The following is a 71,064-nucleotide window of genomic DNA, read 5'->3' on the forward strand; positions in this document are numbered from 1 at the left end:
TACATTACAAATTCATTACGAGTGTCTTCGAAACATACAAGACATATACCATAAGTGTATTATATTTAAGTAAAAAGTATAGGCTATGCTCAGTAATATTTTTGGCTTAAATTCCAAATGCTACAAATTGCACACTTTGTCTTCAGTAACAAATGCAGATTAATAAACAAATACTACTTAGCTATACTTTTTACAATATACTATTGTATACTATAATGTATTTTGAAAGTATACTTCAGTGCATTGTTATAATGGTCATTTTCATCACAGAGTTAAAAATATGCCTAAAATATATATTTTAAGTAAAGTGCAAATAAACAGAATTTTCACTTCAAGTATATTTTTCTAAAATATATATTTTTAGAAAATATACTAAGGTACAATTATTTTAAAGTGTGTTAAAAGTTGTATTGTGCAAAAAGGTAAAAGCATGATTCTAATATACTTTTAATATATATTTTTTCTTAGTATACTTGCAATGTACTAATATATTTTAAATACAATAAAGTACACTTTTTTTCATTAGGGATTATTTATTCTTAGCACCCCTTTAAACTATGCTATCACCTGGCCAAAGATACCGTGGCTGTACCTGTACGTTCGGCAGTAAACGCATGCTCAGTGTCAGCTGCTTGTGCTCATCAGTTCCATCAGTTAACTGTCGTAGTTACTGGAGTAACATATACTCCGGGATATTGTTTATTTCGAGTCGGGGTGACTGTCAGGCACGTTCGAAAGTGAGTAGCTTTAGAAAACTGGATCTGCGCTGACTCTGTTTTTTATTATACTGATAAAAATTAAGTAAATTTAAAAATATAATAGTTTCTGCTTTCTTCTTTTGCCACAGTGTCCAAGACTCCTACTGAGAACGACCCTGCCTCCGTGAGCGACCCTGCCTCCGTGAGCGACCCTGCCTCCGTGAGCGACCCTGCCTCCGTGAGCGACCCTGCCTCCGTGAGCGACCCTGCCTCCGTGAGCGACCCTGCCTCCGTGAGTGACACTGTCTCCGTGAGAGACCCTGCCTCCGTGAGCGACCCTGCCTGCGTGAGCGACCCTGCCTCCGTGAGCGACACTGTCTCCGTGAGAGACCCTGCCTCCGCGAGCGACACTGCCTCCGCGAGCGACCCTGCCTCCGTGAGCGACACTGTCTCCGTGAGCGACCCTGCCTCCGTGAGCGACCCTGCCTCCGTGAGCGACCCTGCCTCCGTGAGAGACCCTGCCTCCGTGAGCGACCCTGCCTCCGTGAGCGACCCTGCCTCCGTGAGCGACACTGTCTCCGTGAGCGACCCTGCCTCCGTGAGAGACCCTGCCTCCGTGAGCGACACTGTCTCCGTGAGCGACCCTGCCTCCGTGAGCGACCCTGCCTCCGTGAGAGACCCTGCCTCCGTGAGAGACCCTGCCTCCGTGAGAGACCCTGCCTCCGTGAGCGACACTGTCTCCGTGAGCGACCCTGCCTCCGTGAGCGACCCTGCCTCCGTGAGAGACCCTGCCTCCGTGAGCGACCCTGCCTCCGTGAGCGACACTGTCTCCGTGAGCGACCCTGCCTCCGTGAGCGACCCTGCCTCCGCGAGCGACCCTGCCTCCGCGAGCGACCCTGCCTCCGCGAGCGACCCTGCCTCCGTGAGCGACACTGCCTCCGTGAATGACGACACTGCCTCCGTGAATGACGACCCTGCCTCCGTGGATGACGACCCTGCCTCCGTGAGCGACACTGCCTCCGTGAGCGACCCTGCCTCTGTGAATGACGACACTGCCTCCGTGAGCGAGCCTGCCTCCGTGAGCGAGCCTGCCTCCGTGAGCGAGCCTGCCTGCGTGAGCGACCCTGCCTCCGTGAGCGACCCTGCCTCCGCGAGCGACACTGCCTCCGCGAGCGACACTGCCTCTGTGAATGACGACCCTGCCTCCGTGAATGACGACCCTGCCTCCGTGAGCGACACTGCCTCCGTGAGCGACCCTGCCTCCGTGAATGACGACCCTGCCTCCGTGAATGACGACCCTGCCTCCGTGAATGACGACCCTGCCTCCGTGAGCGACCCTGCCTCTGTGAATGACGACACTGCCTCCGTGAGCTACCCTGCCTCCGTGAGCGACCCTGCCTCCGTGAGCGACCCTGCCTCCGTGAGCGACCCTGCCTCCGTGAGCGAGCCTGCCTCCGTGAGCGAGCCTGCCTGCGTGAGCGACCCTGCCTCCGCGAGCGACCCTGCCTCCGCGAGCGACCCTGCCTCCGTGAATGACGACCCTGCCTCCGTGAATGACGACCCTGCCTCCGTGAATGACGACCCTGCCTCCGTGAGCGACACTGCCTCCGTGAGCGACCCTGCCTCTGTGAATGACGACCCTGCCTCCGTGAGCGACCCTGCCTCCGTGAGCGACCCTGCCTCCGTGAGCGACCCTGCCTCCGCGAGCGACCCTGCCTCCGCGAGCGACCCTGCCTCCGCGAGCGACCCTGCCTCCGCGAGCGACCCTGCCTCCGCGAGCGACCCTGCCTCAGCGAGCGACACTGCCTCCGTGAATGACGACACTGCCTCCGTGAATGACGACACTGCATCCTTGAAGAGGCAGGGTCGCTCACGGAGGCAGTGTCGCTCACGGAGGCAGTGTCGCTCACGGACGCAGGGTCGCTCGCGGACGCAGGGTCGCTCGCGGACGCAGGGTCGCTCGCGGACGCAGGGTCGCTCGCGGACGCAGGGTCGCTCGCGGACGCAGGGTCGCTCGCGGACGCAGGGTCGCTCCGTGAATGACGACACTGCCTCTGCCTCCGTGAGCGACACTGCCTCCGTGAATGACGACACTGCCTCCGTGAAGAGGCAGGGTCGCTCACGGAGGCAGGGTCGCTCGCAGAGGCAGGGTCGCTCGCAGAGGCAGTGTCGCTCACGGACGCAGGGTCGCTCACGGAGGCAGGGTCGCTCACGGAGGCAGGGTCACAGAGACTGACGGTCGCTTTAAGACTGACAGTGCCTCTCCGACTGACTCTGACTGCATTGGAGCCTGTCACTGCATTTATAGAGACAATCACTGCATAAATAAAAAAAATACAGTTTTACTGAAATCATTCTTGTGGAAGCAATACTGTCTTATTTATTAAACACTAGGGGTGTAACAATATATCGTGTCACAATAAATTGAAAAATGCAAAATACAAAAATGCAACAATATGTATCGTGTATAAATACATATATATATATATATATATATATATATATATATATATATATATATATGTGTGTGTGTATGTATGTATCGTGTATATATATATATATATATATATATATATATATATTGCTTCTAAAGGGTCAGAAACACATGGTGCATGTGATGTAATTGCACTAACCTGCAGTACCACTTTGTGCATGCTGTCCAGTTCTGCCAAATATTCCTGTGTATCAGCGTCACTGTAGTGTAAATGAATGGCTGCAGTGGCCGCGTGACAGGCTTGAGTTATAACCGCTCCTAAAGGCCATGATAAAGCGTGAATCAGGTCTGATCGGACGATGACATACTGGACTAAACGCTTGGACGTGCCACCACTCGGCGTTGCCATTTTATTGAATGTGAAAATTACCAGACCGGAAATGACACAGCGACTCAGCGGGTTCTTGTTTACGTTCCGGGTTTATTTCCTTACCGGTAAAGTTATGGACTGGATGCCCTCTACTGGTTGTTTGAGAACCCTGAGCATTAATTTAATATTAAAATGCATTTTCTTTTTTGTGCATCCTTGCTTCTTTTCCTCGCTTCCTAACTCCACCATCTTAGGATGTAAGGGAAGGATACAAGGAAGGAAATAAAATGAATCAAAAGAAAGCTCATTTGTACATTGGAATGTTCTTGATCACTTAAGTTAATAATAAAGATGTTTTTACTTTTAGGATGGTATTTTTTAGGTTTTCTGAAATATGCGTGGTACGTGAAATAAAATATAATGAATTGAAAGCCTTTTGGTAGAAGAGAAACATTCCTCTGTGTGTCAGTTGGTATAATACTCTACAATAATCCTAAATAGACGTTAACTGAAATAAAATATTTTATTTCACCTAATTGCACTTAATAAAAACTATAATAGTAGTTTGGTGAGGGTTATTATAATATAACTATAATAATCTCAATGATCCTAAAATAACCAACCTAGACTGGGAGACTAGTTTAAACAAGCAAACCCCTTTAGGCCGGTTTAAATGGACCTTTTTATGCACGATAATGAGAGGTAATAAACTGACAACAATTAACTAACAGCTCTCTAGTAATGTGGATTACAAAAGAAGAAAAAATTAACAACTTTCTGTGCCAATTTCACATTTTTATAAACAGACTTGAATGATTGCCATGCCATATTATTTTCTCCTAAACATACAGTGATCAAAACAACTTTGCGGAGTCTTCCTCATATTTGTGTCCTGCAGTGTGTAACTCAATACAACTGAACTGGAACTTTCAGCTCAGAAACTTTAAAGGGACAAAGTAAAAAAAATACTCTCGGTCCACCTCTTAAAATCATTAAAACGAGCTGATGCCCATTGCTCGTCTCATTTGCTCAAATGTAAGCCAGAAAGTCAAAGACCAGGGAGCCTGGGAACAAAAACAGAGTTAAAATAGCAACCAAAAAAGAATAAATCTTTAAACGAACATATTTTAAATCATAGTACCATTCTGAACCAAGTTGGTAGAAATCCTTTATAGAGGGAAAAAAATCCTTCTCTTCTCACCGACTGAACAAGACAGTCAGTAGAAGACTTGTAGAGAAGACCCCTGCAAACAGAATGATAAAAATATGTTGTTACAACAAAGCTAATGTTCTACTACTAATCAGCTTTGATTAATATACAAAACTAACCTTCCGTTTGAATCCCGTGGCTGGTTCATTACTCTAGTTTTCACAACATCAGCTGGTGTTCCCATAATAGCTGCAACCAATCCTGAGCATATGCTATAAAAATGTTGAACATGAGTCATGACGTTGTTATGTGTTAACATTAGTAGAATAACAGAATTTCACCTTGCCAATCCATGACAAATGCTGTTATCCGGCATGGAGGTGTTTCTCAGTAGAAAATGCTTCACTGTATCATATGTCATGAGATCTAAACGTGAAACAAAATGAAAAATATTTGACGTATTACAAAAATGTAGCTGTCAACAGATTTCTAGAAGTCTTTGACTACTGTACCTCCTAAATTGACTAGGGCGGCTCTCTGAACATTGGGAACCCATCCTGCCCAAAGGCCTCTGATTCCTCCCTCTGCTATGATCTTTGTGAAAGCATGGTAAACCCCATGTACTCTGTCAGTTTAAAAAACAACAACATACATTTAGAATGAGTACACTCATAAAATAAAGGTTCCAAAAGGATGTTTTCACAGCAATGCCATAGAAGAACCATTTTGGCTTAAGAACCTTTCACCTTTTAGTGTGAAGAAGAACATTTTAATAATTTGAAGACCCTTTTTCCACTGTATAGAACCTTTTGTGTAAGGGATATTTCACCTAAAAATGAAAATTCTGTCATTAATTACTCACCCTCATGTCGTTCCGGACCCGTACGATTTCCGTTCATCTTTGGAACACAAATTAAGCTTTATTCTTCATATAAAACGATCAAGTCTCTTCAGAAAATTTGGACTAAACCGCTCAATTCATATGGATTAGTTTTAGGAACTCTTTATGAACTTTTTGAAGCGTTTGCAACGAATGGATCAGAAAGCTCTCAGATTTCATCAAAAAGATCTTTATTTGTGTTCCAAAGATGAACGAAAGTCTTACGGGTTTGAAACGACGTGAGGGCCGTGAGTAATTAATGACAGAATTTTCATTTTTTGGGTGAACTAACCCTTTAAAGCAGGGGTGTCAAACTCAGTTCCTGGAGGGCCACTGTCCTGCAGAGTTTAGCTCCAACCAGCTCCAAAAACACCTGCCTGGAAGTCTCTAGTAATCCTGAAGACCTTGATTAGCTGGATCAGGTGTGTTTAATTAGGGTTGGAGCTAAACTCTGCAGGGTTGTGGCCCTCCAGGAACTGAGTTTGACACCCCTGCTTTAAAGCATAGGTCTTTAACCCTGCTCCTGGAGGCCGTGACTGTCCTGTAGAGTTTCGCTCCAACCCTAATCAAACACCTGAACCAGGCTCAACCAGCTAATCAAGGTTTTCAGGGTTGCTTGAAAAACACAAGCTGAAGCAGGTTGAATATAAACTTTGCAGGGCAGTGGGCCTCCAGGAGCAAGGTTGAAGACCTCTGCTTTAAAGGTTATTGAAAGATTGAAAATTCTGTCATCATTTACACACCCTTAAATTTTTCCAAACCTGTATGAATTTCTGTCTTGTGCTAAACACAAAAAAAGAATATGGGTAACCAAACAGTTGATGGGCCCCACTGAATTCCATAGTGGAAAAAAAACACCATGGAAGTCAAATGATTGTTTAGAACAACTTGAGGAATGTAAATGACAGAATTTTCATTTTTGGGTGACCTATCCCTTTAACAAGAATTATGACTGTGCCTCACCTTGGTGGTTTCCCTTCAAGTCGGCGCCTGCCCTCCATTTGCATTTGAACTTTCACTAGATCTGTTGGACTAGCGATGAACTGGCCCAAACCACCTGAAATCATACTGCCGATCACTGCTTTCCTATAGACATCACAGGACACATGCTGATCCCGTCTATTTAGACTTTAATCACTGTCCTGTTTCAAATTTCACAGATGTTTCCCTCACCAAACTGGAAAAATGCCATCTTCAGATCTTCCCAAGACAGATTCCCGGAGCTGTTCATAGGCCAGCATCCTGCCGCCTGAATACACTAAGGATGAAGAATTTCAAAGTTCAGAAGTTGATTCAAATACAGTTGGACATCAAATCAAGTTCTTTAGAATTTCATTCTGTGCATGCATAAAATTTACAAAGTAGGCTGTGATAATTCTTATTGTTATGAAATACTGCAGTATTTATTATTTATATTTGATTTATCCTTGTACATCAACTTTTTTTTTTTTACAAAAAAGTTTTTAAAAATAGGAATAGATCACTTCAAAATGAAAATTCTGTCATCATTTACTCACCCTCAAGTTTTTTAAAACCTGTATGAGTTTCTTTCTTCTGCTGAACACAAAAGAAGATATTTTGAAGAATGTCAGTAACAAGACAGTTGATGAACCCCATTGACTTCCATAGTAGGAAAAAGAAAATAGCCTACTATGGAAGTCAATGGGGTTCATCAACTGTTTTGAATACCAACATTCTTCAAATATCTTCTTTTGTGTTCAGCAGAAGAAAGGAAATTCATACAGGTCTGAAACAACTTGATGACAGAATTTTCATTTTGAAGTGATCTATTCCTTTAATTCATGTGGCCTCATAATGTTTAATCAAAATAACTTTCCCTCCCTCTTGCAGCGACATCTCATCTCTTCTCAGATGATTTGTTTACTGGCGGGACAACCTGTCACTCACATGACATCACAGCAATAGCAAACCACAACGATCCAGTCCATTCCCGATGGACAAAATCAAATCCTGTCCTACATTATTCTTGTTCGAGAAGTTGTTTCACTCAGATATGTCACAATAGAGAAGAGAAGACTATCACAACTTCTGTTTCATGCCGACTTTAACATTTTACCTATATGTCTGTAGATAGCTGGTGTGACCCCTCGCCACAATTTCAAGGCCCCCTCTTCTCGCACTATACCCATAGCTGTGCTCAGCATGCCCCTGTATTTTGGAGGCTGTACACTTCCACCATGCTGTCGGGAACCACCTTCACCCTGTATCTGAAGTCTGGTTTTAGTAAGGTCTAGAGGGAATGTGACTATAAAATAAAAATTGTATAAAAATCACTCAGAGAGGTGAATACATTAGGTAGCCTAGATATTATTAAATATATATATAAAAAATATATATTTTAAAATACAAGTATTATTTTCAAAATCTAGAAAGTATCTACCTAGTTCTGCAACAGTTGCTGCACATGCTGACAGAGTGAACTTTGATACTCGGGGCCACCGCGAATTTTCTTGTACAGGGTGCATTGCAGGTGTCCTCTTATTCCCACTAAAAAAAAAAAAGAAAGGAATAAATTATAAAAGTATAATTCCACATTATTTTTCCCAAAAGAACCGAACCTGGAGTGTATGCTCTTTAAAATGTTTACATTGTTAAAGACAGGACTACGACCTTTAATAAGAGACGAAGGCGTTTTTTACCCAAGCCGGTTGGTCGGTGTAGTTGACGACCCTCTTACGTAATACGTTCTAAACTACAAAAGAAGCGTCATGCACCTAAAACCACATTTCCCAAATCAAAGGGGCGTCGATAAATATACGTAAGAAAAGCACCTTGCGTAAGACCGGCCGTGATTTTCGTACGCATGCGCTTTTCTGCGGCATGAAAATCAAAACATCTATCTATCTATCTATCTATCTATCTATCTATCTATCTATCTATCTATCTATCTATCTATCTATCTATCTATCTATCTATCTATCTATCTATCTATCTATCTAATCATCTTTTTATATATTTTAATATTATATTAAAGTCGAATTGTCGAATGCACAAAAATAATTTATTAAGCTCTGGCTACAAAGCCACAAACCAGCAGTATCAACAATAAATAGTTTTTTACTGCCATCTGGTGTCTTGTAAATTAAATTTCATACGAAGTTCAAACATTTATGGGTGGACACATTTTATGTTGCAGTAAATGTCAATTATATTAAAATAAATAAGCGAGTTCTTGTATTTTTATTCTTCTGACATATCTATAAGAATAAATATTTCTTGATTTAATAAAATTAGCATTTAGTTGCAAATTGTTTGTATTGCATATCAATTGTCAAAACAAGCTATGGAACACAGACTTAGATTATTAAAATTACAGATGCCAATTACAGCAGCAGTTTAATCAACATGTTTTACGTCCAGAAACTCTTAAAAATGTTTGCTTAAATGCTTGTTAAAGGTATGGCATCCAAGCGGCATAGTATTAGGGTTACTGCCATTCCAAATGTATCAAACAATTCATTGTAATGTAGGTTAACAAATTACTTACTAACTAGGTTAATCTAAAGGGGGCAGTTTAATGTGACGTCACACACAAAGCCATCTATGGTTGCGCTTTCTCGTTTCAATCAGCCTATAGTCTGCAGAGCGGCGGAGCAAAAACACCACAGAGGTAAGTAGGTCGACCATATAACTACTTTGAAATGTTTTATTATTTAAATTAATTTTTTAAACGAATACACGTTTTCCTAGTGGAGTTATGGAATCTATATACAAGCCTCTTTAATGCGGTGTGAGTGCCTTTTACGCACACAAAGTGGTTTTATTTTTATTTATTTTTATTTATGTGTATTTCAGGGAATTAAATCTGCGTGATGATTAGATTCAAATCCTGTGTGATTCACAAAATGCTTCAATACAATTTTTCACACATTTCCTTCACTTTCCGTGTTAAGATTCGCACTTCCGCATTGCTTGATCAAATGATTATCCTCGTGCTCAGCTGTGAAAGCCATCCAGGCGGTCATTAATCATGCTTCATTATGTCTAACCCACGCTATGGTATTAATCATGAAGGCCACACGTATTATTTCCTTAATCAAAATTTAAGATAAGTAATTCTATTCAGCATCTGCAATAAGCCGGTAGGGTGCGGCGTTGCAATTCTCATCTCGTCCTGAGAGGGCGCTAAATAAATAGTGAATAGAACGTGCATGTCTAAATCAGTTTTAAACAATTTATTCAGCATGTCTGTTGTTAATAATTGTCAGGACGCAATTAAATGAACTATTATGTATTATTCCAGACTCTAAGATAGATAACAGGAATATCAGTATGCCTATATCTTAATAAAGACTTTCAATGACTTAACAATTTGTGAGTAATATAGTATATAGATTTAGTAATAAAAAAGGAAAGCCTTTACACTATTAACATGCATGTATAATTTCAGTGGCAAAAATGAATGTGGAACATGAAGTTACGCTGCTCATTGAAGAGATTCGTCGACTGGGCAGTAAAAGTAAGTCCTGTACTATTTTAAATCAACACAATTGTTTGGGATAAAGTCTAAAATTGCATCTTTTTGCCTTTTTTCCCCATTACAAATTATAATATTAAAGGGATAGTTCACTCAAAAAAGGAAATTCTGTCATCATTTACTCACTCTCAAGTTGTTCCAAACCTGTAATAGTTTCTTTCTTCTATTGAACACAAGAAAGAAATTCATACAGGTTTGGAATGAATAAATAATTTTTGGGTGATCTATCCCTTTAACAATTTAAAATGTTGAATCGAAAATTTACATTCATTTTAAAATGTCTTAGTATTTGGTGTCTCCTTTTTGCATTAATGTCAGCAGCATGATTAGAAAATGATCCCAAGTGCATCTTGTGCTTTAATGGAAGAACATCTGACCGACTACAAAAGTGTTTAGGTGATCAATGTCACAAATTTGCATATTGGTTTGGTGGCCTAAATATAATGCTTAAACTAAAACATTGAAATAGGAGCTGTACTGCTCATTCTGAAATCTCAAGTCCTTGTATGATCAGAAATTCTTTGTTCTGTGATGAGTTTAGTTAGTCAGCATACAAATGCAGATGTCTTTGTGGTATTTGGCTTTCCTATTCACTCAAACCAGGCTGATGATTCTTCATCCTGCTCGCTGGTCTTGAGATTTGCGAACGCTGATTCTGTATTGTCTCAGTGCTTTAACAAGTAATAAATGTTAATGTGAGACTTTCAGCGTTTTTAATGAATGATTTAGAGCGAACCCTGACCACTCTTTACTTGTCTCACAGACACAGATGGAAAGATCAGTGTCAAATTTGGAGTCTTGTTTAATGATGACCAGTGCGCCAACCTCTTTGAAGCTCTGGTCGGAACGCTGAAAGCGGCCAAGCGAAAGAAGATCATCACTTTTGAAGGGGAGCTGCTACTCCAAGGAGTTCACGACAACGTCGATGTCATATTACTGCAGGACTGAGTTTGACAGTCTTTTCTAAACCTGAGTGAAAAAGTACAAATGTTTTTGACATGTCATTGCTACATTTTGATATGGAAATATACTTGAATGTAACATTTTTGTATACTTCATTGGAATATTTTTATACAGCAATTTTTTTTTCTCTCAGGGGAGTGATTTGCACACACGTTTGTTTTGAAAAGTAGCAATTTTCCCTGTTCAAACAGCCATATCATTAAAATATATCATAACAGTTATAGTAGTGTGCATGATCATGTTACTATGTTTCTGGGACTTTGAATGAATTCATTTCAATTCTATTCTGCCTACACTCTTACAAATAAAGTGTTTTTTTGCAGCGATGCTATAGAATAACTATTTTTGATTCCCCAAAGAACCTTAGTAAACTACTTAAAAAGAACCATGTTCTTTTCTTAGTGTGACAAACATTTCCAAAGTTTTCATGGATGTTAATGGTTCTTCATGGAATCATCAATGCCAATAAAGGGCCTTTATTTTTAGGAGTGTATAACAACTGCATAATTGCTCTTTCAACAGTAATCACGAGATTGTTTGATTTGCAGTACCATTACTGTGAAATTATTAATTTCATGCATAGTCATTCAAGTTATATGTGCCAAAACATGTCAAAGGCTGATAAATATGATTAGTAAGTAACATTTATCTCCTATATGATTTTCTGGAATGAAATGAACCAAATTTGACAAATCATCTGAACTGTTCCAGGGTGATATTTTATAAAGCTCTTGTGAAAACAAACATCCCCATATTGTTCTTGTGCTATTCTTGTTCCGTCTGTACAAATGTTACATAGGACTCCTAATGGTGCAGTCTGTGCCATTTCATGCTCAGGAATAGAAACTAGAGGCTGTGTCTGAAATCACATAGGCACTCATTTTGAATAATTAATTTGCAAAAGTTTTTAAAAAGTATGTTCTATATGGCATGAATAAGCTTGAAAAAAGTTTTTGATTTTCTTTTTTTATAGATAAATGTATGAATCTACTGCATCTGTACCTCAACATTTTAATCTGACTTGAAATTTCCAATTTGCATATGGATTTCTGTGTTGCTGTCTTTGATTTCTGTCTTGTGATGGTTCATCTGCTTTCAGAATGGCTGGAGACAGTTTATTGAAAATTGCAATAAACTCTGTCATATAAATAAATGAACTGGATTTAAAACACTTTATCTTTCAAATTCATGACCAATACTGGATTATAGACCTGCATGGTGCAATTAAATGCCTATGTTGTTTTTACCTTTGAAATAAATGAGCCAGGTTAAACTGGACTTTTAGAGAACCTGATTTTGAATTCAAAGTCAAAAACGAGTCAAAGGTTCTTTGTAGAACTTTTCTAATGGCGTCTAGCTGTAAAAACATGTTAGGTTCTAATTAGAACCTTGTTTAAAAAAAAAAAAAAATTAACCATGATCAGCAAAATTAAGATACCTGCTCAAATAGCACGTTCATCACTTTTGGTTTTCAAATAATTTTAGCAGTGTGTCGATTATTTGCTCGGGACTCCCTTCAGTCTGCGCTATTAATAACTGAGCACTGGGTCTGGATCAGAGATGGAGGCGGGGCCAGAGGAACATTCTCTCTTCAGAGCAGGAATCAAAACAAGAGAGGGACACGCCTTCTTCATGGTGTACCTCTGCTGTCAAGACTGCCTGCAGAAATCTGGAGGATGATAATCGAACTGTAACATCTGCATCTACCGTGCATTAAGATTCGCAGTGGATTCGTAAAGCACCCTCGACATGATATCCGCAGAAATGCTCGATGGCGGTCGCTGACAGGCTGCATTCACACTGAGCGCTCCATTATGCCCAACCAAAAAAGCAACAAGGGGAAGAGAAATAAACGCACGAATAGTAGCGGGGACGAGCAAGAAAATGGAGCCTGTGCGTCTGCGGTTACAGGAGGAACTGCCTCGGTGTTGACTGGAGCGACAGCGGGTCCGCCGAGCGACAGCATAAGCGGTAAGAACGTCACTTCAGTGAATGTTCTATATGACGGTACGTTTCCCTGAAAGTGCGCGCGCCTTACCTTCCTTCTAACGTTCTCTCACTTGTAGCAACTTGTTTTGTGTGTGTGTGTGTGTGTGTGTGTGCGTGCGTGTGTCATCGCCATCAGAATGATTACAACTCCCACTTATCGTCCTGCACTGTAAGGTGGTTGTGTAGGCCTTGCTCAAGGGTGAATACACTTGGCATAGAGTTGCATGTGATTTGGATATAAAATGCTGTGTGTGTGTGCGCTGTGTAATGGCATGTCATATCTTCACCGTAATGATGAGCAGGTAGAGTGTTTAATAATGCATTGAATGGCTATGGCTTCTGAGGAAATGGAAATGGTGTTATATCTTTTGAGTGGCAGCTATGAACAATGGAATGTCAGGGCGCAGGTAATCATAGCTCTTTTCATATTTAGTAGTACTACAGCATGATATTGTGTTTATTATTATTATTATTATTATTATTATTGTTCAATTAGTTTGTTAATGTCTTCACCACAAACAAAAATCGTTAAAAAAAACTTTTGTGTCATTAAGCAATGCATAGACTGAAATCTGTATTGGAACTACTTTTATGAGAGGAGCAGAACGTTCTTTAATCACCCGGATCCACTCTGTGTTTTAATTTTAAGTTTAACATAGCGAGAATTTTAACATTAGTGAGAAAAATCCAATCTGAGCTAGAGAAAACACCAACATGCTCTTTGCTGCAGCCGGATTTATAGAACTTTGCAATAGAACTTTTACAGTTCTTTCACTTTATGCTTTACTAGTCTGGTTTGAAAGGTAGAGAACACTTCGAAGTGGAGTGATTCAAACAGAAAAACAGCACTCATGGAACGCCACTGTCCAATCAAATGTGAAGACTGGATCTGTGTTGTATAATTGTTTTTCTCTGTCTCTCATGGGACACACATACACACTTCAACTTCATTCACAGGAGTGTTGTGTAATGTTTTTTTTTTTTTTTGAGTGGGATTTGCACCCACAGAGTTATTATGAATTGAAATGATGCATTGAATGTACTGACATTGAACATTCTGCCAATAAAGCAGCTTGAATCACACTATCTATAAATAGATGTACATATTTATTTAGTGTATAATATAAGCCATTGTAAACTGCATTACAGATATTTTCCCTTAAAGCAACAGTTCAACCAGAAATGTCAATTCTGGCATCATTTTCTCACCCTCATGTTGTTACAAGCTCATTTGACTTTCCTGGGGCACAAAAAAAATGTTAGGCTCTGTCACCATTTACTTTCATTGCATCCTTTCTTCACCTACAATGAAAGCACATAATTCTGACATATCTTTTTCCGTTCCACTGAAGAAAGAAAGTCATACAGGTTTGGAACCACATGAGAGTGAGTAAATGATGAAAGAAGTGTCATTTTTATGTGAGCTATTCCATTGCATTAAGCCTAAGTTAATATAATCTTCATTGTGTTTGGCAGAGGCCACATGTGCCACCCCATTGGTGTGCAGTCTGGGCCGTCCCGTTGACCTTGAGAAGGACGACTACCAGCGTGTGGTGTGCAACAGTGAACTCTGCCCCTACGGCAATTGGATGCACCTGCAGTGCTTCTATGAGTGGGAGAGCAGCATCCTGGTGCAGTTCAACTGCATCGGCCGGGCCCGCAGCTGGAACGAGAAGCAGTGCCGACAGAACATGTGGACCAAAAAGGGCTACGATCTAGCCTTCCGCTTCTGCTCCTGTCGCTGTGGCCAGGGACACCTGAAAAAAGACACTGACTGGTACCAGGTGAAACGCATGCATGACGAGCGCAAGAAAAAGATGCCAGAGAAAGGGAGCGGGAAGCCCAGCTGTGGTGCCTCCGTAGGTGGCGCTTGCGGCGGAGTCGGGCCGGAAGTTGCCGATGAGCCCAAGAAAGGGAAATCATCTGCAAGCCATAAGCTAGCTCACCGTGGCTCCTGTCAGGAACTGTCTCGCAGACAATCGGTAGATTGGCAGAACTCTCAGGAGAGATGTCACGCCGGTCCTCCCAATGCCATCGGCGGGGTTTCCCACGGGCTCCGCTCCCCATGCGAATCCCCCGCTCAGTCCCCTCCGTCGGGCTTCGCCTCCTTTCTCCCCCCGTCCCTCGGTGGCCCGCGCAGCTCAAGGCACCTGGGCGAGTTTCTAAAGAATGCGGTTCACACAGAAGGCCACAGGAGGCATTTGCTGTCCGGAGGTCTGGTGGCACGTGGGACTCACCTTGAGCAGGGAGCCGCCAACATGTGCCTCCCTCGGCTTTCTCCCGGAGACAACCCTGTGCAGTTCCTGAGGAGGCTGGATCTTTCAGAGCTGCTCACACACATTCCCCGCCACAAGCTCAACACATATCATGTGCGAATGGAGGACGATGCCCAAGCCGGGCAGGGAGAGGATCTCAGGAAGTTCATCCTCTCTGCGCTCAGTGCGAGTCACCGCAATGTGGTGAACTGTGCCCTTTGCCATCACACCCTGCCCATCTTCGAGCAGTTCCCTTTAGTGGATGGGACGCTGTTCCTGAGCCCTTCACGCCATGATGAGATTGAGTATGATGTACCGTGCCACTTACAAGGTGAGCGAATCCACTATTCACACTCGAAAGGGTTTTCTCTTGAAAATATCAGGGTGGGAAAGTTATTCTTCATTAGTGTCCCATAAACGTCTCAGCTCGCACAGCAAAGAATATCTGTTGAAACCTAAATGAATTCATTCAGAAGTTACAAAGATTTACAGAATTCATTTTAACTGTAATTCTGTTTACATTCAATAAAATTTCTCTTCATATGTTCAGTGTCTCCAAACTTTGTTGTGCAGTCACTTCAGTATCATCAATGCTTTATAAAATTTATGACATTTAATATTTATGATTTAAATATTATAAATCATTATATATAATGTGTTTTGGAGAAAAACATTTATTTCATAACGAGATTGTTCGATTTTTGTGAATTTTTATATATATTTGCTATATATTTGTGTGTATATATGTGTGTGTGTTAAGTGTTATATATGTGTTAAGTGTTAAGTAAAAATATAATTTAGGGATGCATGATATGAGTATCATATCAGTTACTGGATGATATTTGAATTTTTTTATTTTATCAGTATTGGCAGATATTGGATATTTAATAGTTCATGCTTATTTCTCCTATTTTTACATTTAGATTACCTTTGCCATCATCTAACACTCAAAGTTAATCTTAAAAAACACTAATAATTCAGTAACACTGCTAAATGTAATCTCTAGCAAATCTAATGCTTTATTTTTAACTTGAGAGGGAAAAAAAGTATCGAATTTTTATATTGACCATTTATTTATTATCAGCCATAACGTGAAAATAATTATCGTACAAATTTGTAGTATTGATGTATTTATGATAATGATATTATCAGTATTCCTAAAATAAAAATGTCAGTCATTGCCTTGTTTTTGGTATTGGTCAATTGTTTTTTTATTTATGTCCCCCAGGGGGCAATTCGTTTTACGGCAAGGTATACGGACAGACAACCATTAAAAAACATGTAATGTAAAAACAATACACTGACCGTGAATAACCTGCTGATCCTACTCACCACCTCCATTGCCTAAATTTAGTAGAGAAATGGCTGTGGGGAAAATGAGTATGCATATCTATTGCTCTTAACTAAAGGAAATGGAAACCGCGAGCCAGAGGGTAGGGTCTCAAACTCAGAGTAAAGGGCATGGGCTCTAATTGATTAAACAGATTTGGCTTTCCGTACCACCTGTCTATTGTACAGGTCGGTAAGGCTACTTTGCTCAACGTCTAAAATGTTGCTACTTACCTTCACTATTCTGGACAGAGCATTTTTAGCCTTGATAGTAAGATTGCCAAACCAAAATATTATAGAAAATATTAATACAGATTACAGACTCAGTGTAAGATTTATAAAAGAGGGTCATAAGAGTCTTATCCACATGGTTTCGCATTCTTTTTGTTGAGTCTGTTTTTTTTGCCCTGGTTAGAAAGAATTGCATTGCAGGCACACCATTAATTTCAGATAAAATAGCAAGAACAGCAAAAACCTTTCCATTTCCAGCTTCACCATTTTTATTAAATGGCTTTGAGCTGAGTCCGTTGACAAACTCTACATGATAATAATTTTACAAAACATAGCAAAAACATTTCAAGTATAGCATTTGAGAATGAAATATGACTGCTGATGAAGACTAAAGCGAGGATTTTGAGGCAAAGTACCAAACTGATTGGGAATAAAATGAACCCTTTTTTCTAAAGAAGCAAAGCAGCTGTGACAGAAAATAATGCTTTGATCATGGCATATCATTAAATCCCTATTAGAATATATTTTCATTAATTAGAGGCTAATTGCAGTTTAAAAGGGTTTTCTGTTTATGTTCTAAAGGGAGGCTGATGCACCTTTATGCCATCTGTGTGGACTGCCTGGAAGGAGTACACAAAATCGTGTGTATAAAGTGCAAGTCTAGGTGGGATGGAAGCTGGCACCAGCTGGGCACAATGTACACATACGACATACTGGCGGCATCGCCATGCTGCCAGGTAATGAATCTGTTCATGCTCAGAAACAATATAACATATCATTTAATATTACATATTGCTATATTACTAAAATGTCACTCCTCTTTGTCTGCCTAGGCACGGCTCAACTGCAAGCATTGTGGGAAACCGGTCATAGATGTACGTGTGGGCATGCAGTATTTCTCAGAGTACAGCAATGTGCAGCAGTGTCCTCACTGTGGCAATCTGGACTATCACTTTGTAAAGCCATTCTCTTCGTTCAAAGTTCTTGAAGCTTATTGACAAAAGTTGCATTTGCATGCTAGTATTTTTTCCCTGTTTTTTCTATTCATAGAATTACTTATTTTGGGCTCTTGTCGACACTTTGTGTGAGCTTAGTTCTCTTTAGGAACAAAATAGAAAGAATCGAAGCATACACCGTTACGTCGGAGAGCACGCCTTTTATCAAGAGAAAGAGGGTGTGCTTTTGCGTATATTCTAACGCCATCCTTGAAATGTTTGAGCTTGCATTTAAAAAAACAAAGCAACAACAATACTGTGACAAGTGAATGTATCTCTGTATGCCAAATTTGCTCTTTTGTACAAAAACCAAGAAAACAATAAAATACATAAAAGGGTCCTTCCTTTTTCACAGTAATTATTAATTATTCCAAGGCTTGGTCAGTTTTTTATTTATTTATTTTTATCTCAATCTCATTCCGCCCAGAGCCTGTATACATAATTCCTGTTTTCCATATCAAATAGCAATGTTCAATGAACATCATTATTGCAGATGAAGCAGCTTCTTTGATAAAGTAATTAAGAGGTGCTTTTATGTGAATAACCTTTGGTTTATGAATCTTGGAAGACAAAGCCATTTATTGAGTGAGAGAAATATATAAATCGTTTTTTAGATTAACATTTAAAATGTGCTAGAAACAGTAACTGTTATACAACATCTATAATAATCAGTTAATGTTTACCATACCATTGGATCTGCTGGCCTGTTGTTGGCCATATTTCTGCTAAAAATTTACATTTTAAAGCCTCCTAGAGATAATATATCTCATGAGGATTATACTACCATACAGAAGCCAAACACAGTAGCTACACATTTTGTAAAAAATAAATAAAAAGTATTTTAGACTATCGTTTGCCTTGTGAACTCAACTCAGCTATGCTCAAGTTATGCTTACACGACAATGTGTACTAAAAATGGAAACGTGTTTCCTTTGCTTTTTTCGCATACAGACGACAACGTTGTCAAAATGATCCAACAAGGAACATTCTCAAGGATCCACGAAAACAACTAAAAACGCTGTATTATGCATGCCAGGCCAGTAGTTGGCGATGTCATTTTTTTAAAGAAACATTACATGCCTATAGACCTTATGCACCAGAGAAACAAGCACAGTCATAACAAATGTCAGTATGCTGGGAAGACTTTAAAACGAATGGTTCTTTCATAAATCTGTAAAATCTTACCTTCATGCTGTGGAAATACAAACCGGAACACAATGAATGCAGCGCTGAAAAGGGGCGGGGCTACATAAGTCTATAGACTGAACATGTAATATGCATGCGCATGATGTCATTGTTTTCACAAATTTGCGTTTTTGTTGTTTACATGGAGACTTGCATTTTGAAACCCGATTTCAAAAGTTTGCGTTTTCAGGCCACCAAAATGCCATTGTCGTGTAAATTAACGGCCAAAACGCTTTTCCGTTTTTAGTTGAAAACAGTGTTGTGTAAACATCAGATTCATGTACAAATGTAGTGTGAGAAGTCAATTAAAAGGTTATTTTTGTGTTGCCGTATTAACTGTCTTTAGGACAGTAGGCTATACATCTTTAAAAATGTAACCCTCTGCCACTTTTACATCATCATACTAACTAACCCTATAGCAGTGTTTTCAAAGACAACGTAATCCAAGATCAGACAATCTGAAGTTTACACTGTTGTCTACACAAAGCCTAGTGAACACCATTTTTTAATGTGTGTATTTTTTTTAATGCATCTATATTTTATGCTTCAGGCTAAAGGCTCATGACCATGACTTCTGATACATATTCACATTCTGATAGAAGCTGGGATTGCCTGCAGGTATAAATTTCTCTGACTTACTCTGAATCTTCTTCTTTTTTCTTCTTTTTTGTACAAAATCTAGTTTGTTCCAACAGAAGATATGTGTTTGTGTCTGTTTGTGCATTTATTTAGGACAAAGGTGGCTTCTTTGTGCACTTAGCTGTAGAACCATATATGCCCAAACGATATGGGTATCTAGTCAAATCTGCTCTGCTTTAGTATGTGTACAAGGTCTGTGAGGTACAGGATGTGTAACCCAGAACGGAAAATGATGTGACAGCATTTATATAAATAAATGCAGGTCAATACATCTACTTGCAGGTATAGACACGGAATCATTCTGAACAGTGTAAGCATAAAAGCTGCTTGCCTTTTTATGGCTGTTGCCATGGAAACTGCTGCTGCTTGGGTAAAAAAATCATGGTGTGCAATAAGAGTTAAATGTGGACAGCAGTTAACATTATTCATCATGAATCTAACTCTTTTTTTCTAAAAGATTTTCCAGAATATAATTTAAGGTTCTTTATTATTGTTATTGCTAGGGCTGGATATCTATCTATAAATTACAGAAACGTCTGTCTGTCTGTCAGTCAGTCAGTATGTCTGTTATTTGCATATCTCTCGAACCGTTAGTCCGATGGATTTCAAACTTGACAGGTGTCTCGCTACGGGCACGAGTAATAGTCCAGTCATTTTATGAAAAAAGGTTGAACAAATTGCAACAGAAGCAAACTCAACTGATTTTGTATCTTCAATATGTCCTGAGTAAGGAAAAAAAAGTCCAGAAGAATCCCTTTAGGGGAAAGTTTTGAAAAAGACCCAAATATAGCCTATTCATACGCCTATTCATTCTTTTTCTTACGTGAATAGGGTAAAAATTTTAACCTTTAGATATCACCATGAAAATTACTGAGTTGATTACTTACATCAAGACAAACAAAAATTGTATTATGAATTTTTTTTAATTGTTTGTTAACATGGACAAACGGTGCATAATCTAATTATGTATGTGCTAATTTGCATAAATACCACAACAGATCTAAACATTGGGTCTAGCCAGGTGAAAATGTCTTGTTGAATGTTGTTGACATATAACAGTAAAATACTTGATATTAAGGTCTGAATGGAACCCATTTAGGCTACCCATGAGCATTAATACATAGAGGCAGTAAGAAGTACTTTAGAAACCAGCCTTTATTAATTAGAGACTGGGTTTGGGGCTGGGTCTGTGGGACTGTTTCTGGGGGACGAGTCTGAGGGAAGAACAGGAGACAATGGTAAGGAGAATGCAGAAGACAAAAGGTAAGTAAAATAAAAAGTGAATCCCCAGAAACAGTCCCACGGACCCAGCCCCAAACCCCATCTCTGCAATAATAATTAATAAAGGCTGGTTTCTAAAGTACTTCTTCCTGCCTCTATGTATTAATGCTCATGGGTAGCCTAAATGGGTTCCATTCAGACCTTAACATTAAGTATTTTACTGTTATGTGTCAACAAGATTCAACAAGACATTTTCACCTGGCTAGACCCAGTGTTTAGATCTGTTGTGGTATTTATGCAAATTAGCACATGAATAATTAGATTATGCACCGTTTGTCCATGTTAACAAACAATTTAAAAAAACTCGTAATACAATTTTTGTTTGTCTTGATGCAAGTAATCAACTCAGTAATTTTCATGGTGATATCTAAAGGTTAAAATTTTTACCCTATTCACGTGAGAAAAAGAATGAATAGGCGTATGAATAGGCTATATTTGGGTCTTTTTCAAAACTTTCCCCTAATGGGATTCTTCGGGACATTTTTTTTCCTTACTCAGGACATATTGAGGATACAAAATCAGTTCAGTTTGCTTCTGTTGCAATTTGTTCAAGGTTGACCCCCATTTTGGCTTAAAATGATTATAGTCCATAAGTGCAGTGCCAAGTTTGACGTTGTTTGGATTAGAAATGCAAAATATATCGGTAAATATATCGGTAAAAGAAGCCCCAAGAAGGTTGTGGTTTAAAAATAAACATTCTGACATAAACACTCTGTCAGCTACACTGTTTACTTCTGAATATTATATTTTATTTGTCATTTGTAGTAACCTATTCACAAACTCTTTGCTCAAGCGTAGCATTTTTTCGGAGTTCACTGTGTAGCCTGCTCCCTGAATCGTAGAGTTCACTGTGTAGCCTGCTCCCTGAATCGTCGAGTTCACTGTGTAGCCTGCTCCCTGAATCGTCGAGTTCACTGTGTAGCCTGCTCCCTGAATCATCGAGTTCACTGTGTAGCCTGCTCCCTGAATCGTCGAGTTCACTGTGTAGCCTGCTCCCTGAATCGTCGAGTTCACTGTGTAGCCTGCTCTCTGAATCGTCGAGTTCACTATGTAGCCTGCTCCCTGAATCGTAGAGTTCACTGTGTAGCCTGCTCCCTGAATCGTCGCGCTTATTCATTTGTGGATGTTACCTAAATCTGTAAGTCACCTACGCTGTTTACTTCTGTATATTATATCTATCTATAAATTACAGGAACGTCTTTCTGTCTGTCTGTCTGTCTGTGTGTGTGTGTGTGTGTGTGTGTGTGTGTGTGTTATTCGCATATCTTGCGAACCGTTTGTCCGATGGATCTCAAACTTGACAGGTGTCTTGCCACGGGCACGAGTAAGTGCAGTGCCAAGTTTGACGTTGTTTGGATTAGAAATGCAAAAGATATTGTTAAATATATATCGGTAAAAGAAGCACACACTGGCTTTTGCCACTCTAGCCGCTGGCCACTCCCCCTCTCACACTGCACACTGAGTGAGCACAGCCCAGGACCAGAGACAGAGAGGGTCGAAGAAAGCAGCAGAGCTAAGTAGCGTTTTCTTGGAGTTCACTATGTATCCTGCTCCCTGAATCGTGTAGTTAAATTTTCCACATTTATTGTATGTCATTATGTCAGTATCAGTATTTGCTTTCTACCATGCACAAATAAAAATGTCACTGAACATTTGCTGTGTAATTGTAACAATGAGCACTCAAATACACCAAACCAACAATTACTAAAAACACACAAAAACTGATTTTGCATGGGCACTTTGCACTGCTCCCTGAATCGACGTGCTTATTCATTTGTGGATGTTAACTGAATCTGTAAGTCAGCTATGCTGTTTACTTCTGAATATTATATTTCATTCTGGTGCGCTTAACGTTATCGCTACTGTGTAATAGTAACCTATGCTATTCACCAACTAAACACATCCTATTCAATGCGTTCACACTCTCTTTCACGGGCATCATTTGTAGTTGCCTATACACAAACTGTTTGCTCAAGCATAGCGTTTTCTCGGAGTTTACTGTGTGCTTTCTACCATGCACAAATAAAAATGTCACTGAACTTTTGCTGTGTAATTGTAACAATGAGCACTCAAACACACCAAACCAACAATTACTAAAAACACACACAAAAACTGATTTTGCACGGGCATTTTGCACTAGTTGACATAAATTTCACGATTCAATTCCGATTCAACCGAATCGCGTTATCGATTAATACAGTACATGGCAACTTTTACCAAGAAAAGAAAATCTCCCAACTAATGCTCAACTATACAGGGAGTTAGCTGGTACATTACTATAATATAAGGTTAAGTTAACTAATATTTAGATAACTTTTTTTTATTATTATAATAACGTTACAATATAATTACATAGTTATGTTTCTACTTCAATTCGTTTAAAAAAAAAATATATTAACATTTAAACGGTGGTTGTAAATAAAAAAAGACGGATTCAAACAAATATTGAAAAACAGTAAATATGTAATGGTACATTTAGCAAAACACGCTTCTCTATAGTTATTTTTCTAGCTGACTATCGACTATTGGTCCTGAATGCCTTTTCTGAGGTAAATGTGACGTTCAAGCTGTTTTATTGACAGCTTTCCGCGGTTGAAACACTGATATAGTGATTACATGAGACATGATTCATTTCATTAAGTTGTACTGTATCTTCTTCTGATGTTCATTTCGCGCTGTAAGTAATAGTGAAGCGGTAGCGATGATCCGTTCACTTGAGGGGGCAACAGCTAGCCATCTGTCACGTCACATTAAAGAGCGCCAAAACGGTATTTATTGTTTGAATGCTGCCTAACAATAAATCACACAAAAATCCCATAGTCTTCTCTTGCGTTAAAGGAATGTCTCCATGGGATGAGACTATACCGGTAATGACTTATGCCAGTTAGCAACGACCCAAAGTAGCATCCATCTAGCAATTCCTATAACCACCTGGATCGCCATAGCAACTGCATAGTAATGTTCTAAAAGCCACTCAGGACATCTTAGCAACGCCCTAGCAACGCCATGGCAACCATTTTCTCCAGAAAATATGTGCCTTTTTTCACACAATGCTTTGCATTTTATTAACTTGTATGTCTAACTACACAAGTTCTGAAATTTAAAATGTAAAATGTTTCAAGGATTTTACTTGAAAACATGTAAACAAATAAAAAAGACTAATTAAAAATCTGATCAAGAATTAGTCACCCCCCACCCCATTGTTTTCTTATTACCGATAGTTGTCTGCTCCAGACTCTAAAAGTGTGCAACGCAACAAACCTTTTCCATCTCCTTTGAAAGTGACGTAAATCTCTTTCAGCAACACCCTGGCAAACTTTTTCTCCAGAAAAAAACAAACAAAAAAACAGCCTTTTTCACACATTGCTTTGTGTTTAACTTAGTCATATAACCAAAGTATTTGTGAAAGAGAACATTATGTAGGATTAGGAACAGTAGACGTTTATTTGAGGGTACTTAAGAAAGTATTACAAGTTGAAAAAAGTCCATATTACACTCGATAAGCTAGGAATTCATCCTTGAATAAAACTTTCTTAAAGGAACGTGTCTGTCATCTTCTGTATAACTTCTGTGTAACTCGTTAACGGCAAAACACTTGTCAAACAAACTGATCTAGAAATTATAAAAAGCATAAGCATTTCGGCTTAGCTTTTATTCGGCCCCTTAGCAGGACCTTTCTTCTTGGCAGAACCTTGTTTTTTAGGCTGGGCTTTGCTGGCCTTCGCTTTGGCCTCTTGGGATTTTGGGGCCTTAGGTTTGGTCGGAGGAGCTTTGGCTTCCTCAGATGCAGCTGCGGCTTTCTGACCGTGCTCCTCTTTGAGGGGCTCTTGTTTGGGCGGTTCTGGTTCAGGCAGCTCAGGTTTAACAGCTTCATCTTTGTCCTCTTCTTTCATGACAGGCTTTGGCTGAGTGGATTCCTCTTCGGATTCCTCTTCAATCCCTTTCTGACCGTGCTCCTCTTTGAGGGGCTCTTGTTTGGGTGGTTCTGGTTCAGGCAGCTCAGGTTTAACAGCTTCATCTTTGTTCTCTTCTTTCATGACAGGCTTTGGCTGAGTGGATTCCTCTTCGGATTCCTCTTCGATCCCTTTCTGATCGTGCTCCTCTTTGAGGGGCTCTTGTTTGGACGGTTCTGGTTCAGGCAGCTCAGGTTTCATCTTTGAAACAGCTTCATCTTTGTCCTCTTCTTTCATGACAGGCTTTGGCTGAGTGGATTCCTCTTCGACTGTCTCTTCTACTTTTGTCACCTTTTCCTGGCTTGGTTCCTCTTTGGCAGACTCTTGTTTTTCTGTCTGTTTTTCTGTGATCTCTGGTTGTAGAGGCTCTTCAGGAAGTTTGGATTCCGTCTCAGTGTTGGCTGGTTCAGGATTTGTTGGTTCTAATGGCTTCTCTTCGTTTACAGTAACAATCTCAGGTTTGTTTTCTTCTGCAGTAGAGGGTTCCTCTTGTGTTGATTCCTGCTTTTCCATTGGTTCAATGGACTCAAGTTGGGGAGTCTCAGTGATCACTGGTTTCTCTTGTGCTGTCTCCTCTTGTGCTGTCTCCTCTTCCTCACTATCCGATTCTCCAGCATCATCTGTTATGGGACTTATCAAGGAGGCTGCAAAATCCTGCAGGCGGGCCTGTTCCACTCGCAGCCTCTCCATCTCTGCGGTGAACACGGGGTTGAGAGCCGGGATAGGAATTTGATCGAGCTCTGGAAGATCATCCAGTTGGGGTATGTCCACCGCAGGTGCTAAGGTCTCCTTTTCTGAATGCCGTATTTCTTTAATCTTGTTGTACAAAACTTTTCTTTCATCCTGCAGCACTCTGCACAGAGTTTCCAGACGGTCGATTTTTAAAGTGAAGAGCTCAAACTCCTTGGCCTTTTCTGATCTCTGTTGGAGTTGAGTTAATCAGTTAGTAAGTGCAAAGCTAATGCTCAAATACTGACAGGTCATGTGTGTGTGAGTTACCTCGTCAATCATTTCAACTAGAGCTTTATTGCAGCTTTCAAACCGGGTCTTCCATGTGCTTGACTCCTTTTCCTGCTTCTTCATCTTCTTTGTCATCTATTAAAATGGAAATGTGATCAGCGTTTTGTAAGAGGTATATGCCTTAAAATAGACAAAGACACTTAAAACTGTTCACAACAACAATAAAAAATCCTGTTCCTAACAAGCATTTTTGTCTAATTTTCCCTGTTGAAATCTAAAAATCCCTGAAGCAAGATACATGAGCAAGACACAACACTATAAGATATTAAGACTGTTTTCAGACGATGTATCTTTAATGTGAGTGTATTTTGTCTTACTGCACTGGCAGATTTGTTCAGTTGTTTTAAGTATAAACAAGTGGGAAAAAACTGACAGTACAAGGAGACAAAATACACTTTTAAAAAAACATTCTGTGGAAAAAAGTCTTAATATCTTATGCAGTGTTGCTTCTCAAGTAATATTCTCAAGTATTATTAAATATTTGTACGAGAAGAAAAATTACCAATTAAAACTAAGATGTCGTTTATTGCATTGTTTTCCTATTAATTGTCGGCTTCAGACTGTAAATGTGTGCAACACAACAAACCTTATCCATCTCCTGTTTGAAAGTGGCGTATATATCATTGCTTTTTGCTAATGTGTTCTGGAACTCATCAAACTTCTGCGAGTACAACACAATCTGTAAAAAAAGAATTAGACTTAGCCTCCTTCTGAAAATCTTTGGGAAATAATGCCTAAATCCATGTACAGTAAGAGAAACATGCATGATCAAGAATGTTAACATTTATACTGCATCAGTTTGGCCTTCCTTATCATTCAATTATTATATATTGATCTTATTATTTACACACTGGAAAAAGACATCAAGTTTTTCACAGGTCTAGAATCCAACAATCCAAATCAGTTCCAAATTTGTTCTTTGCTTTGTAAAATCCATTCATTCATTCATTCATTCCTATGTCCATTCATTCAGATATATCTATCTTTTTAACTAATCATTCTTTCTAACTAATCTTTCTTTCTTTCTTTCTTTCTTTTTTTCTTGCACTCTTTTCTTTCTTTCTTTCTTTCTTTCTTTCTTTCTTTCTTTCTTTCTTTCTTTCTTTCTTTCTTTCTTTCTTTCTTTCTTTCTTTCTTCCTAACCAATCAATCAATCTATCTATCTATCTATCTATCTATCTATCTATCTATCTATCTATCTATCTATCTATCTATCTATCTATCTATCTATCTATCTATCTTTTTAACTAATCATTCTTTCTTTCTTTCTTTCTTTCTTTCTTTCTTTCTTTCTTTCTTTCTTTCTTTCTTTCTTTCTTTCTTTCTTTCTTACTCCAAAATAAATTCAAATTTTGACAGTTGGAGAGGCTCATTTTAGACTCCATCAGCTGCCATTCTATTCTAATTCATTGAGACTCATTTAAGCTTTCTTTCTTTCTTTCTTTCTTTCTTTCTTTCTTTCTTTCTTTCTTTCTTTCTTTCTTTCTCTTTCTTTCTTTCTTCCTAACTTAACTATCTATCTATCTATCTATCTATCTATCTATCTATCTATCTATCTATCTATCTATCTATCTATCTGTCTGTCTGTCTGTCTGTCTGTCTGTCTGTCTATCTTTTTAACTAATCATTATTTTTTTCTAACTAATCTTTCTTTCCTTTCTTTCTTTCTTTCTTTCTTTCTTTCTTTCTTTCTTTCTTTCTTTCTTTCTTTCTTTCTTTCTTTCTTTCTTTCTTTCTTTCTTTCATTCTAACTTCAAACTCATTAGACTCCATCAGCTGCCATTCACTATTTCTAATCAATCAAGACTCCTTCAAACTTCTACAAACTTTTAAAACTACTAAACTAAAACTTAAACTAATTAAAACTAAAAACATTCAAACTTCAAGCTTTTAAAAATTCTTCAAACTTTCTGGCAAGGCTTTTTCATGCCAACTTAAAGTTTGTCTACAAACTTTTTCATCTAGTTATATATTGATCTTATTATTTACACACTGGAAAAAGACATCAAGTTTTTCACAGGTCTAGAATCCAACAATCCATATCAGTTCCAAATTTGTTCTTTGCTTTGTAAAATTCATCCATCCATCCATCCATCCATCCATCCATCCATCCATCCATCCATCCATCCATCCATCCATTCATTCATTCAGGTCTAATGTAAAGATAATAATCGTAATTAATCACTGATGTTGCAACTGCACTGTAAACCAAATTAATTTAAATGAATTAAATGAATGAATGAATTAAATGAAATGAGTTCATTTCACTCAAATATTACTGAAAATGCATTCTACTTAATAGAAAAAAGTTACATGAACTCAAAATCTGATTGTATTAAGCTGAACTTAAACTGAGTTGCAGCATATTTCTAGTTCCTCTGCATGCATCAGACTGTATAAGGAGAATAAATGTTGAAATAAAGTGGGGTTTTTGGGGGGGTTTGCACAATATTAATATAGGGAGAGATGTGTTAGTGTTTAATGTTCAGTTATGTTGCAGGGTTTTCTGTTATGTTGAAGGTTTGTAGGGTTACCATTGTGGTGAAGAGTAGTGCCTGCGATGAGGTCAAGGATGGGCTGCAAACTATATATACACTGCATGTTGTTGAACTATGTACATGCAAGTATGTACATTAGCACATGCAAGTGTGCTGTTGCTTACTAGTTAAATATGATGTAATAATGTAAACAAACTGAATATAGTTTATTCAATATTTCAATTAAATTGTAATTAACATGTTTGTGTAGTACAAAATAAAATGGTAAAGTTCTACTAACTTAATCTTTGAGTTAATTAGTTTACTTAAATGTTTTGAAGTAATCGGTTTCCATGAATGTTTTGAGTATTCCGAACTTATCGGGTTTCGCAGTGTGCACTTTATATGCACTCCATCTTTAATTAGTCAAGGCAAATGTTCCATTCAAAAAACACAAAGCTTTAATAAGTGAGCACTTATGCAATGACTTTGTGTTTAATGTGTAAAGCATTACTTACATGTACTTATCATTCACAACAGCAGTGGTGAATCAATTAATCCAGGTCTAATTTAGTGTTTAGGCACTTGTGAACTATAATAATTTACTGACATAATGTATTTCTGTTTATGTTGCTGTAGAGCGATGAGATGGAGGAAGTCTTCATACAGTCATCACCATTATTAGCTCATCTTTGTGGTAATTCAGAGACATTACAAAATGTATCAGTATCTGCATGATTTGTCTGTTCGAACACAACAATTATTAAAAATTTCATTGAAGCACTTTTATGATACTTTTGTAGCTGTAGACAACCTCATGCCTTATTCATTATCATTGCATTAAAAAAAAGCGATCAATATATTCTTCGATTTCCACCAAAGAAAGGAAGTCATACCTGTTTGGAACGACATGAGAGTGAGTAAATGATGAATCCAAATGTTCATTTTTGGGTAATTTTTTTCTTTAAGCACTCAAAAGTTTATTTTAAGCTCTTCTGCTTTTTTCTATAATTTATCTATCCATCTCAACTGAAATGTATTCAACTGAAGTGCATTTTATGCGTTTGTACCTAATGGATATGCATGAGCACTGTAAATTGCCTTTTAAATATAAATTTGTTTGTGGTTTGTCACACAGCTCAGCGAGAAAAACGCCACAGCTAGAGAAGAGAGAGAGCGGGATTGTGGGTAATGCCACAGCGGTAGATATTCACCTGAGCCTGCATGATTGTGTGCTGCTCTTTCAGCTCTTTAGTCTGTAGTTTCCACTCTGCAGCCTGAGTGAGTAACTGGTTAAACACAAGACACACACAAACAGGTGAAACCAAGAACTCGCCATTACCTGTTTCTTCATCTGTAACTCCTGCTCCCTCATTGTGTAGCATTTCTTTGTTTTTTCAATTGCATCTCTAAGCAACTAACAACATAAATGGTGAGATGTTAACATGTGGCACTTTCCAGTTTCATTAAAACATTGAACAATTAGGATCCAAAAAGAACTTATTGACACACTTGAGAAAATTTAGACACAGTATTGTCAACATTGTCTGTTTTTGCTCAGTTTCGCCAATGAAAATAGTTCCAAAAACAAAGCCACAGCAGAACTGTTGTGCATCTCTGAGCAAAACACAGCAGTGTTTCATTACTGAATCAATCCGCGGCTTTTAATGATTTGAGTGAGCCAATGATTCTACCCTGGAAATCCAGAGTTCTCACGAGAGCACAAGTTGGATTTGCTCACCGAGTTACTCTGGCGTCGAGTTATGATGCTCATTAAATATGCCCTTGTATCCAAGCTGCACCAATCACATCGGGTTATCTGATATAGGCGGGCCAGAGGCGAGCTGAACAGATGACGACAGCGCTGTGACGTCGAAGTCATTAGTAAACATTGCAAGATGGCTATGGATGAACACCAGTTGTTTGAAACGGCTTTGGCCGCTACAATGAACGAGTTAGACTTGGCTTTTTATCTAAAAGAGGAACAGAAGACGGTGCTCGAATCGTTCCTTTGCAAGAAGGACGTTTTTGCTGTTTTGCGGACCGGATACGGCAAGAGTCTAATCTACCAGTTAGCTCCGCTGGTAGGTAAGCGTATGGGGCTTGTTGTGATTGGTCGTAGTGTTATCCAATTGCGTGCAGTGAGATTTTCAAATGCATGCTTGGTGCCGCCCCTCGAGCTGGCTGATTTTCATTAGTCGATGCCAGACCATTAATCTTTCAGATTTAAGTCTGGATTTCCAGGCTACAATGATTCAGTAACCCATTCATAACGACGGTCACGGCTTCATTCCTGAATGAATCGGCCGTTTGAATGAATCAGTTGAATGAATGACTCACTCATTAAGACAGTGACTTGCCGCCACCTGGTGGTTTTAGTTTCGAGTATAATTTAATCTTTCATTCATATTCACACCACCTCTGAGCTTCATTAAACAGTCTGTGTAAATATATGTAAATGCCACTTCAAATTCAGCTTCTGAAAAACAAAATGTCATGGCCACATTGTAGCCTTAAAGGTTTATGTATAATAAATTCTGTTGAATCAAAAAAAAATCTTTCTAAAGCTTTTTGTAATGTCTATTTAATGCTTTTCTCATCTAACACAATAATGAATTTAAAATATTTTTTTTATATACTGTAGCTGACAGCTCAATTTGAATAACACAATCATCATGTCAGTTATCAGCAAAGGTCAGACTATCAGTCGTATTGATTGACTTAATATGTTATGCAGTTCCTTATAAAATTACCCCCCATACTTGCATTTGGCACTTGATGATTGTTAATTTTAGACCCTGCTTGTAAAAGACCCTTCACTGTAAGCACATGCAAATGAATCTGTCTGCTCTTCATTTTACTCGAGGCAAATCCAGAGCAGGAGATCTGTGTCTGTGTGTCTTACATATTCTTTCTCTCTCTTGTGCTTCTCTTCAGCTTGTCTGAGTAGTATGTTGGCTTCTTCCAGCTTGGCTTCAGACACTTTCTGCTGTAGATCTCTGTGTTTGAAGATCTTCTCTAAAGTCTGCATAAAAAACACAAGGAAGAGTATTTATTTAGACTTAAAGGAAACATATCAGATATGCTTAAATTATTTTATTGATTATAAATATTTTATTTTAACCTTAAACTGTTTCTTAAAATTGTATATTTTTTTGAATTCTAAAACTAACAACTATTTTCAAAAGAAAGATGGGTGACTCATTTTAACGTCTTTTTGTATAAAACCACATGCATGTGGAACCTTTTAAATAGATATTATCTGGAATTGAGAACAGGGCATCTACGGAATTGTATCGTTGTGTGTTTGTTTTTCCAGCTTTGGTCGGTAGACAGTTCTTAGAAATAAACCTTTATCTGCCTCAGTCAACAGTACAACATTTTAACAATGACATTTTTTTGTCTCTATCATAATGATACACCTCACAACCAGAACATTTTCCAGGATCAACATCCTTTGTTGTTCTTGGAACAGCTTTCGTTGTCAATCATTCTTTTACAGATAAAATCAGAGGGTGGCAATTGGTGGATGTTGTTGTTCCATGTTCTTCTTCTTGTGTAAATCACATTGAGTTTGATTCATGTCTCTACTTCAGCCAGCAGAGGGCAGTAGAGACACACAGCACAATTTGATCTTGAGTCATTTCAATTCTTGCCCGACAGACGGGGTCTGATTTAGCCCAACACACAGCTGCGTGTGAGCAGTCTCTGTGGTACCCATCAGGATGACAGATTGATCTTAACTTCCCTTCACATCAGGCTTGTCATTCCACAGGCCGATCCTCATGTGATTAGATACAGAATACAAGAGTGTTCTACAAGGTGCAATATTCACTGTCAAACTGGGCGTGAATCATAAGTCATAGTAAAAAAAAATCAAGTATCTGCTGTGCATATAGCAGATTTAGAAAGTGTTAGGGTGTAGTTTCCTCTGGCTTATGTTGTGAAATTACAGCTCTGGCAGTTTCAAACTCTAAATGGCGCATCCCTTTTTATGCATATAGAGACTGTAAAAAATGTACAAACACTACCCATCAAAAGTTCAGAATAATTAATTAATAGAAATTTCTTATGCTTACCAAGAATGCATTTATTTGATCAAAAATCCAGTAAAATTGTTAAATATTATTAGTAAAAAAAAGAAAAAAGAAAATCATATTGTACTAAAATGTAATTTATTCCTGTAAAGCTGAATTTTCAGAAGTCATTAGTTCAGTCTTCAGTGTCACATGATCCTTCAGAAATCATTCTAATATGCTGATTTGCTGCTCAAGAAACAGTTCTCATTATTATCAATGTTGAAAACAGTTGTGCTGCTTCATATTTTTTATGAAAACTGTGACAAGCTACCATCCAAATGTTTGGAATAAGATTCTTTAAAAAAATAACAATAATTTAAAACTTTTAATCAGCAAGAATGCATTAAATTGATCATTGACAGCATTAATGTAACAAAAGTTTCTATTTCAAATAAATGCTGAACTTTATTAATCAAAATATCCAGATTTTATTTTTTTATCACAGTTTAAACATGGTTCACCATTATTAATAATTGAGCAACAGTAATACAAATCAGCAACAAATCAAAATATTTTTGAAGGATCACACTGAAAACTGGAGTAATGATGCTGCAAATTCAACTTTGGCATAATCCATCACAGGAATAAATTATTAATTTTAAATATATTAAAATAGAAAACAGTTATTTGAATTTGTAATAATATTTCACAATATTACTGTTTTTTTACTGTATTTTTGATCAAATAAATCAGCCTTGGTGAGCATAAGAGACTTCTCATGACTACAAAATATTAATTATTCCGCACTTTTAACCAGTAGTGTAGTGGCTAAGTTTGGTAAATTTTCCGGGTAGACCAGAACAAAATCCAATCGGATGCATTTTCAAATGTATTACAATCACTTATGGTGCACACATACTTGTACCAAAATCTAATCTCGACCATACCTTGGGGGTGCAGCTTTAAATGGATTTGTGGCTGAATCGCTTTGACAGATGTGTTAGATATTGGGCTGTTTGAAATGGTCAATTCATTTTGCTGGCTTTCACACTGGCTGCACAGGTTTTCTGTCTGCTTCACACCACAAGCACATATTTATTTTTGGGCCCATATTAACATGTTACAGTATTCGCACTGCCTGTGTAAACGGCACAATGATGTGTGGCAGGAGCTTCTGTTATGCAGATGAAAGGTGGACCTGCTGTAGAATTAATGGATTTCCAGACTGGATTTTATGTGTCCAGATTTGTATAGTCTTGTGTGTTTAATATAATGCGTGTGGATACCTCCTCTCGCCGCTCATACTGCTCTATGATGGTCTTGAGTTTGCTGGCCAGCTCGCTGTTCTCTTGGCACAGCTTGTTGTTGCGGTTACTGTGCTGCTCGATCTGAGACTGAATGTCCACCAGCGTGCTCTGGAAATGAGTGCTGATCTCCTTCCGCTTCATTTCATCCTCCCGCATCCTTTGCAGACTCTCCTCCTGCGGGGAGAAAGAGAGAAGGAAACGTGTGGGAAACATGTAGCCTTAAGATATGAAAGCAATAGATCTAGTGTGAGATGGGCAAATTATGTATTGTCTTTGATAGCATTCTGTGGTGGAAATGACATTATTATAAACATTCGTGGAATAAAATGCTTGACTCCCATTCAGGCTTATTTCATAGTTGGCATTTTATATAGCTTCAATACATACAATTAAGTAAAAATTTGTATTATTTGAAATCATGATTAGAAATGACAAAAAGAGCAATATTTAACTTGACATTTTTTGTTTTTGTTTGTTTTCTTCCCTCGTAAATGTGCATATGTTCTTCCCTTACAGTGTTGTCATTAACTGAAACTAAAATGACTAAATATTTGTGTTAATTGAAATAAAGCTGAAATAATATAAAACATGAATATTAAATGAAAAACTTAAAAAATTATCTGAAATAAAGTTAAAGTTGAAGTACTATAATTACTGAAATAATATTTCATTAAAGCTAAATGGAACTAATTAAAAAAACGAATACAAATGGCATGACAAATGAAAATGAAAACTGTAAATAGAAAAATAAAAGCTAATTAAAATATTAATAAAAACATAATAGTGTATAAATAATACTAAAATAACACATTTTTTAATAAAACTTTATAAGAGACAAAATTATTGGTTGTTATGGAAATTACACTGCAACTAATGGACATATGTTAAATATAAATATAATGGACATACATACATATTTATTTATTTATTTATTAATTATCAAAATGATTGATATATGCCTAGTGGTCTATGTTTATTTCAGTAATTAAAAAACATAATTATAATGTTCTAATATTTCCATGATGGAATTTTATTTTCATATTAGCATAGATTCAAAATCTTTGTCTGGGATTGTTTTAACAATAAAGCAATAAAATATATATAAAAGGCATTTGAGAACAAGCAAACAAGTAAGCATGGTTAAAAAAATGTAAGGCAGTTGCCATGTGACCTTCATATAAAAAAAATCTGTGATTTAAATGTATTATTTTTTTTGTTATATGTGATTAAGGAACAACCTTTTGGAAGTGGCTTTCACCACATTATTTGATATAGTGGAGAATGACAGGAAATTGAAGTGATAGAGGGAATGGCTGGACTTGAACCTGAGTGGTCCACATGAGTACCATAGCTCAACATGTCCAAAGCAGGTGCACTAACCGTTACTCCACAGCACCAACAAAAAGGTCATCTTTGAACTGCACTATACCTTACAAGGGCTGAGTGTGAAGACTAGCTTACGAGCATATTAATAATCAAATGGTGTTAATGTCATATCATGCTCTAAAAATCTAGATTTGCGGAACGAGATAAACAACATCATCTTTTTTTAGTATCTCGGATTGGACGTCTGCCATCCCATGTGTGCTCTCTGTAAACATGAGCTCCTGTTTCAGAGACGCTGTCTTCCTGACTCAGCTAATCGCAAGGAATCCAAGCATGCAGCGTTCCTCTCAAGGGCTGAAGCTGTTTGCTTGCCTGTGTTTACACATGGCATGAGTCTCAAGCTCCCATCTGGGAAAGGTGAAGCTGTTCTACCAATACGCAAGCTCATTAGGGAGGTGAATCGTGAGCACAAGGGAAATGACCCCAGATTAAATGTAATTTACTGTCATCATAGCCGAGAGTCGCACCTACACACAGGGCTTAGATGTTCTTTTCTGACCTGCTCACTAATGGCTTCTATAATGTTTGAATAAAATTGATTGGGGAGAGAACAAGGTCAAAGCCAGCCTCTAGAGAGGGATAGCATCAACTTCCAAAGACATGCAGAGTTCATATTAGTGCTAGAGTTTAATATCTTCAATGCCTGGAGGAGGACAAAAAAACAAACAAACATGATTAGAAAGCTCCTCTCTGAGTCACGTTATGGAAGCCGGTTTCCGCCATGGAGTAAAAAAAAAAAAAAAACAAAAAAAAAAAGGCAATTGCAAATTTTTATGAATTCTGATTTGTGTGATACAAACTCACAATTGAGGAAACAAGTCAGAATTAAGAGACATAAACTCTCAACTGTGAGAGAAAAAATTGACTACCATTTTTAAATTGTGAGATAAAAACTCTTACAAAAAAAAAAGTTTATTCAAGTGTGCTATTAGTATTCTTCTTTTCTACTAAAAATAGTGAAGTATAATAAAAAGTAAACTTTTTATGTACTTCTCAGAAATGTACTTAATATATTTATCAGAAATATACTTAAAATTAATATTAAAGTGAAGTTAAATTAAATATATGCTACCCTGACTAAGGTCTAAGATGTCCACGCAATTACTGTATGAGTTTGTAACTTACAATTGCGTATCGTAATCTCACAATTGTGAAAAAAAAAAAGTCAGATTTGTGAGATATAATCTCATAATTGTGAGAAAAAAAAGGCAGAACTGTATGATTAAAAAGTTTCGATTGCCAAAACAGAAAAAAAGTTGTCTGTATGAATGCTGGGACGGAAACCGCTCCCTTTTCTTTCAGCTTCCACCAGCACCTGTTCATTGAATAGTACAAATAGACTGAAATCAGTTGCTGAACTGCAGAGAAAATTGCTCCAGGTGCTTTTCACAAGATTCGTAACATCTTTCATATTACGTAAACATTCACAGAACGGAGGTGAAATTGTCTCTTGGAAGGCAATATAATTGTTTGGCAGAGTGAAAAGGCATGAGTAGACCACTATAGCTGACAACTGGGAGCATTTCATGTGCTGAATAGTTTTTGTAAAATAACAAATATGGAAGCTCAGCTGAGAGAGGCCTTCTCAAATTAGGTTGCAGCTCTTAATATTCTGAACCGTTTACATCGGACATAATCTCAGCTCCTGGAGGGCCTGCAGAGTTTAGCTCCAACCAGCTCTAACGCACCTTCCTGGAAGTTTCTAGCAATCCTGAAGGCCCCCCCCCTGAAATTCGACCCCACAGCCGATTCTAAAGATTTCATTGGTCATGTCAGTCACAGTGCTGATTGCCTACACTAAACCCTAACCCTACCTTTCACCCTAACCTTAACCAATGAAATTAGCTGAGGGTGGGAAATCACGCATCCTGAAGACCTTGACTAGCTGGATCAGATGTGTTTAATTAGGGTTGGAGCTAAACTCTGCAGTGCAGAGAGTTTGAGGTGCCGTTTTTCATGACATCGTTGTCAACTAAAACGTGTAGACTGCAAAAACGCAAATTTGTGAAAACGGTGACATCATGCATTACGAGTTCAGTCTATAGACCTTATGTAGCCCCGCCCCTTTTCAGCGCTGCACTCGTTGACTTCCGGTCTGTATTTTCACAGCGTTTTGTGTGTTTATTAATGAACGGCTCGTTTTAAAATCTTCCCAGTCAACTTACATTTGTTAAGTCATCTGCTTTAAACATTACAGTCCTCATGATAACTTCCGTTAACTTTACATTAAGTAAATCCTCTTCAAAAGCTAATTACTCCTGGACAGCAATGCCATAGAGATATACAGAGCGACCGCAAAAACGGAACTTCAAAGACAATATTCTAAAGATGGCGGCGCCCTAGTTTCTCTGGTGCATAAGGTCTATAGGCACAAAGTTTTCCACCAACACTATAATACAGCATTTTTAACCGTTCTTGCTGATCCGTGTGAGAGGGGATATTTTTGACAACATTGTCGTCTGTACACTGAAAACGAAAACGAAAAACTTTGTTGTCATGTAAAAGTACCCTCAGTTATTTTTAGTGAATCAAACAATACAACATGACCAGTAAAGTCTGATACCCTTGTTAACAACTGTTATGAGATGGTTCATTTTAGTGAATCAAAAGCATACAGCGCGACCAAGTCCGATTCCCGAGCTAATCATTTGATCTCAAAATGTGATCTCAAATGTAAAATAAAACAGCTTTTATTTGCTGGAGTCTTCATCTCACAAGTGCATATTATTATTTTTTATTTTTTTTAAATAAAAGCTCTAATTTAAATAGATATGGAAAATCATTTTAAGGATTTAACTGCATTAAATCTTTTATTCCGAATACAGCAGATTTCACCCAAAAATAACTCTGCATGTTTTGTCTTGGGATAGTCTCTAGCACCAACAGAACGGCAGAACAGGAGGCCATGGCCTCTGCAGTGATTTGAGCCAGTGACACATTCTCTTTGACTTTTGATTTATAAAAGAAGGGCAAATGCCATTGAAGCTCGGTAACACTATCCCTCTTGTCATAGTGACCTGTCAGCAGCGCTTTGAGTCTGAGAAGTCAGTGTCTGATCGAGGCAGAGACACAGAGACACAGCAGTAACGTCCCACTGGGCTCAAAGACACCGTTTTCTCAGAAGGAAGTTGAGTCGACTCAATCTCAGCAATCAAAACACAGAGTAACAAGATAACAGGACAACAAGTCAAGCTCAACAATCTCCAACATGGCAAACAAGAAGTTGCTATAAGGTCTATTTCTGCGGTGTTATCTAATTCAGATGAAAACACCCCTGAATGGCACATAAAAACAAAACGCTTTATATCAGTCAGACGGCTTTTCTTTTCTAAGTGAATGGTTCTTGTCTCATATCTTATATCATGTTCAAGTAAGTATTTGACTTGTAATTATATATTTTTTAGTTTAGGGATGGAAAATGGAAAAATGGATATGAGACAATTGAATGAAGAGATAATATTTTTGTTGGAAAAATTCAACAGTGGGCTTTTGTGGTCAACAAATTCACACAGCACAGCCTATTCAATAAAACATTAAGGAAACATTTTCCAAATAATTTAATGTTTATGAAAGACGTCCCTTATGCTCATCAAGGCTGCTTTAAAAAAACAACAAAAAAAAACAGTAAAATACGTTATATTTTGAAATATTATTACAATTTAAAATAACTGTTTTCTATTTTAATATTTTTTAAAATGTACTTTATTCAAAGCTGAATTTTCAGAAGCCATTGTCTTTATTCATTCTGATTTGGTACTCAAGAAACATTTCTTATTACTATCAGTGTTGAAAAGAGTTGTGCTGCTTAATATTTAATGAAAACAGTGATACATTTTTGTATACATTTTAGAAATATTTTGTAAGATTATAAATGTCTTTACTGTTACTTTTGATCAATTGAATGCATCCTTGCTTTAAAACTAGTTAAAAAAAAAAAAAATTGTATTGACCACGAAACTTTTAAATGGATTATGGAAATATGCATGTTTATTTTTTCTAAAAGAAATAGTGTACGTTTCTTACCATATATAGTTTGTTTCATTTGTTTCTTTTCATCTAAATGCAATAACGTAACCTAACTTTCTATCACAACTTGATTTCTTGTCGAGAGCTGTCAGTAGAGAGTGTTCTCACCTTCAGTGTCCTGTTATGTCTCTGAAGCTCCCTGCAGAGCATCTCCAGCTTGCTGCGGGCCAGGATGGCACGACTGTGCTCGAACTGAAGCTGATCTCTGTGCTTGACCAGAAGACCCTGTTTCTGCTGAAACTGCTCCAGCTGTTTCTTCTCAGTCCTGTGTTCCTCCACCTGCCCAACATGCACAAAACACACACAGGTGTGATCCATACATCATCTTATGCACTGCATTAACACCTCTGGCTGGTCTAAAGCTGCTTTAAAGGAGCCGTATGTAAGATTGTGGCCAAAACTGGTACTGCAATCACTTTCAAATTACTGTAGAGCGGTGTATCCCCTCCCCCTCCCCCCTGACTCGAGGTTGCCAGATAGGCTGCAGGATCCAGCAGGAACGTAGGCTGCTACGTAGCTGTGGTAACTAGAGCAGAGCTGGCAACCCGGATGCCGAAACACTACTGACTTCGTGATTGGTAGATAGGTGGAGGGTGGGGCATCAGGCCAAAACACAACATGACAACATCAACATCAGTTGAGGGCTGCAACTTCACTTTTTAAATGACAATATCCTGGCCGGACTACTGTTGTCAGTGATATAAGTATTTGAAATGAACATGATTTCTTAATGTCTAGTGACATATCAGGGCCATTTTATGATTAATTGAAATACATTTCTTACATACAGCTCCTTTAAATAATGTCTGTTTGTTTTTTTCGGATGTCCTCAAGAGGATTTTGGAATGACAGGATACAGACTTTTCAGTTTTCCCACATAAACAGAGAATTGCTTGTAGTCTTCTGTCATACTTTCAGCTTTATGTGTCCCTGCCGTTATCTCTGTGTTCTAAAATTGAAGAGAGTGTTGTGGCTTTCTTGTGTGGCTTATGGCCTTGTGTTCAGACTCGCTTATTCAGCCCGGGGCGCCGTATATTTAGGTCATCGCAGTATCAGTGAAACCACTCTTAAATCACACCAGGAGTTCTTTTATTTTCTCTCTGTGTCAATCCGGTTTGTGTTCTGTTTGCTTCCTATTAACTGTCCTCTATGCATTGTTGTTGCCGGTGGTGAAAACTGTTCAGAGAGCTCCGCTTTCTCTCAGGTCTGGATACTCACCAGCTCAGTGTATTTCCTCAACACCATCTCCACTTTCTCTTCTGGTGAACCGAGCTTGTTCAGACTTTGCAATAAGGATGCAGCCTCTTTACCTACGAGACAAGCGTTTTATGTTCAGATCAGAGAATGGAAAGATGAGCAGAAGCCCACAAGTTCTGCACGCAAGCTTCAAAATAAATCAATGGCAAAAGTGGTGAAATCACAGCGTGATCATTTTTACTATACGATAAAATGGTTGAGAAAAGCAAACAAGGCTCTGGAGATAGTACTCAGCCTTAAAGGGATAGTTTATTCAAAAATGAAAATTCTGTCATTATTTGTTCTTTCTCATGCTGTTCCAAACCTTTATGGTTGTCTTTTTTTTCTATAGAAAGCTTCCAAATGACAAAAAAAAACGTCATTAAAGCACTGTTAACCTATAGCTAACAAAAATATGTTCTAAGAACATTTAATAACATTCTCTGAACGGTCAAAACGTCTGGTTTATTATTATTTTTTATTTTTTTTAAATTGGTTTATGCGAACAAGGGAACATTCAAATTGATAATTTTGCAAATATTATGGGAATGTTAAATGTGAATGTTCTCTGAACATTCTGAAACAAGTAGTTACATTTAAAAAAAAAAAACATTAAACGAGCATCCAAAACGTTTCAGGAGAAAACGTTCCATGGACAATGTATAAATAACGTTTTGAGAACATAAGACAAGACAACTTTGAATGAACATTCTATTAACATTATCAGAAGAACGTATGTTCATAACTTTCAAACAAAGTTCTGAGAACATTCCCTGTTTGCTAACATTAACAAGTAACAAATTTAATTCACTGATCATTGAATGAATTGTTGATCCAGTTCACAAAACCAGTCTGAATGATTTATTCATAAATCAGGCTGGTCCAGTTCTCAAGTTCAGTACACTGAATGATTCAGTTGCAATGGCTACCAGCTCAATTTATCTTTGCTCATTTTCTGGTACTTTTGTGTTCTTTTTTAATCTTGAAAGCTAATGCACCTGTTCATTGTAATAGGGGTTATGCGCAACATACTTCCGGGTTCTACAAAACAGATATAACTACTTCCGGTCGTCAGCTACTGAGGTAAACACAGCGTAGGAATGGCGACCTTTTATAGCCGGTGTTTACAGGAGCTACCCATTCTATCCATTTCAGATGTACATCGTATTGCCAAACGGACTTCCAGAGCCCCGAGTACTCCGTTAGATCAGGGTTCACCAATCTCGGTCCTGGAGGGCCGCTATCCTGCAGAGTTTAGCTCCAACCCCAATTAAACACACCTGAACCAGCTAATCAAGGTCTCACTAGGCATACTAGAAACTTTCAAACAGGTGTGTTGGAGCTGGTTGGAGCTAAACTCTGCAGGACAGCGGCCCTCCAGGACCAAGATTGGTGAACCCTGCGTTAGATAAAGGATTTAAGTTTTTACGCCTCCTCATTTATTCATGATTATGAAGGTATGTAAGTTAGTATATGTAGCTTTTGCTAATGGCACCCGATGTAGAGTTAGCTAACTATCAGTAAGTTAGTTTAGACCTGTATGCTATCATAGTAGTTTAACCTCTTATATTTGCTTGCAGACGATTAAAACAATCAAATGAAGACTGCATTTTATTTTTTTACAAAAAAAAATTTTTCTGATACTTAAGCATTCGTGACATTTTAATTAAAACAGAAATAAGAATTGTATTCTAAAAAAAGCGCAAAATAAGTTACCTCAGAGATCACCTACCGCTGCAGATGCATACGGTAATGCAAAACGGAAATGTTTATACCTGTTTTCCGGTTCGAACGTTCCGGTTCCGCATAACCCCTATTGAATTGAAATGAGTGACCAGTACAATACTGTACTTTATTCAAATGTTCTCTTTTTGTGTTCCACAGAGGAAAGTCATACAGGTTGGAACAACATGAGAATGAATAAATGATGACAGAAATTACATTCTTGTGTAAGCTTTTCCTTTAAGCCCAAGAGTGTGGCAGAAAGTGTGGCATTTTGATGGTGAAATGGTCTTTAGTATTGATGTGAGGACCCTTTTCTTGAGATTGGACATTTTCCAAACAGTTGATTACTGCACTCATAGCACTCAACCATCCTGCTGAAAACCCCAATCACTGTTTATGGCTCCATCTGTGTGATTGAGAGGTGCTGCATACAATGATATTTTTCAAACATAAAACAGTAATCAGTATTCTAACTGAAATCTCTGCTATGTGGGTCATTCTACAAAATGGATGCCATCAGTGTCACTCATACAGTTCAAATGTTTGGAGTCAGTAGGCCACCATTTTTTTTTTAAAGAAATGAATTTACTTTAATTTAGCAAGGATGCATTAAACTGATCAAAATTGACAGTAAAGAAGTTATTTCTATGGCAAATAAATGTTGTGCTTTTGATTTCTTTATTCATCAAAGAATCCTGAAGAAATTGTATCGGAGTTTACACTAAAATTTTAAACAGAACAACTGTTTTTAACATTGATAATTATAGTAAGAAGTGTTTCTTGAGCACCAAATCAGCATATTAGAATGATTTCTGAAAGATCATTACAAAATGATCGTTAAATGAATGTCAAAATATTTCATAATATTACTGTTTTAACTGTATTTATGATCAAATAAATGCAGCCTTGATGAGGATAAGAGACTCTTTTTTCAAAAACATTTAAAAACCTAACCGACCGCAAACTTTTGAACAGTAGTGTAAAGTTTACTTAATGTGTTAATAGACATTTTTTTATAGACTTTTTTTTTTCATCATAAGGATGCCATTTTTTTTATGCTGACCAAATGTGAATTCTCTTTGAGAGGTTTAGTCTTTTAGTTTGTCTGTTTAATCTCAAGATGTTTGTCAAACTAACATAGGAGAAGTGCAGATTCCTCACCCAGGCCCTTGAGGAGTTTCTTATCAGCTTTCTGCTCCTTCTCAGCAGCTTCTTTGGGCTCTGCCTCTTCATCAGCCTTCTTCTCGTCAGACTCCAGGATGGTGATCTGCTCCTGCATCAGACTGGATGCTGCTCCATACGTGTTGATTATATCCTCTAGCTGCCTCCCAAAGTCCTCCATGGGGTCTTCTGGCTGCTCCTCGTTGCCATTGACTTGTTCATTGGCGCTCTCAGGGGTTTGGTCACTGCCCTCCATCATCTGCTGCAAAAATCAAGTTAAATATATCATAAAAGTGCTTCATAAGAAAGCAGATTGATTAGCAGAGGTAGAACAGCCAATTCCTTGATTACACTCTTGGCTTGATGCTGAAATGAGAATGTTGAAATTAATGAGAAGTGATTATGCATTTCTTGTAGAGAGGTTTGATATGACTCCCTGAAATCACCAGCCACTTAACTGAAGACGGATGGCTTTTGGCCAGTCTGTGGTACGTTTGCATTAATAGAAGGAATTTGTGTTTGAAATGCATGAGGTTGTTTGTAAGAAATGTGAATTCTGCATGTAGATTAATGTATAAATATAAAACATCACCATACAACAGTATCGTTACATAGTACACACAAAAAGATATGTCGGTAAGAGTCTCTCTTATGCTCACCAAGGCTGCATTTATTTGATCAATCTACAATTAAAACAGTAATATTGCTATTACCATATTATTACCATTTAAAATATGTAACAAATGTCATTTATTCCTATAATGTCAAAGCTGAATTTTCAGCAGCCATTACTCCAGTCTTAAGTGTAACATGACCTTTTAAAATCATTAAAAATCATTCTAATATGCTGATTTTGTGCTCAAGAAATATTATTATCATCAATGTTGAAAACAGTCATGCTGATAATATTTTTGTGTAAACTGATCCTTTTTTTTAGGATTATAAATGTCTTTAATGTCACTATTGATCAATTTGATGCATCCTTGCTGAATAAAAGACTGACCCAAAAGTTTTGAATGGTTGTGTGTGTATGTATATATAGAGAGAGATTTTTATTATCATCAATGGATATTTTAAAAAGTCTCTCTTAAAGTCCGCGTGAACCGGAAGTTGCAAACGACTTTTGTCCAGTGTTGTGACGTATTTCCCAGTGAAACGGAATATTGAACAGAGGGCAGGGTTTTACACTAGCGCTCCTCCTCTCCATCTCTCGCTCATAACAGACTAACGATTTGAGGGGAGTGGTTAAGCGTTTCCCAACCCAAGTCCTCAAACCTACGTCATCAGAGAAGGGACGCCATTCCAGACCGGAAGTAACTTTTCAGACTTTGATTAAAGATTACGACGGCAAACTATTTTTTTCTGTGTTTTAACTTGCACGGATTAATTGTTCACCACAAGACTAGTAATATGCGCTAACAAAGTAAATAGGGTCAATTTTGATTTCAGTTGGACTTTAATATCTGTAGTTTGTGATCTAGTCAGTAGTCAGTGATAGTTTTTTTATGCAAGCAACACTAAAAAGAGTCACATCTGATCTGTAAGTTGCCTCCATGCCCAGTGGACATCTGAAGAGAAGCAATGAGGTGCATGTGACACACAAGGCTATGGGAGGGGGTGCAGAGAAAATAGCACAAACCACAGTGGCAGAGTATCACTGAGCCTCTAAATCTGATGTGTCACAGATAGCGCCAGACCTGAAGCCCTTCAGCTCAACACGGCTGACTTCATGTGGAATGAACTCTGAGATTCCAGAGGTTGTTTATGTCGAAGCTCTGTTGCTTATCAGGTTCAAATTATAGCCCTCTTTCCACCCTATGTGCATGTATCCACTCCTCCTCCTATCCCATCACCCCTCCTCATTCAGCAACACGGCACCTGTTGTGAAGCCACAAGCTATTTTTGGACCCTCTAAATATGGACAAGCTATTTCTTATTCTTGCCACGTACCTTCTGATGTCAATAATGGCAGTTTTACGCAAAGTGGAAAAAACAATGACTATCCTAAACATCAGTATACCTTTAAAACAAGAGGCTAAGAGTGAAACACATAGTTTAGACTAACTTTGGGAAATGCAAAAGACATGATTACTTTGCTCATATGTTAAATTGAAAATGACAGAATTATTGCACTGGAGACTTTGTCTTCATATTGTCCGTACAAAAATCACAATAACGGAACCACACGATAAGGACTGAAACAAAATGTACAGCCAAGTAAAAACTAACTCAAATGTTTCTCAAAAACACGCTTGTGACATTCAGCTCAACATTAAATAAAATAGTGAAGCTCAAGACTTACCCTACACGTGTCTGTTCAGGTTCGAATAGAAAAGGAGGACAATGAACCAGCCAGTCCACAGTTTTAGGAGAGTGACAGAGAGACGTGAGGAGGGTCCACCAGGACTCAAGACAACAGCTGACAACACAAGCCCCTCAAAATAACCTCCACTGGAACACCAATGGAAACGTTGTCCAAACACTCTGAATGAATCGGCCTGTCAAGATCTTTCTACTCAGGCTTTTCAGGAAGACAGCTGAGGAGCTAATTTTGTAGTATCCTTTGAAGGCTTTCAAATCAGACCTTTTCATGAGCTATCATAGATCTACTAATCCAATTCTCGGTTACATGTTCAAAGGTCAGTTACTGTTGATAGGTTTTTAACCTGGTGAAGCCTGACATCAAATAATAATCATTCTGATATTTATAAATGGCCAAAAGTAAGATGAAATTCTAATAGCTTTGTAATGTAAATCAATGAGATCTTTATAACAGTACTGTATAGCATACTTATAAATATCAGTTGTCACTCTATCTCCCAATATTATATCTTATTAAGATGAAATTTAAATGCTTGGTTTTATTATCAAAGCTCTGTAATTTCTATTGTGGGGGGAAACATAATGCAATTCAATGGAATGATGACGAGCCTGATGTATCATATTTGATACTCACATTTTAACATATAAATAAACTATGCATGGATAATCAATTAAAGTTGCTTCAGTCCAAGTAAGTTTAAGAAATATGACTAACAATATAAAAGTTATTTTTGCATTTACTATATTGGGAATTATACTAAGAGGTCTTTTACTTACTAAAAAAGTATGAACGATCAATCAGACGGCAGAAGGCATGTAGCAGATTGTGTATAACAGGTTTTTCAGCAAAGTTTTGATCATGTTAATAATTTAGAGAAATTTGTGTAGGCTTTATAGGGTTAACATGCAAATCTGGGTGACCCTCACAGTTATTGACTTGTGTACTGAATGCCTGAGGACCAATTTCTTGTAACAATCTGCTTAGTATTGGGTGTTAATGGCTCCTATTAGCATTTATATCACATTTGTCCACCATAATTCCAGTCAATTGCGCTCTAATCACTCCAAATCATGCAAATGGAGAATTGTGAAGTGATTAGCATCTCCAATGCAACTCACTCCATAAGTGTTTTTGTCTGCACATTTCTAAATATTTGAACATATTTGGAATGCAACTGCAAAACACCCACCCATTCATCAAACAATATCATGTGGTCTTTAATGAATGACCTATATAGTTCACTTTTACACTGGTATTATCAATTTTGGGCATCAGAATCATTATTTTGCTATTTGCAATGGCACTTAGTAAAAGCCCAAATGAGTCTAAATTGTTGCGGGTCATGTTAAGGATTTGTAAAGAGTGGTGGGCGATAGTCTTTCTCTCTGATAATCCTCACCCGTGGCTTTTATTAGTGAATCTTTTAATCACCAGATAGAAATGATCCTGACTTTGGCTCCAGGCTTCATTATTTCTCTTAGCCCCTGCATCTCAATTAATGATTGTAACGTCCTTATTCTTTGAGAGGAGACACTGGATAGAATTGTGTTTGGTTCTCTTGCTTGTTTTTTTTGATAAACCTTGTCTCTTTAACCTCGAATCGCATTTTGCCGCAACGGTCAGCATGTTACCGAGCTGGTGAGGCAAGGACTTGGACTAATGTTTCTGGCCTTGTAGGTTTTGTGGTTATATGCACAGATGGACTGGTATGAATGAGCGATACCGCTCAGAACTGCTCACTTCCTGGTTTTCATGACACAGGTCTCCTCTGACAAAGTCACAACAGAATCTTGGTCGTTTTTTTTTTTTTTTTTTTTTTTGCTTGAGGGCTCCTCTAAATGAGCTGCTGACTCATGCAGTCAAATTAAGTCCGATTTGTCCACTTCTCCTGCTTCGCTCTCCTATCTCTCAAGGTGCTGTCAAAAGCACTGATCCTTGGACTGTGTTGCAGAGACAGGAACGTCCATATATCCTGCATATAATTTGCCTCTGTGAGATGTTGTATTTAATGGTTGATAATTTTTGGTTGATAATGGTTGATAATGGTTGAAAGGTTTGCTATACTCTAAGAATTCTGCCGTTTGTCATTTTTAAATCGCAGACTGTGTTGTTAAAGTTATGGCAGATGCTGGAAAATCAGATGGTTGTTTATATCTGTTACAGATCAGCCAGGCTCTTACACCAGCCAATCACAGCGCACTCCCTCACCTGAATTCTAATCACACACACCTGCACCTCATCATTACCATCATCACTACCACTATAAAGACACACTCCTCACCACTGTTCACTGTCTGGTCTTGTTCACATGAAGAGGACTACTTACCTTGTTATCGCAAACCTTAAATCTCCTGAATTCTTCAACGACCAGTCTCCACTAGCGTCTTCTCCAGCATCTCGTCTCCAGTTCTCCATCGTCTTGTCTCTCCTCTCCTCTCTTCTCTTCTCCTCTCCAGTGTCTTCAGTGTTCCTCGTTCCTGTCATCCGTCTCACCCACCATCAGTCTTCATACCTGTAAGAAGAACCATTCCACTCATCGCCTGCACACCGCTCTCCAAATTATCATTGTTCATCTCAATTACCTGCATTCTGTTCCCATTCTGTGTTGTCAAACTCCTGTTAACTTCATATCCATCTCTTGAGTCTGCTTCTGTAACAATATCATATTTAAATGTACACTATGTAATTTTTTGTTTGTTTAGAATCAACAAAATTTAAATGAGTCAATATATCAATCCTTCCAAAACGTGTTTTTGTCTTACCCTGATTCACTATGGTGAGCCTATAAATGTTTATATGTTAGATTGGTCGAGACGGTTTCACAGGAAGTTAAATACCATCGTCATATCCGTAATTAGAGAGAAGTTGCTCTAGGTACTTTGATGGTGTGGGACTGCGATAGGTTAGTTGTCACAATGAGTGAGAAAGGTTGACATGGAGCACGCTAAATATCAATCACTTGTTAAAAGAAAAAAGCCAAACAGAGGAGAGTCTGCTGGCAGAAAGAAAATCCAACAGAGCTCGTAATAAAACGAGAATCAACATTGGCTTGGCTTTTTGGAAATGGCGAGATATTAGGGATTTGAAATGTTGTAAAAGTGATGTGGAAATGGGAATAGCTACACTAACATCTTCAGCTAGTCATCTTGAGATCCTTGCCATCTAAACTGGTTGGATCTCTTAAGTCTAGTAGTGAATGTTTTATAAGCAGTAGGATAACCATAATCATCCACACAGTCACGAAGAGCTGAAGCACAACCAAAACAATGTTCTTCTGCAAAATGCATGCAGTTTTGTTTTTTATCCACTAGAGTTACATAGTGTGCCTTAAACTTTCTAAACTATGCCACAGAATAATTTTCGTTATTATTTTCTTCTTTTTTCTCTCTACTAAACATATTATAATTTCCTTTGAACTAGTGGAATACTTGAGGAGAAATGTTTTCTATAGGCAACATTTTGTTATGTTATTAATAAAACAGCAGCAACATTTAACCAGTGGAAGAAACCTTAACTCTTTCCTGTAAAAAACAATAATTCTTTCTGTAATTTTTTTTTTTACAGGAAAACAAGACATGAATACTCATTGATACTGTATTGATTAGAGCTGAAATTGTTTTATATTTTTACCTGTACAATCAGATACTCTGAGTGCAAATCAATCTTGCCTCTCATGTTAGAGAATCAGAATGCCGTATGAAAAATGGGAGAGGAATACAGATCTCTCTGAGGAATGTGAAAATCTTATTTCAGCTTGTGTTTTATTCACAGGGGAGGATGGATTAGCATTTAATAGGAAGATGTGTCACACATGTGCATGTAGCATAAGCTAACAGAGAGGATTTCTCCTCACGCTCTCAATAAGACACATTCCAGCAGCTCTCCTGACATTGAATGTCACTGACTTGTTTGTAGGCTACAGTATCTCCTTGCAATGCAGGCTGGAGGTGTCTGGATTCACAGTAGCAGAGGGGGGCTCAGAGCTAACTGTTAGGTATGAGCACAACCAACATTCCCACAGTGAAGGCAGTTATTATAGTCAACATCCCTCTGCATTGACTTTAATGCAATTTGCACCCAGTCATAGAGCAAAGGAATGTGGCACTGTACAGAAGTCAATTCTGACCAGGACAAGACCGCATTCCCAGCTTGCAAGTCATGAACATTTTATTAGACTTGGAGTTTCAGTTATATATAGACTATGTGTTAGACAGGATAGCAAGAGCGTTTAGTAGTTCAGCTGCATTAGACTTTTCTATGGAAGCTTGTTTCCACCACGGATTAAAAGAATAAAATTGCAACTTTTTTATTTAGTGGAAGAAACAAGCTTCCATATTTTTCACTGTTTGTATTGCATGTTCCAGAAAGACCAAGATGTCCTCGCTGCTTCCTGTATTGTGATGACGTACTGGATTAAATCCAATACGTTCTGGACGTGTGATTTTTTTATTATTATTATTTTTTTTTGCAAAAAGGTTAAGGTGAGGGTATATGGTAGGTTTTAGGGGTTCGTATTTGTTGTAGTGTTGTGTGGGCAGTCGGCAATGTGATTGACACCAGTAATGAAATCCTTTGAATCACCTATATGGGGCGGAGTTTGCAAAACTGTTTTGGCGAAAAAATCACGCGTATCATACAAGTATAAATTCCTTTTTAATTGATTATTTAATTGTTTGATTAAGGTTTAGCCTATGCATGCTAGTTTCCATGACAGTTCAAGATAAATATTTTCATCTTACTACTGGAGCTGCCAGTTTGCTAAGATTCAAATGATTTGTATTTATTATTCTAAGCACAAACTATGCAAAAGCAGCAGCACTTCCGGTGCACTCAGTGTCCAATCACTCGTTTTATATGAGTGGACTAGGAATGTAGGGAATAGTGAATGAGGGTATGGGGGTGATTTCGAACACAGCCATGGTGAAGGGTAGGGTTAGGGTTTAGTGTTTGGTGTTTGGTGTTAGCAGGGTTAGGGTTAGGTTAGGTTAGGTCACTGTGATTGACATGACCAACGGAATCTTTCAAATCGGCTGTTCAGTTTCCACTAAACTTGAGGGGAAAAATGTAATATAATACAAATTTATGCCAGTATGTCATCGAGCAATAGGCTGCAGGGAGTCACAGCCTTTAGTAGTTTTTAGTTCAGCCAATAGGTGGCGACAAGAGACCGTTTTTATCATAGACAGTAAAAGAAATGGACACAGCGACCCCATTGGATTCAACGGAAACAAGTGAAGTCAATTAGAAGCACTCACTTCCTGATGGCTGAGCGTACTGCGCAGACTCAAACTGAGCTTGACGACGTAGATGTGACGTGAGCAACCCGTCTGTCTTCTAGTAGCTGTGCCAAAATAAATCTGAATCATTCCCTTCTGAAACTTGCAGAGACGGAGAGTGTGAGTAGGAGCTGTCCATGAGCTAGGAGCAGGAGCAACTTTTGCTAAGTATTCTGATTAATTACTTTGTCATTTTGCCTCCACATCCCCCCGATTGCCCGCGAGCTTCTCCTCCTGTCCATACGGTAATCTCTCTACTGTACGACAGAGAGTCGCATGGTTATGACGCAATCGTTAGCCTATTTTCACAAAAACTGCATCTACGGGGCCATAACGTAAGATACAAGGTAATGGAGCCTTTTATACATTTTCGTGTGTTTCTTTAGAAATAAATAATGGACAAATGGAGTCTTTAAACGCCTCAGATGTAAAGTTATTCGCTGTCAAAGTGACGCCAAAATGAATGGGAGTCAATGGAATGCTAACAGCAGATGGGGGTCCGCTAATCAATGGCGGCGCCCGGGGAAGCTTCAATATTTTATGAAACCCTGCCCCCCTGGTTTTTATGAATAATTTTAAATCATTCATTCAAAGATGATGATTCATTCAGGAACGCCACTGCCACCTGTTGGTTCAGAGACGAAACCGCAATTCTACTGTGGCTTTCCAAACAAATCTGTGCAAAGACAAAGTAGGCCTAACTGTCAAACTAACAAATATTGTGTCTATGACTCTGTCTCTATGTATGTAACTCTATTTCAATTTTTGGTTTATTGAATTGTTTTGTGAAAGAAAAATAACACTCGCGATCGTACTCGTTCAAAACGTTGATTCATTCAAGATTGAAAAATGAGTCTTTAGCTGTGTCTCAAAGGATGTCTTATTTCAGAACAGTAACCTTTATAAAATTGACCGTTATTCTAAGTGAAGCGTAAATTGTTGTAATTTCCTAATGAATTTGGAATGTACAGTAGTGGTCAGTTTATTGAAATGAATCAACCTCAATGACGTATGCGGCCGACAAATGCAGCCTTCGAAATGAGATCCAGCTTTTATGAATCAGTCATTAGAATCATTTGCACTTTACTCGTCTGTTTCCCCACCTTTTAGGAGAAAAACAAAACTAGAAAATTAGAACAATTGTTGACACAAGATCATCTTGAGAGAATTTTAATGAGAAATGTTCTCTTATACTTTCAACTTTGGATTTATCATAGACTTTGAGCAAATTCAATTGTGAGTGTTCAACTCTAGATGGAGACACATGTGAGATGATTGGTGTTAATCCAGTCTCTCCAAGCTCTTCATTTAATCTCATTGCTGTCCAGAAGGAAGAAATGACATATAAAAGAGACAATTTTCTGGGTCTCCCAATACGCTGTCTGTCTTCTTTTTTTGATTGTTTCACAAAAACAAAAAAAGTAACACTATTCATTTGCTGCCTTGCAAGCACTAGGAGACCTATTTCCTTTAGGAAAAGCAAATGGAGAAAAAATACTCTCCAACATGAGTGCTTATCTAAGCAAGCAAAAAAGTACAATTACATCTCAGAGGAAGGCATCAACAGCAGCAATGCTATTGAAGCCTTATTAAATGAAAACTTCCCCTTTAGCCCCTAGAATGGCATTATCACAGACTGACTCATAGCTATGTTAATGGATATGTTGATAGTTCCCATGTAAGTGTCCAATGCTCTTTCATGCAGTGCAGTGACAGCATCTGCGGTGTATTAAGCTGTAAAAACATGCTGTGGTGAAACTCACCTCTGAGCAGCAGGGCAGAACCTCCATTGACAGACTGCTATAATGGATCTCACTTAGTATATTAAACAATGTCACAATCCAGATCAGTGTCATCCGGCCTTTGCCTGTTTACAGAATGTTCTGCACACCGATTTAGTGTCATGACTGTTTTAGCAGGATGACTGATATCAAAAGAAAGACATTAGTGATTATTTGAAAGTAGAAATGATATTTTAGAAAGTGATCAAGACCAAAAAGGGCAGTTTTACAGTTTAGCACCTGCTGTTAGATGTGGTTTGATTTTGAAAAACATCTGTCTCTATTAACAGCCATTTAAAAGCAGCCGTGCATTCTGGTGAAACTTGTTTTGTTTTTTGGCAATAAAATATACAGAATAACAATAATTTTATATGCAACCTTTAAAAATTTTGGGGTCAGTAAGATTTAAATGTTTTGGGGAAAAAGCCTTTTATGCTCACCAAGGCATTTATTTGATCAAAAATACAGTAAAAACAGTAATATCATGAAATATTATTGCAATATAAGTTGACTTAATAATTATGCAACTATATGACATTTTTGATGAATTTTTTTAGTTTTTGATAGAAGCCTCACAACGGCTCTATTTATTTGTTAAAAAATACAGTAAAAACAGTCATATAGTGAAATATTATTACAATTTGCATTATGTTGTAGTATACAGATTCTTTTTTTAAAGAAATGTAAATTTTTCATATTTTGTCTGCTGCCTTTGATGTCACTGTTTGCATTATGTGCCAGAGTGATTAAGTGACATCTACTGCTCAGGGGCCTCATTTATAATCGTTGCGTACGCACAAAACAGGCCCTGAAAGAGGCGTACGCCACTTCCGACGCATAAGTTGTGATTTATAAAAACAAACTTGACGGGAAAATTTGCGCACCTGCACGCAAACTCTGACCCATGCGTACGAACGTTTTGGAGATGGAGCAGTTTGGCGACACCGATGGTGAGCTGGAGTTAAATGTCTTTTTGGTCACTTTTAGACAGAAAATCTAAAGAAAATTAAACATATACAGAAAGATAATACAAATATAATTTCACTCACCAAGCCTGTCACTTGAAGCAAATATCCATCCCTTCTTAAATGTCCGCGCCAGCGAGCGCGTTGAGCCGTTTAGTGAAACTGACGCAAATAACAGTTTAAATAAATAAAATAATGATTTAAACTATGTTTTGCCTCTGATATAAACATTTAGATTAAATATGCCATTCAAATTAATGGAGTTAAACACTTAAACATGAAATTATTACTGAGAAGTTACAACATTTTTATATTCAATCAATAGAAATATTTGTTGTGGATGCGATGTTTTTTTAACACTTTTCCAGTGGCGTGATGTGTTTTAATGTTTTAATGTTTTAACCACAGAGATAATTGCTTAAATCATGATAATACCAGATTGTCTGAGAAAATAGTTTCGTGCAAATAATGCCCAAGGCCTATCTGTTTCCATTAAAAATATAAATCAATTAAAAATACAATTCACCAGTGGAAAAGATTGAGAAAAACTTTCTCTGAAATGTATTTTACACTATTTGATTTATGTATTCAAAAACAAGGCAAGGATAGGCAACTACTTGATTTTTATTAATGTAGCCTAATGCGTCTTGTACAGTTAAACGTTATCACGTGGATGAATAATCATATGCAAATGATATGCAGATGAGGATCTGCATAGTAAAACTAGGCGTTGTAAGCTCCATATATGGTTATTTCGGGGTGGAGACGCATGTGCGCACAATCTTCCGCTGACTGGGATTTATAAAGTGAATTCTGCGCAGGTTCTGGCGTACGAACGGTTTTATAAGTCTGAATATTTTTTTTGCGTACGCCATTTTTGGCTTTCGGGCGCACGTACATTTTTAGTAAGGTTCCTACGCAGAGTTTTATAAATGAGACCCCAGGTGATTGGCTCAGAGAAAGTTATGCGGTCCCATGTGTAAAGATCTACTTGAGCAAGGCAGCCATTGAAGTATGTTACTCTTTAAGGATATAGTGTCTTTATCAATGTGAAATATGTATGTAATAGTTTTAATTGATATGCTATGGATCATTGATTAAATGCAATCATTCATTACAAATGTGAGCAGAGTATATCTGACACAGACAAATTATTTCCCCAAAAATGGATTTCCTATTGAAGACAGATATTCACCGGAGCGTTTAGCATTCCTCTTCCCTTCCTCGTTTCTCAGTAACGATGCCTATGTGTTTCCATAATTACCATTCTTACTTATCTCTGCCCTGCTCTGTAAATGTAATTTCCCTCGTCGCAAATAAGATGGTTTTAATTCTCCTCCACTTCCACGAGTCATTCTCTTTTTTTACTTCATTCTGAATGAAGTGGCAGAATTTGAAGCTCTGCCAAAAATCTGAAGGACGGCAGACCTTGAGAAAGAGCGTGTGCCCGCATATTCTCTGCAATATTCATTGGGGAGTCTTATGACATTTCCTTTTTATTAGTCTCAATTATTGATATAAGCTGTGTTTAAAATTCTTTTCAAATTAACTTGCTGTAATGGATACATAATGGTGCTCTGAATAATTGCCTGTGCAAGAACTAATGAAGGAAGGAACTTGAGAACTTAGCCATCAAACACACAGTTTAACTCCACAGGCTCTTTACATGAGGATCTCCTTCACATTTAGCATGGGAGCAGGAGGTTGTAGATATCCTGTTGGTTTCTGCTATTAAAAATGGCATTACTGAAACATCCATTATAAGTCAATATCACCACAGGGAAGCCATGAAACTGCAATTAAAGTAGCATCATTTGAACAAAATGTGTAGCAAAATAAGGAACACATGTTGAATTTAATGTATTATTATATCCTAGGACCTAAGTGATTCATTTGTCTAGTACTTTATATTGAGAAGGTTTAAAAAAAAAAAAAGTTTTTGAATTGTACTTTAAAGATGTTTGAATCTTGAGTCTGGACTAATTTTTATTTAATTTTATTTTTTTAGACAGTAGAAAATGTATGTACTGTTAATGAAAGGTCTTTTGTTCTTAAAGAGATAAAAAATAAAATTCTGTCATAATTTACTCATCCTCATGTTGTTCAAAACTCACAAGACTTTGGTTAATCTTCAAAACACTTTAAGATATTTTTAATAATACTTGAAACCTCCCTCCATTGAAAGTCCTGGATTAAACAGCTTGATTCATATGGATTCGTTTTTACGATTCCGATTTTTCTTTGATACAAGGACTTTCAGTGGAAGGACAGAAACCTCTCAGGATTCATTAAAAATATCTTAATTTGTGTTTGGAAGATTAAATAAAGTCGTACGGGATTGAAACGACATGAGGGTGAATAAATGATGACTCATTTTTGAGTGAACTATCCCTTTAAACCATTTAGATATGATTAAAATACTATGATTCCTAAGACACATTACATTAGCGTTACATTTTTTTTCATCATTTACATAATCATATTTGCATTACAAATAACTCCGGAAGAACATTTGATATCATTGTTAAATACAGTTCTTGTCTTGAAGGAGTGAGGATGAGCTATGATTTCCAAAATTATGCTAATGCTCAGTCATATAACAGAGTCTATCAACCCTTGATGGTTTTTAGACTGTGCTTGGCACTAGTAAGCTGACAACTCTGAGAAGCTTCAATTTCACTGCAGGACAAAGTCTGCTGAATGCTACCTATTTGCATGATAATTATTCATGCAGTGAAACTGGACGCTTTACCCAGCAACTTTGTCTTGCATTTAAATTCACATCTACAGTAAGCTTTTTTGAAATATTCATATCTTGTTCTGGGGGAAAAAAAACCTGCCTAAAGTGTCTAGACTAAAAGACTAAAAAAGTATATTCTTATATTTATATTCACTTTCACTTGAGTTAATTAAGAATAAAATTAAAAGCAAAAATTAAATTAAACTCTTGTTGCATGTTATTTGCAGATTTATAATGTTACAACAAACATATAGTAATGTGTTGATTAGAACAGAACTTTAATTGAAAAACTGACATGAAAAGAACATCATAACCAAAATTTGGAATCATAAATGATGCTGACACCCAAAAAGAACAGGGCATTGACTTCAGTAATGAGCCTCTGCTGCTTTATTCATGTTTGCAAATTAAAATATAATAAATTAACATTTGTTTTTCTAAAAATATACAAAAATACTGTAAAACTTTCCTAGAAAGCCTCAACACAGTAGTATTGCCATGTACCGCATACTATAATAAGCACAGTGGTCTATCTATTTTGAAAACCGATGAAGATGAAACTCTTCTGCGTTGGGATATTTCCACATTCCCTTCCTTTACAACATTCCAGACTATGACATTCAGGATCGGAATGTCTTTTCGATACACTGTACTCAATTAAGCATATAGAGTAACTGGTAAATGCACACTCTCGCTCACATTCATATCACTTCAATAGATGTTTTTAGGCTCTGATATACACACAAGCATCATGGAGGCAACATAGGCCTGAGAAGATGTGGAAAGGGTGGAGAGAAGAACAACTTGAAGCATCTGCTCACAGTTCAGTGAATCTCTGAGCAGCACAGGGTTCTGGTAAATATGGCCAATAAAGTTTATAGTACATTGCTGATTGAGACAATTACACACTATTATCTACAATCATGTCACATAACCACCAACATTATTTAGAATATGCATTCACTGACATCTGATATCACTGGAGGTCTGAAGGAACAAAACATGATTTTTTTTTTTTTTTTTTTTTGCCTGCTACATTAATACTAAACAGACTTTCTGGGCTTTTTTTTGCTTTTCTCACTCTCCAGCCCCTGCATATGTGATGCACAGCATGACTCTTGGGTGTCCAAACCATCCTCATGCAAAACAAATCCATTTCTGTTACATAATGGCATGAACCAACCGATAAAAGTTTGCTCCTGAATGATTCACTTCCACGGCTGTTGTGTTTTCTGGGTTTGTCGTTTTGGATTTCAGGGTTCCCACACTTTCTGACCACTGGATTTATATGATTTTTCTCATGACTACTCCAGTCATTTGCAATTTGAAGGATTGTTTTTTAAAGGTACAGAGATCACATTCATTTTTAACCTAAGATTTACCAGAGAAAAATTGATATTGACTACACAAATTCCCATGACTTTTTCAGGCCTGAAAATCACACTTTTGAAATTCCCTGATACACCCAGGACTGTGGGAACCCTGTGGTTTACGGATCCAAGAAAACACACCAGTAATATCAGTCTCATTAAAAAAAGGACACAGCCAGAGAATGAACAAAAACGGGGGAAAGTCGTGATATTAACAGCTCACTCGGCTGGGCTGTTGCTTACAAACAAAGTCTGTCATGAAATCGAACTCGTTCTGTCCCAGCCACAGCTCTGGCAGCTCCTTTATTCGGTCCAAGCCCATTTCTATCACCAGTGACATCAACACCTCCTCGTCAATAAAATCCGTGTCGATAACGTTGGGGGGCAGCATTGCTGCAGGCATGTGGTGGCCAGGCAGAGGAACCCCAGACGCGTTCTGCTTAGCGTTACTGTCTCGGAACTGCTGTCCTGTCCCGTTTAACTGGTGGCTGGCGGGGTGCAGTTCGTGCATGTAATGGTGATGATGGGAAGGATGCGTGAGGTGACCGTAGTAAGGCGTGTTGAGCTTCTGCAACTGCATGCTGGCAGCGAGCTGCTGCCCTTGTCCGACAAACTGGGAGTTAAAGCGGGCAGGCAAGTTGCCATTGGGGATCCCTCCGTTTATATTATTCCCAGAGGCCATGGAATGCCGGATCCCGTGGTTTGCGTTTACATTCCCTCCCGCGTAATGCATGTGATCTCCCATGATAACGTTATAGTGTTGTTGCTGTGGAAGCGCGTTGGAAAACTGTCCCATTCCCATCCTGCGCGCGGAGTGCTGATGCCCATTCACAGCATCTGGGAAACGTCCATGGTTCATTGCCATCATTCGGTCTACCATTCCCCTGGAAAACAGTTTGCAAAAGTTCATTTAAAAGTTAACAGCCTAAAATTCGCGTAGCTAAAAATATAGTAGCCTACCGATGAATCCGCAAACTCGCAAAGGGCATTATGATTTGGTTTGAAAACATTCAACAGAAGCTTATTTGCAACGTGCACGCGTAAACACACACGCGTCTGACCGTGTCATAAACACTCATAAGCAGGCTAAACTTTGTAACCTTTACCTCTCTGCTTGAATCTGCTGAGTGCGTCGCACCACCGCAGTCGGCAACAGCAAAAAGTAACTGACAATCCCAGAGATGAAAGAGTTTACAATCCCTCCTAATCCAAGTCAATAAAAAGCGTATGCTCTCCAAATACAGACCGCATTCAGCGCCAGCCGCCGCATCAAAAACATTACGAAAAAAACTGCTGCATGCTTCTCGGTCAGCACTCATATACAATCAAGCCATGGGCGGAGCAAAGCCAACCTTCAATCTGACTACACTCCAGCCTGTGGCAAGCCGGATTATCATGGAGGCTATTCCTCCAGACTACTTTAAATATACCAGTTTTACAGTTCGTGGGTAGTACTTAAAATGTAATTTTTTTTTCCTGAATCTGTTGAATAATAAGATACTATTCCAGTATTCCTAGTAGCAATTAAATATACACTAGTGCCATTTTATTAGACACGAGTGTGTTACTAGTAGTGTTTAATATAATTTGTATTTGGAATAAAATTAGCCACTCTGACTTTTCACTAAATGTGACAAGTAAAAAGCAACTGAAAGTAGTGAAAGTTTTTTTTTTTTTTTTTTGTGTGTGTGTGAACCAAATAAGAAAGTTCTAGGAACATTCTCTGTAGGTTCTCTGTACCTTCCCAGAATATTCCCTGTAGGTTATTTTTAGGTTTTATTTTTTTTAGAACCTAAAGAGAACCTTCCCATAACATTTCCTTTATAGGTTCTTTTTAAAAAAAAAATTTCATAACCATGTAAACTAATTAAAATGTTGAAGATGTTTTTGTGTGATGACCAAGAGATTATTCTAATGATGAAATTGATTCATAAACATAAAACTATATTTTGCAGAATTACATGTCTGAAGTTTAATGAAGCTTTTATTAATTAGATCGGTCAAAACGCATAGACAGCTAAAGATGTTAAGCGTAGTGTGACAAGAATACGTGGGTTTGTGTTTGTTAGGCTATCTTTCTTTACAGCGTGCCTCGGATCTGCATGCGCTTCTCCAGCATGTCTTCCACAGAAAGCCACGCATTAGCGTAATTTAAAAATGAACAGTCATTTCATTTTACTGACTGACTAACATTTGTTTATTGATCTCTTCATTGAATAATTAGTTATAATTAAGAGTAAATAGTGTGATTTCAGAGAGATTTGACAGGTCTAGCCTAATTGAAGAGAACATGATGAAGAAGTTTTGGTTTAGGCCTACCGACCAAAATCTCTCTAATTCCATGCAAGAAATGAATGTAATGCTATCCCAGTTAAAGTCACATAATTGTTATTAATTTTGAAATGTCTGTGAATAAAATTCATATTTTAAAAACCCTATATTGTGTTGAAGTCATTATTATTTGGCGAAACATAAAATCTGGGTTATTTTGGTACAGTGTCAGTGATACAAGTTACGAAATCTTACATATTAATGCATACATTAAATCTTATTTAATCAAAACAAGACATGGTTTGTGTAGCAGGCCTACTGATTATTGATTGTTGTAGTAGGCTACTGACGATTACCGATTATACCATGAGACGTGGGAGCGCTGGATGATTACTGACCTACAGCATGGGTAAATTATGTTGGAGCAAAGACGTTCTAGGAGCAAAGACGTTCTAGGAGCGTACTGGGATCTTTCTTGGAAGGTTAGGGGAACGTTCTCCTATACAACAGGGAACATTCTATTCACGTAAAGAAATGTCTGTTCTGGGAACCAGAAACCAAAAATTGGTATCCTATGTATAATAATTTATCTAATAAAGATGAAAAACCACACTCTCTAGTTATATCTCATATACCATGTCTACACAGACACGTTTCAGCCTAAGCCATCATCAGTGTGTGGTGTGAAACACCAAAAGGATTGCTTTTTAAACATCACAGGTGAACCCCATTAACGTCATCAAATCATCTGCACCATCAGGTGCATCAGGTTACCAACATTGTAGAAACACACTTGGATTTTTCATCTTTATTTGTTAACTTCTTTATAACTCGCACCCATAAACTGTTTGGGAGTTGAGCGCGCCTGTTCTCAGTAATAATTTATCTAGACAAGTTCTGAAACTGGAATAAATTGAATAGATATGTAATATCTGATAAACAACTACTAGTAGTTATATCTAGTATCTAATGAGTTAACTAGTAACTAAAAATACACTAGTACACTGTTAAAATGTTTATCAGCAAGTTAATCAGCAATTTCGGAGTGAAAATGGTTTCTACAAAAAAAAAAAAAAAAATGTTTCAGAGTACTTTTGTACTGGAATAGGCTAAATATTAAAACGGCTTGCCGCAAAAGTATGGATCTGGGCTCGTGCAAAACGTGGACCTGAAGCGCGCGACCAATCCCCTTCCGCGCGCATGGAGCAACACCGCTGCACACATTACCTCATTGCGGCTATTTCTGTTCACGGCAAGGGTGAGCAAAACATGGAATCACGTTTCACAGGTTTTAAAGGCAGTTGTGCGTGCTCGAACCTCCATTAACACGATCAACTGATTGAGATAAACAGGGTTGGGGGCACTTTACACTCCCCGTGTTACACATAACATGATTTGTATTGAGTTAAAAAATTACAAAGTTTAATATCGCAAGTGAAATGACAATCAAATGAACATCCTCCTGTGACAGTATAAGTTGAAATTCTCTATAGTAAAAAGGATACTTGACAAAAACTACGAAAGTATAAATTCATTATAGCTATAGGCTAATTTGATTGAAATCATGTTAGTATGATAAATGTTAAATGTTGTTGTGTGATCACACTGTAACTTGAACACTAATGCAAACTGTCAGTTTTGTACACAGTCAAACTTAAGTGCATAAAACAAGACGGATAAAAAATGAGCAGCAATTAAATCCCAGGAGTGCTGATAAGACGAGTCTGTCTGCAGTGCTGCCAACTAATCTTCACGTTCTGCACGTCCAAACCAATTCTCCTGCTGAGAGACAGTTGACAGTGGGTTTGATCTCAAGAAATCATGTAAACAAACCAAAGCTTTTGGTATTTTCCCCATATTTTCTTATCACTATGAGGTTGTAAGTTATTATTTGAGGAAATTAAGAATGATCTCATTGTGAGTCTTGATAGACCAGGTAGATGGAGAAGTAGATGGAGTGGATAAGAGAGTAAAGACATGTTCTGGAAGATAAAAATGAAAAGAACACCTGCTTTAAATTCAACAGCCTGGTAACAATGGCAAAATTAATTGCAATCTTGTTTAGAGCTTCATGCATTTTAAACATCTCGTCTCTAAATATAAGCCATTCCAGTTCAATTATAATGTATATGTGTTTACAAGAAAGCTGCACCATTGGTTGCCATGATCATTTGTTTAATGGACCCATTAACAGTCATTAATTAATCCTATTGTGTCCATATTTGCATGCATGTGTGTTTGAAAAGTTTTTTTTTCTGAGCAAAGCATCCAGCATGTGATTTGTGAACGTGAGCATTGTGCTACTTAGAAAGGCAGACATTCCTTGCATTTGGATAAATTGTGCCTGAGAAAACCAGAAGGATGAAATGAAATATCTATATATAGACAAGCATAATCGAGTATCAGATTAATGACTTATACTTCATTAGTTTTGAGACACTCTCCTTATTCTGTCAAACAAGATCAAGTTATCCATATGTTTGTATGCATAGAAAGACCTGGACACATCCAAGTTTTCCTTCAGTTTTAGAGGCTGCTTAGACAATAGCATTCCAGAAGCTGTTTAATCCCAAAGTCATGCCTGAATCAGCCTCACTAGGGAAACTAACTAATGAGCTTTACACTCTCTAAGCCTTGTGTTCGAAACCTATTGCACATTTGTGTCGCAAGAAGACACTCATTTATTTGAGAGCTTTTGTTTTGAAAGCAAATGCAACATGCTCTGTTAATATTTCAATAGACTTTTTTTTTTCTGTTTGGTTTATTGGATCTAATTTATTGCCTTAGCCTTTTAACTGTCTTTATTAGATGTGGTGTAAAAAATATATATTTTTTAATCTCTCTGCATACCAATAAAACCGTCAGGGACCATATGATTTTATTTTAGAGAACTGGGTTTATTATGGACAATAAATTGCAGGTAAATTGTTGTCCGTGCTATACTCCAAGTTTAATTTGAGGATCATGAGGATATTGATTTCATAATAAAAATAAAAATGTTTAATGTATTTTCCACCCTTCAGTGGAGGGAGAACGTGATTTCAACAAGTGCAACATGTTCCAGGATCCTGGAACAACATTCAAATCGACTGTTCAGATTTGAGGGGCAAGTTTACAGTTATGTTAGGCTTACAAGGTGTTAGCTTCTACATCAGTGTTATTCGCTTATCATTTCGGAAATGATAAGTTATGGGTATAGGGATAGGGTTAAGGGTCAACTGAAAACATAACAGCAGCACATGTAACAGCCGTGTGTTCCTTATCACTCTGAATCACTTTCTCTCTCTGTTGCTTTCAGTTCTTTGTGCATGTGAACAGCATGTCCAGTACAAGCATTTAACATCGGTTAGGTAATCTTATGTTAAGTTTGTTAAGTAGCAGCGCCAAACCTAAAATCTTTAACCTGACTTTCATTTCATTTTTGACCAATTTTAATAAATTTTCTTTTTACTTTTTTACATAATCTATTTATGTGAATATAAACACATTTAAATAAATATAAAATGTGCAACATATATCTTGATTAAATTCAACATTCAGTTTATATTAAACTCAAAAAAGACTTTTGAGCTGATTGCTAAATTTACTAAATTAAACTAACGCAGGATTCTTGAACATTTTGTGGTTTAATTTCAGTGCATACATACAACCCATTTAAATGCATTCAACACATTTAAATTAGTAAAATAGAAGTTTACTTTATCCATTTGGTTTGGATGATACATGAATAAAATCTGTTTGTGTTAATATAACATGCAAAAAGAGTGTCAACCTTCATTACACTATAAACATATCCACTTTAGATACGGAGAAAATAAAAGCTATGGTTTTATTTCTCTCTTTTCAGCAGTAATTGAACTGTGAACTTAAGAACTCTGTGGACTTCTGTCCCTGTAACATAGTTTCATAAGACAGAGCATTATAGTAAAAGTACAGTAAACCCTTCTTCTGTTTACCCAAGGGGAAAAAGTTGTTTAGATTTTATAGATTTGGCACAGGGTCAGCTGGAGGACTGGGTGCCATATTTACTCATTCATGCGTGATTCTGAACCAATCATGAACATTTAATTTATGATAAAGGTGAATAAACGATCAATTAAAATTTACATTATAGGCTACGACCCAGGTTGCACCTTCAGAGATTGTAGGGTGGGATTTGAGCGTCTCATCGTTCACTTTTGGGCAGCTAGCATAACCTTAACATATGGCAACTAAAGTTAAAAGAAAAATAATGCAAGTCAGAGAAACAGTAGAAATATAGCCTAAATAAAATAAATATTCTAGATGTAAAGCTGGTGCGCTTTAGCTCAGAGCTCAAAAGCATATGGCAAATATGACATTTTCTGTCTGAAGCAGAATTTGCGAATCGATGTCCGGTTGTAAATGAATCACTCTTTTGACTCGGTTCTTTCTTTTCAATGAATCGGTCGAACGGTCTGAATCGCTTCGTGATTTTTACTTCTACTTATCTTCTACTTCACATTACAATACGGGGAACAGAAAGAGCGCGGCAAAATTTGGATAATTACAGAAACATCGTTGTTTTCCTTAATTAAGTTAAACACCTGCTAGTGCATCTGGAGATCGACTCTCAAGGTAAACACTCTTTCCTAAACAAGTGCTTTAAAACAACAGTAAGACAAACAAGTACCAAGTAACAAACCATAGTAAGTATCGTGACATTACCATGGTTTGACGTGGTATTCTTTGAAGTAGGCCTATTGGCGTTTCAGGGAAAAATATGAATTTAGTAGGATAGGCTATGTTAGGGTAGCCTATATGCTATATCAAAGTACCGATATTACTGTGTGGCACCATAATTGTATACCATGGTAAACTACTTCATCGACACCATAATTATTATCATATGTACATAATTTAAATATGTATTTTATATTTCTTATTAGTCGCAGTTTACGACGTCACATACCTGGCCACGCCCATTATGGTAAAACACTACTCATAACCAAGCGGCAACATTCTGACCTGAAAAATGAAGCCTACCCGGAAGTGCGAAATACTGCAATACATCGAAAATCCGCTAGAAGGAGGTCCCAAAAGGGAGCAAATGTCCATAGACCCCATGTTAAAATGTCTGTTTTTTTTGTATTTTTCGATAGCTTCCGAGTGCCTGACAACTGTGAGGGGGGTGAATTTTTTTCTGACTCGTTAGTTTATATCGTATTTAGATATAAAATGTATGACAAATAAGGGCGTGGTTAACTTTGATTGACAGCTTGATTGACAGCTTAGGCTGCGCCAAGGAGAATGACAACATAAGAAGCGCCATTTTTTAACACAGTTGAAATATAATACTACTGTTTCTGTATCATGAAATGTAGTTTTAAGAGTTTTTCAGGCGAGAATGTAGTTGTTTAAAGCTCAAATCTGTGGTTTATTTAAAGATTTATGAAATTTTTATCCAGTTGTGAGATCTAGCGATGACCGGGCGCTCGGCGTCATGTACCCCGCCTGGAATAGCCTTTCCTCGGCTAGTCGTTCTGAGGTTTCCCGTGGACTCTGGCGCCTCTGTAGTGGTTAAACATGAGATATAATTCGTCTTGTGTATATCTAATGGGTGATTTTTGGTCTTGTGAATATAATTTGTTCCCTGGGCAATCGTTTTGGCTGAGGGGAAGTTTCATAACTTTATAAGCTATTTAACTTTACCGTTGTATGGTTAGACTAGAGCGCTGACTTTGTATGTTTGACTGAATTGTTTGCTTTATTTGTATAGCTTCTTGTACCTTTTACTTATACTTTTATAATGGCTAATATTGATAAAAGGGAAATTTAACAAAAAGAGACTGGGTTGAGGTTTGTCATTTTAAATTTTAATACAACGAAGATGATCTTTAAAGTTGTTTACTGCAACATCTGTTGTTTAGTAAAAATGCACATATTGCCTGGACCATATTAAAATGTTTAATTTTTTATATTTAAAACGAAAAGAGGCAGGTTTGTGTTTTATATTTCGTTTTGTTATAAATAGGCAAACGTTATGTGCAGTGAATATAATCAATATGCGTTGCCTGAACCACATTTGTGTGGCTATAATGTTTAAGATTTCTTTAAATGAAAACGAAGAGTTAGTGTGGTGTTTTATAACATATTTCGTTGCCTAAAATATACACAGAGATAACCAGAGTAGCAGAGCGAGCAGAGCGCGTGCTGCGTCAGAAGGTGGGAGGGGTTAGGATTTCCCAAGATTTTCCAAGATGGCGCCGCCCATACCCCCCATAAACGGCTTCAAACCCGTTCTTCAGAAAGTCTATGGGTGACGTCACAGACGCTTTGTCCATATTTTTTACAGTCTATGCTCATAACCAAGGGCCATGTTTGTTTCATTTGATCATTAACATTGTTAAATTAATGTTATATACAAAATATTATATACATAATTTTAGATTTCTTAAATCCCCTCTGTTTATTATAGGCTATTCCAAAATTAAATAATTCATTTTCTCAGAAGCCCTTAAAGCCCTTAAAATTTTAAGTCAAAAAGCCTTGTAATGCCTTGCAAGCCTTTGCTTGTTGTATATAGAATTTGCTGTATAATAGTGGTTGTCAGATGTGAAATAAGTGCATGTTATAGCATTGATGTGCATATATATATATATATATATATATATATATATATATATATATATATAGAGATAGATAGATAGATAGATAGATAGATAGATAGATAGATAGAGCAGGAAACTGCAGTTTTTTTTATTCAGTAAATATTCTAAAAATTAAAATATATAAATATTTGAGATTGTGTATTATGTAGTTTAGCATACAAGCGGGTCAAATGAAGGTGGATTTTTTTTGGGTCAGTCAGCTCTATTGCATGTATCAGCCTGCCTTTCCACACGTAATGTCTGACATTTATTTTATGGTATGAAGTCTGTCTGTCTGTGAAACAGACATTGACCTATTTATTTCCTCTCCACTCTCATATTTTAGCTCAGACAGTGTGTTCTTTCTTTCTTTCTTTCTTTCTTTCTTTCTTTCTTTCTTTCTTTCTTTCTTTCTTTCTTTCTTTCTTTCTTTCTTTCTTTCTTTCTTTCTTTCTTTCTTTCTCACTTGCCTATTAGCTATATTGGATGTAGTGCATGTCTCTCAAAGCCAGCCAGTGCCAGTTTTCACTCTTTACCTTTTGATAGTGTTATTAGCCAAAGTTATATAGAAAATAATATAATATGTTTTTTTTTTGTGTGGACCTAACTAGTTAATTTCCATTGATCTGTGAAGTCATTTGATTGTACTTTTCCACTAGATTTGCGGTGGTGGGATAAGGGCCACTTCAAGAGGGTGTATTTAAAATGTTTTAAAAGGTTAATTATGCATATCATATGTAAGTAAGCATATGTAATGTTCCATTGGTTGTTGTAAATGAACTATGAGTCATGTGTATTAAAGGTAGAAGTGTTCATTTGAGATCCCCTATGAGATTCTTGGCATCACATTGGAGAGGGGACGCCGTGCATTGCTTTGCCATTGCTTGACAGGTCTGTCAATATTTTCAAATGATTCATCTACAGTGTCATCCAAGTGTACTGATTTATACTGATGTGCGAAGCAATTTATCAGCACAGTTTTTCTAGAACAAAATACACTTGACAATGACGCATTTAATTTGGTCAGTGGTCATACCTTTTTTCTCTCTCTCTCTTTTAAAGTCATTCCCATATATTAAGTGGCAGTTTTTGTATAACTGTGAGTCATGGAGAATTAGTCTAAACTGCTAATTCCTCTGTTTGTGCAATTTCCTTTTATGCCAGTCTGGTTTTCATGGTTGCACATTCAGAAGGTGTTTCTTTTTTGGGAGTCTTTTCCACCGAACAAGCTGCTCCAAGGCGGTCTGGAAGACGATTCCGATGGACTGCAGAAGGAATGAGTGTGTGTGATCGCCATATTCCAGCTATCCCAAACTGGGAAGGCAGACTGGGCTCTCAAGCCTTCATTTGTTCATTTTGCAAAGACAGGATGTTTACAGACAAAGTCGCCATAAATCAATTTATTTAGCCTTTTATGTGGTGTGTGTATGCATGGTAGATGTGTGGATAAGTTCAGTCAATTAGAAAGTGCTGAGGCATGAGGCAACTTTTGCAACAATTACACCTCCACAGTTCATCAAGGTTTCCATTGATTTATGGAGTTGCAAGTGTTGTTGTTGTTGTTTCTAGCTTGTCTGTGAGGTCAGAGCGGGCCTGCTTTAGCAGTTAAGATACCCATGTCTGATGTTGAATATAGATCTAATCTGGCTTTGTTTGCATGAACTGCTTATTTGAGCGTCTAGTTACATTCCCTTCAGCGCAGTTTCCTCAGGCAGAGCTGTAAAACTGTTTTCTGCCATCTCAATTATTCTCAAAATAACTGTCAGATATTTTTGAAATCTGAAACATGAGCAGCATCATGGTGTGTGTCTAACCATGTAAATTCCTTTTATTACAATCAAATTAACTGGATGTAAAACAAAGTACATCATTGTACACAATGCTAATAAATATAGTAGACATGTCTAAAATGTTTTGTGATGAGATCAATTGGCAAACAACATTATTATCATTATTAGAATAATAATAAGTGTTGGGGAAAGTTACTTTTAAAAGTAATGCATTACAATATTGTATTACTCCCTAAAAAAGTAACAAATTGCATTAATGTGTCACATCACTTTCTGTCCTCTGGGCTGGGCTTGTTTGTTCGTTTTTAATAACATTACAAACTAAAGTTCTATTTTTGGAAAATGTAAATGCCTTTTTTACACCAAAAGTGAAATGAATAAGCCTCAGGCTGAAGGAAATGCAAATTCAAGCCTGTACTGTAGAGGGCACAGCTCAAACAAACCTTTCAGCTGTGCTGCTATTCTGGATTGCAGAAGAATCTTAATTCATTTGTCAGAATTGTTTATCAGTATGATTGAATTCGATCTTCTCAAGGTAAGCAGCAAAGAAATTGGTTAATAAAGTGAGATTAAATACATCAAGTATATTTGTGTAATTTAACATTTAATTATTGCAGGTTTGCGTAATATCTTGAGATTGCATTTTCACTGTTTTATTCAATTTGGGGAATAATGAATCTTTTATTTGTGCAAGTGAGATGAGTAAATGCCTGCTAATGTTTAGTCTACAACTACAATAAGCATCATGTTTACACAGCGCACACAACACCTCTGCACTTACTCCCAATTTCTCTCAACATAGGGATAGGAGAGCTGTCGGTCGATAAATGGGAAAACAAAGTAACTTGCGTTGCTTTTTTAAAAAGTAACTGATATTTTGTTGGAAATGTAAAAGTAATGCACTACTTTTACTAGTTACTTGAAAAAAGTAATTTGATTAGCTACGTATATCACGTTACTTGTAATGTTTTGAACTGAATACTGTTAAATTTGAAGGATTTGTTGAGGAAATAGCCTAAAGTACATGTTTATAATGTTTGTACATATTTTGTTTTTACTGGTATTTTACATCATTTATGAAATGTAGGCCTTAATAAAGTGTAACAAAGGCACTGATCTAGGCTATATCAATTTTCTATCATAGATCAGTGGATAAAGGCATATTTTGTACACGTCATGTACAAAACGTGTTGTTTTAATGACATAACATCTCGTTATTACGAGAAAATAATTTGTTTTAATGAGAAAAATGTGACATATCTCGTTATTTCGAGAAAATATGTCGTTTTAACAACATATCTCGTTATTATGACATAATTGAGTGGAAAAAACAATATATGTGGCAGCAATGCACCACCGTACAATCCAATACTTGCAGTTTCCTGCAGCTTTCTCTGGGTCTGGGACTGTCATTAATTGACAGGAGTGATAATGGCATTTTAACAACAAACCTTTGTTTGCGAAGAAGCTGGCGAAGCAAATGCCACACTAACGCAGTATTAGCCATTGACTCTTGAAAACTTGCTCAATATTATGACATTGTCTTGCTCTCTGCTGTGTTGCCATCCTGTCTGGTGAGCTTCTGCTCAGCGTGGCAAAATGATTGTGGAATTCCGCCGTCCTGGCGCATGCACTCTTCTGCTTCATTTCACACTGCCGTAACAGAAATGCAGGGTCAACAACAGAATTCCAGTGAGCCTAACAAATTAGATTGCAGGGCTAGAAACTAGGTGTAATGTGTTAGTAAAAATGGTTCTGAATCAACATTTATTGTGTGCTGTTATATATATCAGCCTTTCTGCATCCCCAACATTTATTGATTACTCCAAGTTAAAGGAATGTTCTGGGTTCAATAGAAGTGAAGCTTCATGAACAGCATCTGTGGCATATTGATTACCACACAGAACTCACCCTTTAGTTTTTTTTCAAGTTAACTTGATTTTAATATCAACATTAAATATCAACATCAATTGTGACTTTTCTCTAGCAAAATGGACCATTTTCACATTTTTAGTTCATTCCAGTACATGAATTACATTACATTTGTATTTATTGTAGTGAAGATCATAGATCAAAATTGAGACAGCTGTGATGATTTGTACTTTTTTGGCTTCTTTTTTTTTTGCATTCACATCATCCTTGCAGTAATCTGGAAATGCCACAGTACAGACTGTGAGTTCACTGCGCTGAACTGAGGACATTATTCCTATCTTAAGTATGTCTAGCATTATTCCCCTCCACTGGCTGAAAGCACACTGATAAATAAACATTGAAGCAATCCAACTTTATGCTGGTCTCCAAGCAACAAGAGTCATTGGAAATTAATACTCAACCCAACAGGATGAAATTGACAGTGTCCTGCTTGCTCCCCTGAATGTAATTGGCAGCCTGAAGCTATTAAATTAAGCAGTCTGAGCTTGAACTGAGCTGTTTGAAGAAAAGCTTAATTTTTTTTTGTTATTTCCATATTTCTTTCCTGGATGATGGTTAGTGGACATCTTCCCAGCAAAAATGACTAAAGGAAGATTAACAGATCTTACCTAAATGATGCTAACATAGGATAGAAACACTCATTTTACCTCTCTCTTTGTCTTACACACATTCTCCCACAACACACACACACTTTCCTTTTGACCTCTATTGATAATATATTAGATTTTTTTTCAAAGAATCAAAGAATCCTTTTGTTTTTCCTCAACAGGACTGTTTGTTTGGTCCCCGATGTTGCTGATT

At 37.5% G+C, this 71,064-nt stretch overlaps 5 protein-coding genes across 12 annotated transcripts; 2 read left to right on the plus strand and 3 right to left on the minus strand.

Moving 5' to 3' along the window:
• Window positions 1-3,891: 3,891 nt before the first annotated feature.
• slc25a27 (solute carrier family 25 member 27) lies at window positions 3,892-8,289 on the minus strand. Of its 4 annotated transcripts, none has more exons than XM_084091804.1 (10): window positions 8,193-8,289; window positions 7,934-8,040; window positions 7,610-7,798; window positions 6,706-6,790; window positions 6,496-6,618; window positions 5,165-5,277; window positions 4,994-5,078; window positions 4,832-4,924; window positions 4,644-4,746; window positions 3,892-4,566 (listed from the first exon to the last, which is right to left on the minus strand). In XM_084091804.1, exons 2-10 carry the CDS (start codon window positions 8,016-8,018, stop codon window positions 4,495-4,497), a joined length of 948 nt encoding a protein of 315 aa, XP_083947930.1. In that variant the 5' UTR covers window positions 8,019-8,040; window positions 8,193-8,289; the 3' UTR covers window positions 3,892-4,494. The 4 variants fall into 4 exon arrangements, with proteins under 4 accessions (XP_083947930.1, XP_083947928.1, XP_083947929.1 ...); XM_084091802.1 differs by having other exon boundaries at window positions 8,164-8,289; XM_084091803.1 differs by lacking the exon at window positions 8,193-8,289 and adding an exon at window positions 8,141-8,183.
• A 781-nt stretch (window positions 8,290-9,070) lies between these two features.
• On the plus strand, window positions 9,071-11,739 carry abracl (ABRA C-terminal like). The gene is made up of 3 exons (XM_084091008.1): window positions 9,071-9,163; window positions 9,944-10,012; window positions 10,794-11,739. The coding sequence occupies exons 1-3, from the start codon at window positions 9,097-9,099 to the stop codon at window positions 10,976-10,978; spliced, it is 321 nt and encodes a 106-aa protein (XP_083947134.1). The 5' UTR covers window positions 9,071-9,096; the 3' UTR covers window positions 10,979-11,739.
• Window positions 11,740-12,535: 796 nt separating this feature from the next.
• Window positions 12,536-18,157, plus strand: heca (hdc homolog, cell cycle regulator). 2 transcript variants are annotated; one of them, XM_084091010.1, is made up of 4 exons: window positions 12,536-12,964; window positions 14,459-15,568; window positions 17,380-17,534; window positions 17,631-18,157. In XM_084091010.1, exons 1-4 carry the CDS (start codon window positions 12,808-12,810, stop codon window positions 17,793-17,795), a joined length of 1,587 nt encoding a protein of 528 aa, XP_083947136.1. In that variant the 5' UTR covers window positions 12,536-12,807; the 3' UTR covers window positions 17,796-18,157. The 2 variants fall into 2 exon arrangements, with proteins under 2 accessions (XP_083947136.1, XP_083947135.1); XM_084091009.1 differs by having other exon boundaries at window positions 12,569-13,000.
• Window positions 18,158-24,322: 6,165 nt separating this feature from the next.
• Window positions 24,323-45,815, minus strand: txlnba (taxilin beta a). Of its 4 annotated transcripts, none has more exons than XM_084090527.1 (10): window positions 45,510-45,815; window positions 43,208-43,469; window positions 40,304-40,395; window positions 39,194-39,364; window positions 33,653-33,847; window positions 31,253-31,372; window positions 29,562-29,636; window positions 26,457-26,549; window positions 25,850-25,945; window positions 24,323-25,771 (listed from the first exon to the last, which is right to left on the minus strand). In XM_084090527.1, exons 2-10 carry the CDS (start codon window positions 43,464-43,466, stop codon window positions 24,542-24,544), a joined length of 2,331 nt encoding a protein of 776 aa, XP_083946653.1. In that variant the 5' UTR covers window positions 43,467-43,469; window positions 45,510-45,815; the 3' UTR covers window positions 24,323-24,541. The 4 variants fall into 4 exon arrangements, with proteins under 4 accessions (XP_083946653.1, XP_083946650.1, XP_083946651.1 ...); XM_084090524.1 differs by lacking the exon at window positions 29,562-29,636 and adding an exon at window positions 29,690-29,764 and having other exon boundaries at window positions 45,510-45,789; XM_084090525.1 differs by having other exon boundaries at window positions 43,208-43,466; window positions 45,510-45,649.
• A 10,851-nt stretch (window positions 45,816-56,666) lies between these two features.
• On the minus strand, window positions 56,667-58,908 carry cited2 (Cbp/p300-interacting transactivator, with Glu/Asp-rich carboxy-terminal domain, 2). The gene is made up of 2 exons (XM_084090319.1): window positions 58,769-58,908; window positions 56,667-58,546 (listed from the first exon to the last, which is right to left on the minus strand). Exon 2 carries the CDS (start codon window positions 58,540-58,542, stop codon window positions 57,874-57,876), a length of 669 nt encoding a protein of 222 aa, XP_083946445.1. The 5' UTR covers window positions 58,543-58,546; window positions 58,769-58,908; the 3' UTR covers window positions 56,667-57,873.
• Window positions 58,909-71,064: the final 12,156 nt, after the last annotated feature.

Source organism: Abramis brama, assembly GCF_963993115.1.
Source record: "Abramis brama genome assembly, chromosome: 18".
Taxonomy (NCBI): Eukaryota; Metazoa; Chordata; class Actinopteri; order Cypriniformes; family Leuciscidae; genus Abramis; species Abramis brama.

What these genes read in the sequence shown, in the direction of transcription:
- slc25a27 (XM_084091804.1), bottom strand. Translation starts at nt 8,018, where the DNA reads ATGCACCCTGTACAAGAAAATTCGCGGTGGCCCCGAGTATCAAAGTTC. An exon ending in CTTGAAGGGAAACCACCAAG is followed by an intron (nt 5,278 to 6,495) that starts GTGAGGCACAGT and finishes TTAAACTGACAG; the next exon opens with AGTACATGGGGTTTACCATG. An exon ending in CGCCCTAGTCAATTTAGGAG is followed by an intron (nt 5,079 to 5,164) that starts GTACAGTAGTCA and finishes TTTCACGTTTAG; the next exon opens with ATCTCATGACATATGATACA.
- abracl (XM_084091008.1), top strand. Translation starts at nt 9,097, where the DNA reads ATGGTTGCGCTTTCTCGTTTCAATCAGCCTATAGTCTGCAGAGCGGCG. An exon ending in GGAGCAAAAACACCACAGAG is followed by an intron (nt 9,164 to 9,943) that starts GTAAGTAGGTCG and finishes GTATAATTTCAG; the next exon opens with TGGCAAAAATGAATGTGGAA. An exon ending in TCGTCGACTGGGCAGTAAAA is followed by an intron (nt 10,013 to 10,793) that starts GTAAGTCCTGTA and finishes CTTGTCTCACAG; the next exon opens with ACACAGATGGAAAGATCAGT.
- heca (XM_084091009.1), top strand. Translation starts at nt 12,808, where the DNA reads ATGCCCAACCAAAAAAGCAACAAGGGGAAGAGAAATAAACGCACGAAT. An exon ending in AGTGAATGTTCTATATGACG is followed by an intron (nt 13,001 to 14,458) that starts GTACGTTTCCCT and finishes TGTGTTTGGCAG; the next exon opens with AGGCCACATGTGCCACCCCA. An exon ending in CGGCATCGCCATGCTGCCAG is followed by an intron (nt 17,535 to 17,630) that starts GTAATGAATCTG and finishes TTGTCTGCCTAG; the next exon opens with GCACGGCTCAACTGCAAGCA.
- txlnba (XM_084090527.1), bottom strand. Translation starts at nt 43,466, where the DNA reads ATGATGGAGGGCAGTGACCAAACCCCTGAGAGCGCCAATGAACAAGTC. An exon ending in GAAACTCCTCAAGGGCCTGG is followed by an intron (nt 40,396 to 43,207) that starts GTGAGGAATCTG and finishes CTTGTCTCGTAG; the next exon opens with GTAAAGAGGCTGCATCCTTA. An exon ending in TCAAACAGGAGATGGATAAG is followed by an intron (nt 25,946 to 26,456) that starts GTTTGTTGTGTT and finishes CCATTTTAATAG; the next exon opens with ATGACAAAGAAGATGAAGAA.
- cited2 (XM_084090319.1), bottom strand. Translation starts at nt 58,542, where the DNA reads ATGGTAGACCGAATGATGGCAATGAACCATGGACGTTTCCCAGATGCT.